Source organism: Protopterus annectens, chromosome 9.part0, assembly GCF_019279795.1.
Source record: "Protopterus annectens isolate FY-2018-M chromosome 9.part0, PAN1.0, whole genome shotgun sequence".
Lineage (NCBI taxonomy): Eukaryota > Metazoa > Chordata > Ceratodontiformes > Protopteridae > Protopterus > Protopterus annectens.
This window is the reverse complement of record NC_056743.1, coordinates 725,167,502-725,239,590: the sequence shown is the minus strand read 5'-3', so window position 1 is coordinate 725,239,590 and position 72,089 is coordinate 725,167,502.

The following is a 72,089-nucleotide window of genomic DNA, read 5'->3' as shown; positions in this document are numbered from 1 at the left end:
TTAAATTTGCTTATTCGTGATCAGCACTTGTTCAGAAATTGTAAGCACTAAATAACCTACTAATTACTACAGCACTCAACTTTCCTCATTACCTAGAGGAAAACAGTTTTGGTACTTTCTTTCCTCACTTGCTTAAAGAAAAACAGCTCTTGTACTCACTTTCCTCACTTATCTAGAGGAAAATAGTTTTTTTATTCAGGCATGCCCAAGGGTCAGCTCCCAGTGTTCTCTCCTGTCTATCTGATGAATCTGGGCATCTTGGGGCAATGTAGAAATTGCCTCATGTACACAGACAACCCTCTCCTCCTACCACTCAACACTACAACCTGTGAGAGATGCACTTATCTAGCCAAACTGGAAGTAAAACTCTCTCCAATCAAGACTGAACTTGACAGTCAAGAGGAGAAGGTAAACACTTGCACCACACCACACTCATCACATAGTCTCACTAAATCTACACCACCAAAATCCACACATAGAAATACAAAAACATTCGCGGAGGCTCTCAATAATAATCTGCTCAACCAACAGAGACCTCCAAAGCAGAAATGCAAGCAATCTCCATCCCCCAACACAACCCAAATGACACATAGCCCGCAGACTCAGTGTGCCACTCAACCACAGCCAGTAAGGCCAAACAACGTACCCAACACACTAGTCATAGGCGACTCTATAGTCAGGCACGCTGATGTCCCACTCACTAGGCTAAACAAGGAGAAGGTTACTGTCAGCTGCCTGTCGGGTGCCAGGATCCGCCACATAACCCACGCACTCAGGTCACTCCACAACAAGTACAAATATGACTCTGTCATTGTCCATGTTGGTGTGAACCACCTGAGACGTACCTCCCTGGACTACATGAAAAGAGACATGGAAGAGCTCTCTGATCTTGTAGCACAGGCAGGTATGACCCTAGCCCTGAGTAGCATTCTGCCATCACCCAGAATGATGCTGCAGTACAAGGACAAAATGATTGACTTCAACAATTGGCTAAGCTTCTGGTGCCATTCTAAAGGGATCCAGTATCTGTCTGCCTGGGATGACATGGTCGATATACCATGATGCTTTGCCAGAGATGGCCTGCACCTGTCACCCCTGGGATTCTGGATACTGGCTAAGGTTCTTGCTGCCCCTATAGTGCCTTTTTTAGGCAAGGTTCAAATGACAAATTCACCACCATAACAGGAACAGGCAAGCAAAAACTGAGTGTGATGCTACTCAATGCCAAAAGTCTAAATCTCAAAATGCACTCACTCAAGGCACTCCTTAAAATGGAGAACATCGATATCTGTGCAGTGACTGAGACCTGGTTCAAGGCTCCAGAGAGCACCCCTGCACTACAAGGCTATAACTCATAGCACACTTTTCGGCCATGTAACCTGGACTGAAGCACCAAAGGCAGAGGTGTATCCATATTCATTAAAGATATCCACACCTCCAGGTTAGTTGCTCAGCATAATGCAGCCGAGGTTATCCAAGTGCAACTAACTCTGGGCAAAACTGCAATCCAAATTGTAGCTTGCTACAGATCACCCACCATGCCCCAGGATTCCCACTCCTCTTTTCTTGATGTACTGGAAAATATTAGGGTTCAGCCAAACACCCTAATAATGGGCGATTTCAACTACCCCACCATTAACTGGGAAAACTACTCATGTACCAACTCCTTCGCTCAACGCTTTCTGGAATTCATAAACTCCAATGCCCTGGATCAACTTATCCACACCCCCACCAGAGGCAACAATATCCTAGATCTAGTCATTACCAATATGGGTGACCGGTGTTCCACACCTGAAGTCAATGCCTCATTGGTCCAATCCGACCATAAGCTAATTACCCTAGATATCCACATCCTGCCTCTACCTCCCATTAAGTAAACCATAATAAAAAATTTCTCCAAAGCCAACTTCATGCTTCTTAAGACAGAAGTGGTAAACTTCGTGACACCCATGCAGATGGAGAATACAGTTACGACTGCTGAATCCTACACAATTGCACTTTATAAGCACTTACATGAGTGCATGGATCGTGCTATCCCAAACAGAACCAAGACACTATCCTCCAAAAAAAGGAAGCCAGTCTGGTGGTCCCCTGCCATAAACAAACTGTACAACAGAAGGAAGAAACTCTTGCAAAAGAGAGTAAAATCCCATGAGTGGAGGAGCTCCCTGGTCAGCCTCAGTAGGAAGTTGTGATCCCTGATAAAATCCTCCAAAGCTAGTTATGAAAACATAATCACCACTGATTCTAAAGACAACCACAAAGCATTCTATAGCTATGTCAAGAATCTGAATGGCAACACTCAGATCTGCTCTGAGTTACAGCACAATGGCACTAAATATACAGACCCAACTGATATTGCCAACATCCTGGGAGATAGGTTCAGTACTAACTTTACCCCCCTCTCACCCCCTAAAGAGCCCATCTCTATACAGGAAAATGCAAAGTTCCTGTAATCACGGCTGCACAGGTAAAAACCACATGTTCCAAAGCCAAGAACACAGCATCCATGGGACTAGACCACATCCAAGGCTGCGTTCTACATGAACTACAGAATGAACTGGCACCCCACCTAAATACCATGTTCAATCATAGCCTCACCTCAGGCTTTGTGCCTGCTGAATGGTGCACAGCAATGGTTATCCCACTCCACAAGGGGGGAGCCACCATGGACCCTGGGAACTACCGCCCCATTAGCCTGACAAGCCTGGTCTGCAAGGCCATGGAACGTATCATTGTGGAACTTATAAACAAAGACATTGGTAATCTCCAAACTCTGGATCCCACCCAGTTTGGGTTTGTAAAAGGCAGATCATGTCTCCTAAACCTGATAGACTTCTTTGAAGCAGTCACCAAAGCCGTAGACAAGGGTAAGGTGGTTCACACAACCTATCTAGATCTTGCCAAGGCTTTTGCCACCATCCCCCATTCTGGAATTATAGATAAACTCACTGAACTAGGTATAAATCCCTATGTCACAAGATGGGTTGCCAACTCGCTCACTGACAGAACCCACACTGTGAATGTAACAGACTCCAAATCCGACTTCAGACCAGTGACAAGTGGAGTACCACAGGGTTCAGTCCTGGGTCCTCTCCTGTTTGGTATCTACTTCTCTGAAGTACAGGCTAACACAGAAGGTCTTTGGCTAATGAAGTTCGCAGATGACTGCAAACTAGGAGCCATAATCGAAACTCCTAACGATGTGGACATACTACAAAAGGGCCTCACTGAGACAGATGCCTGGTGTCAAAGCCATGGTCTCAAGCTCAATGCCAAAAAGTGCATTGTCATCCCCTTTGGTAAAAACTCTGTACCCATGAACTACAACATAGGTGGTAGTATACTTAACACTGAAAGTGTGATAAGAGACCTTGGGACACAGGTGGACAGTAGTCTCTCCTTTGATAATCACATCACCACAGTAGTCAGGAAATCCTTCTACATGGCACACCTCATCACAAAAGGTTTCTCATCCAGAAAAAAAGAGGTCATTGTTCCCCTCTACTCATCACTCATTAGACCCATTATAGAGCACAACGCCCCTTTTGGTATGTACAAGACATCTCAACAACTGGAAAGGTCGCAGAAATACCTCACAAAGAGGATTACCAGCCTCAAACAGATGCCCTACGCTGACCGTCTCAAAAAACTCCAGCTTTACTCCGTCGCATATCTCCTACTCAGAGGTGATCTCTGCCTAACATACAAAGCTATGTCAAACCCAGAGCTGTTGGACATGCTCCACTTAAAGAAATCCCAATCCCTCCGAGCTACAAGCTCTAGGGACCTAAACCTTGTCACCACAATAAACAGAACATGCCGGAGGGATAGATTCCTGTCCCAGAGACTTCCCATACTCTGGAATAAACTACCTATCTATATTAAACAAAGCTCCTCATTAGCACTCTTCAAGAAAAATCTTGATGATTGGATGGGAAATAGGAAATTCACCCCAGGGATCACCTCTGTGGCTCTGCTTGACAGTGGCACAGGGAAATAATTTTCTTGGGTGGCAAAAGCCAGGGTACCTTTTTGGCTGGGCTTGTATAGGCCCCAGGGCCGATAGCCTAGTACCTACCTATGAACCTATGAACCTATGATACGTTCCATGGCCTTGCAGACCAGGCTCGTCAGGCTAATGGGGCGGTAGTTCCCGGGGTCCGTCGTGGCTCTCCCTTTGTGGAGTGGGTTAACCGTCGTGGTGCGCCATTCAGTGGGCACAAAGCCGGAGGTGAGGCTATGATTGAACATGGTACTTTGGTAGGGTGCCAGTTCATTCTGTAGTTTGTGTAGAATGCAACCTGGGATATTGTCAGTTCCCATGGATACTGTGTTCTTGGCTTTGGAGAGTGTGTTTTTTACCTGTGCAGCCATGATTACAGGAACTTTGCATTCTTCCAGTATAGAGATGGGCCCTCTAGGGGGTGAGAGGGGGGTAAAGTTAGCACTGAACCTATCTGCCAGGATGTAGGCAATATCAGTTGGTTCTGTATATTTAGTGCCATTATGCTGTAACTCAGAGCAGATCTGAGTGTTGCCATTGAGATTCTTGACATAGCTATAGAATGCTTTGTGGTTGTCTTTAGAGTCAGTGGCAATTTTGTTTCGTAACTAGCTTTGGAGGATTTTATGAGAGATCTCAGCTTCTTACTGAGGTTGACCAGGGAGTTCCTCCATATATATTGCTGTTGGCCAAGAATAAGTCTCCCCGAAAAAGACTATACAATACGGAGTATAGTGACAGGGACTTTAGTCAGTCTGTGTAAAGCACATGTTGGAGTCCCTTGATCTTCTTTGTTAGAAACCTCTGAGGACTCTCTAATTGCTGCAAGTGCTTCATGCAGTACATGCCAAATGGGGAGTTATACTCAATTATGGGCTTGCTAAATGGATTGTACTCAATTATGGGGGGGGGGGCTATAACTTCTTTTGCTCTTGAGGCGATGCCTTTACTAATCAAGTGTGATAAGATTAAGCTTCCCTTACTACATAGACATATGGTGTTCAAAGTTAAGGTCACAGTCAACTTGTGATCCCAGGTCCCTTCTTCATGGGTACTTAGGGTACTATTGTTGATTTGATGGTGTGAAGGGACATTGTTTGTGCCAAAGGGAATCATGATGCATTTCTTTGCATTCAGTTTGAGACTGAATAATATACCAGTCATTGGTCTGCATGAGACCCTCCTGGAGTATACTGACATAATTTGGGAATTCAATGATTGCACCTAGTTTATAGTCATCTGCAAACTTGGTCAGCCACAACCCCTTAGTTTTGGCCAGAACTTCTGAGAAGTATATACCAAACAGTAGGGGGCCCAGCATTGACCCCTGTGGCACCCCACTGGTAACAGGTCTGCTGGCCGGTGTGAAGTCACCCACTTTACTAGTGTGTCTGGTTTGTGAGCCAGTTGGCAATCCATCTTACAAAGAAGGAGTTTACATTTAATTTGCTAAGTTTATTGGTAATGTCTGAATGTGGGATTGTGTCAAAAGCCTTTGCTAGGTCGAGGTATGCTGTGTGCACAGATTTGCCCTCAACAATGGCCTTTGTCACATTTTCAAATAAATCCTACAGGTTTAACAGGCAGGTTCTGCCCTTCATGAAGCCAGATTGGGTAGGATCCAGGGTTTGGAGGTCACCTATGTCTTTATTTATGAGGTCCATAAGGCCTTACCGATGAGACTGATCAGGCTTATGGGTCTGTAATTCCCTGGGTCTGTTGCTAGGCCACCTTTGTGGAGGGGAATAACTGTTGCAGTTCTCCATTCCCACAGGAACAAAGCCTGTGGTTAGGCTATGATTGAAAAGGGTAGTTATTGGTGATACTAGTTCATGCTTTACCCTGTTTAGAAGACAGCCTGGGATATCACCTGGTCTCATAGAGGCTGTGTTTTTTGCCTTGGACAAGGCTTTGAGGACCTGCTCTTCAGATATGCTGGGTGGGGGGGGGGGGTTGTGGTAAGTTAGGAGGGGATAAGGGAGTGAAATTTTAGCCAAACTTATCCGCTAGTGCTGTCTCTGTGAAGTCAGTGTGTGTGTGATACTGTTGGCCACTAGTTCTAAACATGGTTGTGTCCTACCCTTTAAGTTACGTATGTAGCTGTAAAAGGCCTTATGGTTATCCTTGGCTGTACTTGCTAAGTTTCTGTCAAAGGAGGCCCTGGAGGATTTGACAAATTGTCTTATTTGCCTGTTGAGGCTGAGGAGGGTGCTTTTCCATTGCTGGGGCCTTGCCTTTGTTTTCTTGGACAGCAACTTTTTATGTTTATTGTAAAGTTTGTTGATGCTGGATGTCCACCATGGCAGCTTGTTTTTGCTTGGGGCTCTGGCTTCGATTTTTTCTGGTACATCCGAGTTTATACACTTATGCAAGTGATTGTACAGGCCTTTAGTGTAAGCTTCAGTGTAGTTACCACTTCCATCTTGGGGTGGGGGCTTGGAATGCATTTAAACCTTCACCTAAGAGGAGCTAATTTGCCTTGGTGAAGTTTTGTAGTCTGATTTCACCCTTTGTGAGTTCTGGAGTTAGTGCCAGCTTGAAGGTGACTGATTTGTGGTCCGTTTTAACTAATGAGGGTCCAACCTTTGTGGCAGTGCATCTGTTTGACATGTTGGTGAGGACCAGATCCAGAATGTTTGTTCCCCTTCTCAGGGTATAGACATTTGCTCCAGGGCATCTAAAGTAACAAAGTCAAGGAACTTTTGCACCAGTGATGGAGGGCTAGTGTAGGTTTCCCAATTGATGGTGGGATAATTGAAATCCCCCATAACCAGTGTGTTTTGTAAAATTTGGAGTGTCTACAGTTTGGTTAAGTAGGCTTCATGGGTGTCATAATCCATGGAGGGGGATCTATAACTGGCTATGACTTGAATGAGGGTCTTACCCACCATAACCTGGACCTGGAGTAACTCCATGGAGTTGTCCAGTCTAACTAGAGAGGAGGTGAATTTGTCTCTAATGTAGACTGAAACACCACCTCCTTTGGTTTTCACACGTTAATTTTGCAGTCTAAAGGTGTGGATGGCATTGAGGCCTTGCAAGGCTGTGGTACCCTCTGAGGCCTTGAATCACGTTTCTGTGACTGCCCAGACATCTACATCTTCTAGTGATAGAAGTGCTTCCAGGGAGTGCAGTTTTTGGTTTAAGCTCCTAACATTTAGCAGCAGGATCCTTATTTTGTTCAGATTGGTTAATTCAATGTTGGTAATGTTTTTTTCGAGACCCTACCTAAAAAAGGCACTATGGGGGAGGCAAGTGCCTTTGCCAGCAGCCAAAACCTAAAGGTGCCAGGTGCAAACCATCTCTGCAAAGCAACGAGGTTTGTCGAGCATGGCTTCCCAGGCTGACAGGAACTGTATCCCCTTTGAACGACAGCAAAAACTTAGCCAGTTATTGAAATCATTCATTTTTTTTATACAGTGGCATCATTCTAGGTGAGGGTAGTATGCTGCTCCGGGCTAGGGACCTGCCTGCCTGGGTCACTTACTGAGAGAGCTTAACCATGTCTCTCTTTATATAGTCCAGGGAGGTACATCTGAGGTCATTCACACCAACGTGAACTATGGCAAAGTCATAATGGTATTTGTTGCTAAGAGACCTGACTGCTTGTGTGATTTTGATGAATCCTGGTACTGGGCAGGCAGTTGACCGTGACTTTCTCGTTGTCCAGCCTGGTGAATGGGGCATCCGTATGTCTCACTATTGAGTTTCCATTTGTCCTTGAAGCAAGTACTGTGTCTGAAACAGTAACAAGGACATGTTCACATACCTGTCCTCACTCAGAGATGCATTTGATACAAATTTTTATGCTTATGCCACTAGAACGTTCCTATCAAACAATGCTATTTGAATTTCTCCTCCCATGGGTGGGCAGGCTCTGTCTGTGTTGAATGGCACTTTGGTCTATTACGTTTCACTACTCCTCTCAGTGACTTAGATATAGGAAATGTCAGGAACTCACTACAAAGCTACAAGATGGTGAAAGGAATAACCCCAGTGAAGAAAGAATGGGAACATAACAACACACTACTGCATGGAGTGTTTCCAATGAATGCTGTCTTAGCCTCTTTCCTTTGGCAGATTCTGCTTTTTTTATCCCAGTTTAGTTAGTTTTCTTTGTGGCTGCAGGAAAAAAAAACACATACACACACACACACACACACAGATTGGTACTATATTTTGTCACATAATGCATAATTTCTCCTTAAATAACCATGAGGACCTCTGAAAATGGCATGAGACAGCCTACTATTATATTTGCCATCTGACATCTGTATACTGTTGCTAGAGGAGACAGTAACTTGCTGAACTATTTGGACTTCATCCTAGTCCTCATACCTACGGGCTTGTCATTTTAATAGTACACACTCAAGGGAGTGATTTTAGGAAACCATTGCATGCTGCTGTTTGACACTTTTAGTCTCCTACCAGTATTGGGTGATGTGGTAGAGCTTCTTGATGGTCTCCTTTGTCTCTAAGCGTAGTAAGACTGTATGAACCTATAAATCTATATGTTGTTGTGCAACTGCACTTTTTACAATTGCAGAAGTACAGAATTCATTTCTGAACTTATTTCTCATTTTCTGGCTTTGATGAATTTGAATACCACATCATATGTTTGTTCATACAAACAAGTAAAGAAGCAAACAACCAAGAGACTTCTTGACTTTCATGGGTTGCATAATCTACTCAGACAAGCAATATCTTAACAATGATATTGCAATGATATATTCCATTTTAATATCTGACTGTAGTCTTAATAATACAGTTAAAGGGCTTGACTGCTTTAAAACTTTGTTCTGACTATCACACTGATGCACATTAACAGGTAATGGTAGTCACAGTGTAGCTGCTGCTAGGTCTGTGTACTAAAATTTATGGAAATAGCTGAGTTATAAGTGTCACATATATCGGTATATGTAAAGTATTATTAAAGTGTTTGCCTTTAAGGAAGAGTCTGCTACTGAGATTGGTTTGTCATGGGACACTGCGTTCTGAATCATTCTGAAGTAAAGCTTGTTTTTGTTAACATATATGTATATCTCCTCTTACTTATTCATCTTGAATATGTTTATACTTTAAATGTGTTCACATGCTACATGGTATCAGAATTAAATTTAATTGACACCAAAAGCTACACTTTTGTTCTGCTTTGGATTTTGTACTGTTCAAGCTGTTTCTTTTGTGCTTTTCCATCAAGGAAGCTTCTATATTATCCATATGCAATGGAAGACCACATCTGAATTTCTCACGTTAGAAATCAAAAATGTAGTCTAATTTTTCACATTATCATAATTTCAGTGTTAAATCAGTTTTATTTCAAACCAGATAGTCTTGCATCGTAGTCTTGAAATATTTTCTTTTTCATGCTCCACAAAACTAGCAATCATTTTGCTGGATTTATTTAACTTTTGGCACAGACTGTTTTCAGTGAAACCGTCAACAGCTTTGAAACTTCACAGAAAATTGGACAATTTGAAATTTTGGATGAAATATTTAAGATGTATCTCACTTTGTCTGACTTTGCTGAAAACTAATGAGAAGATGCATAGAATGTAATATGCATCCATGTTATAGGCAAGGAAATAAAAGAAAAGAACAAAACTGAAACATAAATGGGCATTGTAGAGTTGTATGCATTAAGTACAGGGTACAGGGCATGCTGTAAAAGTGATATACTCATCTTTGCTGCTGTTATTGAAAATATTTTAGAAAAATCTAATCATTAACAGCATGAGTTTTGCATTTAAGCTGGACACAAGAGCAGAATCTATTATATTAGCTGAAAAAACATTTAAGGCATTGAATCTCTCATATAAATTGTACAAGTTTTCATGCATACTTTGGAGTAGATTTAGCTGGTCAGTGAGTACAAGTGCAAGAAATTAAGAGTATTTTTCCAAGTAATGTCATTACCAATGCAGTTAAAGCAACCAGTTATTTTGAGCCATAATAAAAAAAAGCTAAAAGTCAGAATAGCAAATCTGATCATACTGAAGGGTCATTGACTCTGAACACATGCACTCTCACAAAATAGATTTGCAAAGACACCTTTCATGTTTATGCAGTACTGCAGATTCTAAGGTGTCAAAAGAAAAGTATATTGTATTAAAAGTAATAATGATGTGATAAATAAGAGCAATAAAAGAACATCTCTGATTATTATTTTGCCAGAAGTTCAGAAGCATAATGTCTAGCGTCTTGAATGTATACTTCTGTTGTACTGATTAAATTATGCAGATAAATTCTGATTTGTTTCAAAGTTTGGGTTCTCTAAAAGGAGAGTATCCCAGTAAGAATTCCTCTAAGGCAGTAGCAATGATCCATGCTCTGAAAATAGTATCAGTTGTGCTCATAGAAACAGCTGAGCAATATTTGAAATTCATGGAAGCTGTGTGAGTCATAGCTATGTAAATAATAAATAACACAGTAGCAGTTATGAAACACAGAAAATTGAGAGTAGGTAAAACTAGATTAAAATGAATCAATGTCTGTTTCAGACAAGTGAGGAAGTTATTCCAACTATGCCTAATCTTATATTCCATTATTAAACTAAACTACATTAAGCAAATCCTAACATGTGCTCTTTTAATATACCCTTTAGTAGGTACCAATTTTTAATGTTACTCTTTGTCACGCCCTCAGCTCTAGAAGACTTCAAGAAAGCTGATAGTGAATAATTGAAGGACTAAATGGAGCAGGCAGTAAAAGTAATGATCTTCTCTTCTGAGGAACTAAAAATCAAGGATATGGCTTGTGTCTGGTAAAGTCATTAGACAGATTAAGACAAAGAGTCATGCAGCCTAACAAAAGTAAGGTTCTTCTCTGCTTAACTTCTCTCATGTACATGGGATCTGTGAAGTTTGGCACAGATAAATTTGTCACGGAACTGTTAATGTGGGATTGGGGGGTGCTGGATGGTAGCTGTGTTAGGTTATCTGGGTGGCTGAGAAGCATAACTCTCAACCTTCCATCTCCAAAATGAGAAACACTTGCCTTCATAATGTGGAACAAATGGGCAAAATGTGGAACACATACTAATGGCTTACTAACAACTTCAGCTAGGTAGGTCATAGGATGGTTAAAATATGCTGGTTTTACTTATAAAGAAGATCATTTAATGAATTAATATGATTAATTTCTATTTACCATGGATTTCACTTAAAAAATTCCTAACACTGAATGTGTGACAGACTCTTTCAATGTGGAACTTTGAGGAACTTCAAGGAACATGAACTTTTTTAAGACCTCAAATGAGGTACATTCCTCGTAATGAGGTACACTTGAGAGGTATGCTGAGAAGGGTTAGGAAAGGGTTAAGTGAGTTGGGATTTGAAGGGAAGTGAGGTAGTGTGAGGGGTGTGGCTTGAAAGGTTTTTGAAAGGAAACACACAGTGAATAAGCACATTTTGTTGTGGTCTTGTTGAGGCAGGTTCACGTCCCAGATGACCTGAGGTTATGAGTAAGGCAGGCCTTGGGTAGTTATAAACAGTAAGGTGAGTACAGCTTTGTTGGGCTTTTAAGGATTCCCCCCTTTTTTGGGGGGGTATTTTAATTGCTTGACAGGTTATTAGGAAGGTTTTGTGTAATTATTAACTTTCCCTGGGGGTCTAGTGCTGCGCCATCCTTAGAAAGAGGTTTTGTTTAATTATTAACTTTCCCTGGTGGGCTAGTGCTGCGCCATCCATAGGAAGAGGTTTTGTTTAATTATTAACTTTCCTTGGTGGGCTAGTGTTGCGCCGTCCATAGGAAGAGGTTTTGTTTAATTATTAACTTTCCCCAGTGGTCTAGTGCTGTGCCATCTATAAGAAGAGGTTTTGTGTAATAGTAATGGTTCCCAGTGGCCTAGTAGTGCTGCGCTGTTCATAGGAAGAAGTTTTGGGGTAATGAGTGACTTTCCCTGGTGGTCTAGTGCTGCACCATTCATAGGAAGATTTTTCTGGTTACTGATTAGCTTCCCTGGTGGTCTAGTACTGTGCTGTCCATAGTAAGAGGTTTGTGGTAATTTGCGGGCTGGCTACCGACCGCTAACTGCTGGATGCGCATGCACAATGGTGCTGGTGTGGTGCTCAGTGGATGTTATATAAAAAAAAAAAACAAGAAATAAGTAAATAAATAAAATTACAAATACAGTTTATTCTTAATTTCTAAATTAATTTTTGGTTTCATGATGTCATCTCGGTCTACAATGGCCTCCAAGAGCAGTTAACCCCCCCCCCCAGCCTTCATTCCTGGGGTCTAGTGTTGGTGTGCAGTGGTGAGTACGATGGCCATGTTGTTCCATGGTGGTCTAGTGTGTTTGTGCAGTGTTCAAGTGGGGCTAGCATAATAGGGTTGGATGGGTGTTTGGTTTGTTCTTCCCTGGTGTTCTGGTGCTGGTTTATGGTGCAGCATCTGTGATGTGAAAGCGCTAACCGTATTAAAGTTTTTATTTTCTTCTTGCTGTGTTTCTCCCTCTTATTTATTACTTTGAAGAAATTTGTTCGTTGGTGAGAGAGGGAATTAATTCAGAATGGCTACACTATTGACTTTCATTGCTTTTGTGATATTATTTTTGGCGTTAGTACAGTGGAGCATCGCTGAAGGAAATAATATTGGATTATGTGCCTAAAGAAGTAAGTGTCTCTCAAGCTAGTTTTGATAAGATGCTATAGCAAAGTAATAATCCTTTATTAGCCTTTGAAGTTTCTGATGAAAAATTGAGATGTGAACAAGTAACTTTTGATTAAAGAACTGTAAATAAGCTCATTCATGAATTGGAACATGATTTGCTGAAGTTTAAACAACTAAAATGGCAAAGACTTAACTTTGAGGCATGCATCTCCCATAAAATAATTCAGAGAGGTCTCAGAGTTATAAAAATGCCTGCCTCAGCAGATGCCTTTCCTGAACTGTTAAAATATTAGCAGAAGTTAAACATTGAGACCTGTTTCAAATATATGACTTTATTAATTGATTTTCACAAACCAAGTGAAAATCTGTTGTTGAGAGATATAACGAGAAAACAAGAAGATTTGAGGTCTATTGTTCCAGTGACTATATATGACAGACTGCTTTCTAAGTTATGTGAGAATGTTACTGCCCATGAACAACATCTAATAAATCAGAAAAAACAAAAATTAGAGAGAGAGATCTGAGAGATTTCTCTAATGGGCATGTGTTTACCTGGCCAAAGGGTAATGAAGTGAGAGAGAGAGAGAGAGAGAGAGAGAGAGACACATAATACTGATATTAGTTTGAATGTTCCTGGCTCACAGGCATTGAGCTTGGAAACTGCAAATGCTAGTATGGCTCAGAACAATGATTCTGGTTCGAGAAGGGGTGAGCACAACTTTTTAAACACTATAGAGACACTAGAAGCTTTAGAAATGCCTAATACTTCAATTATTTCTACTAATAATAGTCAAAATGAAAATTTTAAATCAATCAATCTGTGAAAAGGAAGGAAATGGTTCAAACAACACTATTGCAAGCTTTTTCTCCCCCTTTTCCCATTCGCAAAATGGTTTCATCACGAGTGGGCTGATCCAGCAGCAGGGGGGAAGAGGAGGTTGGCGTCCCAGGAAGGGGCGGTAGGAAGAGATTTGAAGAGGATGTGGAACATGGCAACAACGTGAGAGCATTGGTAGGCAACTTTTCCCAAAAAATGCCAACTAAACATCAAATGTCTATTCTCGAACGAGGTTTAACTTTCATTCCAGCCTCAAATACTGATTTTGTGAGTACTGTATTGGATATAAGGTATTTTGCATGCAGCATTATGTTGAAGTTTCTATTTGGTAATAATGATGCTGGACTTTTTAATGACTTTAAAAAACCTAGTTTATTTATTCCGGACATGAATCCGGTATTAGAAGTATTTTGTAATGTCTGTGAAAATCAGTTGAAACAAATGCTTAGTTCTAGTAGTCATAATAACAAGAATAGATTTTTTAATTTAAATAAGGAAGAGCATGCAGCTCTTCTTGAATTAAAGAATGATGCACATATTGTTATTCATCCTGTGGATAAGGGTGGAGGAATTGTTTTTAACACTGAAGACTGTGTTGCTTCCATGCAGGAAATGCTTAAGGATGAAAAAGTATATACGCAAGTTAATATAATTGACATAGAATTATGCTGCAGTCATATATTTAAATCTTTATATGACTGTTTTGCAAGCAATTTGATTCTTAAGACCTTATTGAATTATTTGACTGTAACAAATCTGGTTATTCCACTCATTCAGGGCCTTCCAAAATTGTATAAGGATAGGTATAACCCACCATTTAGACCGATAGTGTCTGGTCAGGGATGGGTTACACATCCATTGTCTAAATATATTGAAAGCAATTTAAGATCAATAGTTAATACCTCATTCTTTGTACTGAGGGACATGAAACAACTTTTGTCTGATATTGGTAGGAGTTTTAGTAATTCATATGAACAGCTAAATAATTGTGTGTTGGTATCTATGGATATTAATTTGCTTTTTACTGTAATGCCCCATACATATGGACTAGAGCCATTTAGAACCTGTTTGAGTTCACATAGCTCCTATGATGTAAGATGAATTGATTTTCTGTGTATACTAATAGAAATAATTTTGGAAAATAATATCTTCCTTTTCGAACAGACATATTACCTATACTTTTTTGGCGTAGCTATGGGCACACCATATGCCAATAGCTACGCTAACATGGTCCTTGCCTATTGGGAAGAACAGTTTGTTTTGTCACATGTTAGGTTTGCCAGCAAAATTCTTTTATATAGGAGGTTCATTGATGATCTCCTATTGGTGTGGGAGGGTACTGAAAGTGAATTGGGAGAATTCTTTATATTTTTAGATACCACTACTGATTTTTTGAGATTTGCTCATTCTGTTTCTCTAAATTAGATATGGAAGATGAGCACTTCGATCAGGATATGGGAATTTTTAGGAATGAATTGTTACAACAGAAATATCTGAAAAGGGAAGTAGATTTGGGAATTCATCAGGTTAAATCTATGAGGAAGGATAGGGTGAGACCATATATTGGTAGCGTTTGTAATACCTTATCCCAACCATCTAGAGAAAGAACTACTAGCAGAAACCTGCCTATTTATTTAGAGTATGCTAGGAATATTAGGGAAGCACAAAATGTGATTGATAAAAATTGGTCCATTTTGCAGTCAGATCCTGAGATAGCTAGAATAGTAGGTCAGAAACCTAAGTTTTGTTATAAAAATAAAAAGAATCTTAAGAGGTTACTATGTCAAGCAAAAAGGTCGAAGGATGAGGTATATGGCCTTAGTAATTTTGGGCAATGCAGTGTTTGTGATGTTTTGAGTGACAGTAGGAATTTTATATATCCTAAAACCAATAAGAAGTATGAATTTAGAGTTAAGGCAGATTGTAAAACAAGGAATCTAGTGTACTTGGCTGTCTGTTTAGTCTGCCCCTCCTTTTATGTTGGCATGACCACTCGATCATTAAGAGAGAGGGTCAGAGAGCATTTAATAGCCATTAGGAACAAGGAACCAGATAGAAGTGTCCTAGCTAAACATGTTATTCGTACAGGGGGAATGCATCATTTTCAATTTAAAGTTATTGAATGCGTTTATCAAGATTTAAGGTTGGGAGACATGAAAAATAAACTGGAACTGAGAGAGTTAAAATGGATTATTGAATTACAGGGTGAAAAACAACCAGGGCTGAATGACAGGACATCATTTAAAACCTATTTAAAAACAAGAAGATTATAAGATCCAGTTTATACGTCCTCCTTATTTGTATTTTATACATGGCTTTGTATTTTTGCTTTATCTATTCTTAGTTATGAAATGTTGTTTTGAAATACTGGGTTGGTAATATATTTTAGACTATTTAGACATATTTTTATGTTGTTTCTTTAACTTGATTGTTTTTAACAGATGTAACATTGATTAACAATGACTTAATAGAGTATAAAGTATATTTAAAAAAGTTTCAGTTTGACTCATTCATGGTCTGAAGAAGCATCTGTGATGTGAAAGTGCTAAATGTAGTAAAGTTTTTTATATTCTTCTTGCCATGTTTCTCCCTCTTATTCATTTCATTGAAGAAATTAATTATTAACTTTCCCCAGTGGTCTAGTGCTGCGCCGTCTATAAGAAGAGGTTTTGTGTAATATTAACGGTCCCCAGTGCCTTAGTAGTGCTGCGCTATTCATAGGAAGAAGTTTTGGGGTAATGAGTGACTTTCCCTGGTGGTCTAGTGCTGCATCATCTATAAGAAGAGGTTTTGTTTAATATTAACATTCCCTGGTGGTCTAGTGCTGCGCCATTCATAGGAAGATTTTTTTTGGTTACTGATTAGCTTCTCTGGTGATCTAGTGCTGCACTGTCCATAGTAAGAGGTTTGTGCTAATTCAAGGGCTACCGACCATTAACAGCTGGATGTGCATGAGTAACGGTGCCATGGGCTATCGACCGTTAACAGCTGGATGCCCATGAGCAATGGTGCCAGTGTGGCGCTCAACGGATGTTATATTAAAAAAAAAAAAGAAATAAGTAAGTAAATAAAATTACAAACACAGTTTATTATTAATTTCTAAATTAATTTTTGGTTTCATGATGTCACCTCGGCCTACAATGGCCTCCGAGAGCAGTTAACCCCCCCTAGCATTCGTTCCTTGGTTCTAGTGTTGGTGTGCGGTGGCGAGTACGATGGCCTTGTTGTTCCATGGTAGTCTAGTGTGTTTATGCAGTGTTCGAGTGGGGCTAGCATAATAGGGTTGGATGGGTGTTTGGTTTGTTCATTTTCTGGTGGTCTAGTGCTGACATATGATGCTTGTGTAGGATGGCTGTTTGGTTTGTTTGTTACCTGGTGGTCTGGCGGTGTTGTTGTATGGCGGTTGTATGGGATGGCTGTTTGCTTTCTGCCTGGTGGTCTAGTGTGATTGTGCGGTTTCTTGCTGCCTGGTAGCTGGTTTCCTGGTGGTCTAGTGCTGTGGGGCAGAGCAGATATGCTCTATTTTACCAGGCTTGTCGAGCTCTGCGACTTGCCGCGCATGCGCGGTAGTGCGGACAATCCATGATTGCCATTTTCGGTTAAAAAAAAAAAAAAGAAGAGACCTTAGGAAATCTAGCTGCTGGTGCTGCATGCTTAGACAGGGTATGTATGTGTGGTAATTTAGGATAAACATTAAGGAATGTAGACAAAGACATGATGCATTTAATTTTGATTTTTTTTTTCTGGTATTTCAGAGGGACTTATTGTGATGGTTGACTACAGGTGAATGACTGGAGTTTGAATGGGTTTGTGGCAGAATAGGTAGCATACTTGCTTTATGATGCAAAGGTCGGTGGTTTCTTTCACACAGCATATAGATGGATTGTTGATACGGTTGCATTGCCAGACCCAGTTATTGAGAGTAAATTTATTGTGCCAAGTTTATTATTTGTTATTAACTTTTTTGTTTCTTTCTAGGTGTTCATGATGGAGGCTTTGAGACAGAGATGGGCCAGTATTGTAGCACAGGCTGAAGATTTGTTCAATGACATTCCTGCTGTGGTGCCATCAACTAGCATGCAGGGTGTGACCACTCATAAGAAGCGGCAGATGACTGCAACCCGGGCATCCAGGGTGAAGAATGCCATGTAGGGAGCATTGGTGGAGATGGCTATGGAGGTGATGACACCCCCTGTATCAGCTGCGGGTAATAATTAATCAAGCTTGAGGGAATGAGGAGGCTGGAGCAGGTGCAGGGGGGTGAGGTAGGGGGCAATGAGGGGTGTCCAAGACGGGCTACTGGGTAGTGATTTGGAGGCCTTATGCAGCATATGGAGGGGTTTTTGAGGATACCCTGTTATTGTTAGATCAGGAGTTAGGGCCAGATGTTCATGAGGTAGGGTCTGATTTTGGATTACGGCTGGGGGATTGGTTGACATCACAGGCCCTATGACAGGAAGGGGCTCCCATTTTATTGACCCTGCACATATCTCTGTTAGTGAAGGAGAAGATTTGGAAAGGGGAGTTCGTTGACATTTTTGAATTGATTGATGCAGACGGGGTTCAACGGCTGATGGAAGCAGATTCGGATAATGGGAAGGACCTCTTGGCTGCATTGGCTGTGATAGGTCGCAAAAGGGTAGGGAGTTTTCGGGCTAAGACATGGGATAATTGGGTCCTAGATTTCATTTATTATATTTCGGTGTGTTTGGAAAGGGACACTTCACTGGCTCTTCCTCTTTTGGCTTATTTTCTGACTATTGGGGAAGCGCAGAGGTTGAAGCCCGGTCATGCATGGTTATGGTATGACCAGAAATTTTGCAAGTGTGAAGCAGTAGATAAGTCTATGCATTGGGAGATCAGATATCTGGACATTTGTCTGTCCACCATGATGGATACCAGTGGAGGGGGTAGCAGATTATCTTAGCCATCTGAGGGAGGTGCAAGGATATGTTGGGCTTTTAATGCCGGCAGGTGTTCCTGGGTGGGTTGTAGATTTGCTTATATTTGCTCAAAGTGTATGGGGGCACATGCATTTACACAATGTGGGGTGGTGGGGGTCAGGTTGAGGGTCAGGCACTGCACTTTGGGGGTATGAGAGGTTGGAATAGTTCCCATTCAGTGTTGCTAGGCGGGCGTGTACGGGCTAATTTTTGGGGCCAAAGGGGGGGGGGTCCTTTCACGGGAGGTAAAGGGAGTTTTAGGGAACCATTCACCTAGTAAGGTGAATGTATTGAAGTTCTTATTGATGCATTATCCGCTGCCGGTGGCAGTGGGGGAGTTAATAGAAGGTTTTTCCAAAGGATTTTCAATTAAGTCTGCATTGGTGGGGGGCAAGAGGGTGGGGAGAAATTTGTGGTCTGTCAAGGGAAGGGAGGGAGGTGATTTTGCAAGACTTGACTGACAAAGAGGGCCAGGCTGGGAGGGTGTTAGGTCCTTTTTGTTACTCTCTTTTCCCTAACCTTAAGGTGTCACCATTAGGTTTAGTTTCAAAGAAAAAGCAGGGTGAATTTTGCTTAATTCACCATTTACCGTACCCTGCGGGTGAGTCAGCGAATGATTTCATTCCCAGTGAAGAGACTAGAGTAACGTATTCATCTTTGGATGATGCAGTTCGGATTATTAGGAGTTTCAATGATCTTTGGTTAGTTAAAGTAGATACTGAGTCAGCTTTTCATTTGTTACCGGTGAGGGAGGAGGATTGGCCATTATTAGGCATGGTGGTAGGGGACAACTTTTATTTTGACACTGCCATGCCTATGGGATGTGCGGTGGCATGTGCTACTTTTGAGAGGTTTAGCTCAGCGTTGCACTGGATATGGCAGCAGAGGGTGGAGGATCAGCAAGCTGTACACTATTTATATGATTTTTTTATTGGTGGGGGAAGGTAGACAGGGGGCGCAGGTAGCTATGCAAGTGTTTGTGGGGATGTGTGATGCTTTGGGGGTACCTTTGGCTAAGCATAAGTTGGAGGGCCTGGCAAGGGCCTTGGAATTTTTGGGGCTGACGGTAGATGCAGAGCAGGGTTTGTTTTGTTTGCCTCAAGGTAAGATAGGCTGCGGGAAAAGATAATTTGGGTGAAGTCTAGGCCTAATGTTTGGGTTAAGGATGTTATAGAATTGTTGGGTTTGTTGAACTTTGCGTGCAGGGCAGTGCATCCTGGGTGGACGTTTTGCCGGTTTGTGGCATTTTTGTTGAAAGGACATAAGAGTAAGCACCACAGAGTACGGGTCAGTAAGTTGGCACGAGAGGATTTAGATTTGTGGCTGGAATTTTTACAACACTTTAATGGGATATCATTTTGGCAGTTGAATTGGTTTACACAAGGAGAACTACAGTTGTTTACTGATGCAGCTGGGGGGTCAGGAATGGGTGCTTACTTTGCGGGTCAGTGGTTTGCTGTTCCATGGCCGGAGCATTGGTCAGAGGAGTGGGAAATGGAATGTTGCCTTTTTGGAGTTGATGCCAATCTGGGCGGCTTCAGTAGTATGGCAGGATCATTTGAAGGGGAGGAGGGTGGTATTCCATTCAGATAATTCTGCAATGGTGAGAGTGCTACAGATAAAAATGGCTAAAGGCACCTTGCTTGTTATTTATTATTAGGAAATTGGTGTCGCATAGCTTGCTGATTAACTTTTCTTTTACAGGGTTACATGTACAGGAGTTTTGAATGAGATAGCTGCTAGTTTGTCTCATTTACAGTTCTGCAGGTTCCATCAGGTGGCTCCGGAAGTGGCTTTGCATCCATCAGTTATCCCACCCAGCATTTGGCAGATTGGGCAATAGTGATTGGCTGGTTGGTGCAACAATCATGGGCTGCATCCACAAGATGAGCCTACACCAGGGCACTGCTTAATTTTGACAAATATTTGCGGCAGTTATCTGATGAGGACTGCGTGTGGTCTGAGAATTTACTGTTGCATTATCTAGCTATGTTGAAGGGGCAGGGAAAGGCAGTGTGAACGGTGAGGGTGGCCTTAGCAGCCATTGCTGTGTATACTCGGTTGGTTGGATTAGAGGATTTCACTAGGTCATGGGTGATGAGTAGAGTGTTAAAAGGGTGGGCTAGAGTTGAAAGTAGCAGCACAAATAGGAGATGGCCAGTTACTAAGGGTATTTTAAGGATGTTGTTAAAGGGTTTGGGTAAAGTGTGTGGTTGTTTGGATGAGTATGTGTTGTGTTGTACAGTTAGTGTTTGGATGTATTGCAGGGCTTTTCATGTGTAGGAGTTATTGGGTTTGTTATTATGGGAGGATGTATTGATATTACCTAGGGCAGTGCATATTAAATTGCATTCTTCGAAGACAGATCAGGAGGGGCTTGAGTCACCCATTGTTTTGGAGGAGATCGGGGTATCTTGGAGATGTCCCATAGTTTATGGAAGAAAGTTGTGTGGGGCTCGGAAAGGTAGAATTCAAGGGGTTTTTTTTTTCAGCAGTAAGTGGTAAAGCACTGACAGGCGAGCAATTGAATGTGGTTATGAGAAGGGTGCTTTGGAGTGTGAGTTTGCAAGGGGATAAGTTTTCTTCACATTCCTTCCAGATGGGTAGGGCATCCGATTTGGCTAATTAAGGTAGGTCAGTGGAAGTAATCAAACAGGTGGGTCAGTGGACATCCGATGCCTTTTTGAATTATATTAAGTAGCTTGTAGAGGCTTTGTTTTTAAATATTTTTTTCTCTCTCTCTCTCTCTTTTCTTAGATCAGAGACAGATCATCATTTTGGGACATTCTTTCATATTCTGGGCTGCTAGGCGTGCAGAGGTTAGACCCAACAGCATGAATCTGGGTTTGGATCATTTTGGTTTAAAAATCATTTGGCATGGTGTTAGAGGGCTAAGGTGGAGTCAAATATTGCAGGAATTTAATGGGTTGCAGGTTAAGTGGGGGTTGCCTCAGGTGTTAGTGATTCATTTAGGTGGCAATGACTTAGGCTGAAAGAGGCAGTTGGTTTGTCATGTTCATGAGGACATTTTAGCATTGTGGAGGATGTATCCAGGGATGGTTGTTATCTGGTCGGAGATTATTTCTGGGTTGGTATGGAAAGGGGCATGGAATTTTACTGCCGTGAAGAATGCTCGCAGATATGTCAATTTCAAGTTGGCAAAATATTTGGGAGAAATTAGAGTACATATGGTTCGGCATGTAGAATTTGACAGTAAGGATCCAGTGTGGTATAGACCGGATGGAGTTCATCTTAACGATTTCAGTCTGGATTTATTTAATCTTAATTTGGGTTTCATGGTGTAGGATCTTATGAAGAAAGGTATTGTTTGAGGTGGAACAGCCCTTTAGGGCTGGTGGGCGGAGAAGAGAGTCAGGTGTGACCCTCTTCTGTTCCCCCTCTACAGGATGGTGGATGGAAAAGTGGTAGTTGTGAAATATTAAGGTGAGCAAGGATGCTGCCTTTGTTGTTTATCCAAGGTGAGTGGATACACTGCCTTTATCTTTAGTTATTTGTATATATGGGTGAGCAGGTACACTGCCTGTATGTTGATTGATTGATTGATGTTTGATACAGTTTTGTTGTTGTTCCATTAGCTAACTGTAGTCAATGGATGAGCGGGAACACTGCCCAAATGTCTTTTATGTTTTAATAAAGTTATGTTATTAAGCAAATTTATCACAATAAAGGTCAACAAACTTCTATGGGTGTTTGTGTATTTTATTAAGACCATGACAAATATTATTTTCATAAGATGTTAACTCTGATTCCAACAATGTTAAAATAAATATAAATATGCAAATTCTCATGCTAAATCATCTTATGCACTTTATTGATATGGCATAATATATTTTCCACATTTATTTCTAAGTTGTCAGAAGTTATCCTATCACTCAAACATTTTGAAATGCTTAAATATCTAGGTAGAACGATAATCAAAAGAACGATAACCAATGAAGAAATTAATCCACGACCATAGGGAAGGAACCAGTACTTGATTGTAGACCAAAATAGTTTTAATAACAAAAGTTCTCTAGTTGCACAAATCACAAAAAAATCACACAAGCGCTTTTGCTCAGGCAATCCTGAGCTTTATCAAGTGTTACCTAGTTATCAAGTGATTTGTGCAACTAGAGAACTTTTGTTATTAAAACTATTTTGGTCTACAATCAAGTACTGGTTCCTTCCCTATGGTCGTGGATTAATTTCTTCATTAAATATCTAGGTAGTTTGGCTAACACCATCATATTACATGACATTTCACAGCTTACTAATCTTTAGATAGATGCTAGGTAGAAAAATCTTGGTGTGCTGATGAGGCAGGAATGGTGCTTGTAGATCAAAAATTTGACTAATGCTCAAACATGCTACACTCAAATGGAAAATAAGATGTTATCCATAGTTTTAGACTGTCAACAATTCCATGATTATAACTATAGTAAAATAGTCACTGTGCAACCAAACCATAAACTGCTTCAAAATATATTTAAGAAATCTACATAAAGGTTCATAGGTTCATTGGTAGGCACTAGGCTATTGGCCCAAGGGCCTACATACACCTAGCCTACAAGGTTCCCTGGCTTACTCCACCCAAGAAAGTTATTTTCCTGTGCCACTGTCGAGCAGAGACACAGAAGTGATCCCCGGGGTGTATTTCCTATTTCCCATCCACTCATTAATATTTTTCTTGAAGAGTGCTAATGAAGAACTTTGCTTGACATATATGGGTAGCCTGTTCCAGAGTATGGGAAGTCTCTGGGACAGGAATCAATCCCTCCAGCATGTCCTGTTTATTGTGGGGACAAGGTTTAGGTCCCTAGAGCATGTAGCTTGGAGGGACTGGGATTTCTTTAGGTGTAGCATGTCCAACAGCTCTGGGTTTGACATAGCTTTACATGTTAGGCAGAGATCACCTTAAAGTAGGTGATATGCTACAGAGTAAAGCTGGAGTTTTTTGAGGCGGCAAGTGTAGGGCATTTGTTTGAGGCCAGTAATCCTCTTTGTGAGGTGCTTCTGTGGCCTTTCCAGCTGCTGAAGATGTCTTGTGAAGTATATTCCAAAAGGGGCGTTGTACTCTATAATGGGTCTAATGAGTGTAGAGTAGAGGGGAACAATGACCTTTTTTTCCCCCGGATGAGAACCATTTTATGATGAGGTGTGCCACATAGAAGGACTTCCTGAATACTGTGGTGATGTGACTATCAAAGGAGAGACTACTGTCCACCTGGGTCCCAAGGTCTCTTATCACGCATTCGGTGTTAAGTAGATTGCTGCCTATGTGGTAGTTCATGGGTACAGAGTTTTTACCAAAGGGGATGACACTGCACTTTTTGGCATTGAGCTTGAGGCCATGGCTCTGACACCAGGCATCTGTTTCAGCGAGGCCCTTCTGTAGAATGTCCACATCATTTGGGGACTTGACTATGGCTCCTAGTTTGCAGTCATCTGCGAACTTCATTAGCCAGAGGCCTTCTGTGTTAGCCTGTACTTCAGAGAAGTAGATACCAAACAGGAGAGGTCCCAGGATAGAACCCTGTGGTACTCCACTTGTCACTGCTTTGAGGTCAGATTTGGAGTCTGCAACTTTTACAGTGTGGGTTCTGTCGGTGAGCCAGTTGGCAACCCATCTTGTGACGTAGGGATTTATACCTAGTTTAGTGAGTTTAGCTATAATTCCAGAATGGGGGATGGTGTTGAAAGCCTTGGCGAGGTCAAGATAGGCTGTGTGAACCACCTTACCCTCATCTACGGCTTTGGTGACTGCCTCAAAGAAGTCGATCAGGTTCAGGAGGCATGATCTGCCTTTCACAAACCTGAAGTGGGTGGGATCCAGAGTTTGTAGGTTACCAATGTCTTTGTTTATGAGTTCCATGATGATACGTTCCATGGCCTTGCAGACCAGGCTCGTCAGGCTAATAGGTCCCTCAAAACATCAATAGATGTTAGTGTACTTGCCAAAATATAATCTGAAAGTTCTGTACAAACCTGACAAGTTAATGAGCATATTTTAATGAGTGTAAGGTGATTTGTTGAAGAAAGATCTGCAAGTCTGATGCATTATTTTTAAATTACCTGTCTACTAAGAAGATAAAAGAGCTTACATCATGTACATTGAAAGACACAGTTACTGCATGACATAGTCATTACAGAATAGCCAAATAATATTAAGTCCATATTATAATATTAAGTTTCCAGACATTACTATTTATTTTCCATATCAAGATTACCTTTATTGTATTCACGACATTGTCATTAGTTTTACTCAGCTGCAAGGACTCAAAATAAATCAAATCAATAAGTCACACCAATGCATGAGCAATGTAAGGAAACTATTCTTGATGTTCTTTGCTGTCCTAAGATATCTGGACAGGTAGAACAAATGGCATAGAGATATGAATTCTATAACATGTTTTGAAATCATAGTCAAGAAGTAGAAACAACATGTCATGATATTCCATATTTAATTTGGACAAAAATGGGAAGTGACTTGTTTCAGTATAAGGATGTGTACCATCTATAATGTGTAAAATGACTATTTAGAATGTCCAGAAGTTGTGCAATTGCATGAAACCACAAGTCAAAGTATTGTAGCAGTGTTGAAACATATCATTGGGATTCTTGATGAAGTGATATCAGATTAGGCTCTTTCAGTTTGTAAGCCAGGAGTTTTGCAAATATATGAATCAGTGGGAACTTAGACATATTATCTTAAGTTCAGTTATCCTCAAATTAATGAGCAAGTAGAATGAATGGTCAAGTTGAAAATATTATCAGAAAGTATGACACTTGAGTTTTGGATATTTTTTCAATTAGGAAGTCTAAATATATATATATATATATATATATATATATATATATATATATATATATATATATATATATATATGTATATAGATCTAGGTTAATTGAAATCAGCTTGGGTACGTAACATTTTTGAAACGTACTTTCGTTCAATGAACATAGATCCATATCTATCTCTCTCTCTCTCTCTCTCTCTCTATATATATATATATATATATATATATATATATAGATAGATAAATATACAGTCTCTCTCTCTCTATCATCCAAAAATAAATCTTTCAATTTTACAGAAATGGGGAAGAGTAAAGCCAAATCATGTTTTGGCATTTCAGAGGAAATTGTGACAGGAAATGTAATTGGCTCATCAAACCATCTTAGATCATATTTTCAAGGACCTGATGTGTAACTATACAAAAAACAAAACAGGAAACATTTTATTAAGCTATCAAATCCACTTGATAATCAGTTGTGTATGAATCAAGATATGAAAGCTTGATCAGCTTACTAAAGCTTGAGAAATTTTCACCATCTACTCATGAAAATGTTTTGATGAGTTATAGTTCATCTCATTGGGAAGGTTCTTTAGTGGCTGATGTTAGTAGAATTTCAGAAGATATCTAAGATGCAAGAGAGGAAAATTGTATTCAAACCATTGTGCATAAATATTTTAGGTTTGGGAACTCTGATAAAGAAATATTGTTGCAACTATAGAGCAGATCTAAATATTAAAAATCATTTTCACAACTCGAATTCAACTTTTGGTTCATTATATATCCATATATATTTCATGATGTATAATATCCTTATATAATAGCATATATTAAATTGATGTATGTTTTAAACATGTCTGGATCTAATAGTAATAGTTGATCCATGGAATTGTCAACGTGCTTTCTACTGACACACTTCAACAAAAACATATAAGCAAGCTACAGTGCATGCTCTGAGGCTTATTCTCAGAACATACAAATAAAAGAAACTGTTTTTATGGGATGACGCCTGTGCACCCCTCACACCACCTGCTAATTATATATGCTCACTATGAGATTACAGAATCCATGGGGAAAGGGCATATTCCCTATCCCAGGGAGTGTTGATCACACACACCTCTGTGGGTCAACAATATACAGGTCAACCATCCATTATTTTGATTTATGTCAGGATTCCCATCTCTCTCTCTCTCTATTTATATTTATATTTGTCTATAAAGAAAGATATATATATATATATATATATATATATATATATATATATATATTTATATATATATACACATCTATCTATCTATATATATATATATATATATATATATATATATATATATATATATATATATATATATATATACACATATATATATGTATATATATAGCTTTGTACTTTTCCAGGAGTTGATTTTTGCTGTTCTGGGAGTTCAATGTACTGAAGATTTGGTGAAGTCATCTCGATGAAGCAGGATTCAATATTCTGGTACTTCAATGTTTTGAAGGGGACCCATATATGACTGAAACAAGATGGAGCCCAGAGAATTAAAACACCACTACAGCACCATGGACTGGAACCTCAAAAGACCAGAACATCAACAATGTGTTTTGAAGGCAAGTCCCCCCGGTGAACACTAAACCCCATGCTAATTAAATATATCGACTCCAAGATCGCACTACAGAGGACAAAGGACAAAACCATTATCCCCACTATAGTGCAATCTCACACAACCACTTAATGCTACTATTCATTGTTCTGTTCCATCAATGTTGTAGTTCGTTGATGTTGAGCAGTTTCGCTCATCTGGTCCCGATCATGTGAAAGTTAACATTTTGGTAAGTTGACCTTTTCATGTAGAGCCATATATATAGATAAATATAGGCTTGCACCTGTCACCCCTGGGCTTTCGGATATTGGCAAAGGCACTTGCTACCCCCATAGTGCCTTTTTTAGGCAAGGCTCAAAAGACAAACCCACCTCCATAGGTATCACAAGGGATAAGAAACTCAGAGTAATGCTACTCAACCCCAGAAGTCTAAACCTCAAGATGCATGCACTCGAAACTCTCCTTAGCATGGAGAACATCGATATCTGTGCAGTAACAGAAACCTGGTTCAGGACTCCTGAGAGCACCCCAGCACTACCAGGTTATACCTCATACCATGCTTTTCGACCCCAAAACTTGGACCGAACCACAAAAGGAGGGGGAGTATCGATATTCATCAAAGATACCCACACCTCCAGGTTGGTGGCAAAGCACGAAGCATCAGAGACTATCCATGTGCAACTAACAGTGGGTAAAACTGCCTTCCAGTTTATAGCCTGCTACAGACCACCCTCCCAAACCCAGGAACCCCACTCGGCCTTCCTGAGAACACTGGAAAATATGAAGGTCTCACCGAACACCATTATATTGGGCGACTTCAACTACCCAAACATAGATTGGGAGCATTACTCTAGCTCCAACACCCTTGCCCAAAGGTTCCTAGAATTCATAAACTCAAATGCTATGGAACAACTTGTTACCACTCCCACAAGAGGGGAAAACATACTGGACCTGATCATCACCAACATGAGGACTCTATGCACCAGACCGGAAGTGTATCCCTCACTGGTAAGATCAGACCATAAACTGATCTCACTGGATATTCACATCCCGACCCCACCCCCTGCCCAGAAAACCACAGTGAAAAACTTCTCTAAAGAAAATTTCACACTCCTCAAAACCGAGGTGGAATCCTTCAAAGCCCCCGGGCCTGTGGAAAATACGGCCCAGACTGCAGAATCCTTTATAAATGCATTCTATAAACACCTTCAGGAATGCATGGATCATGCAATCCCAAATAAAACCAAGACCCAATCCTCCAAAGGCAGACGACCTGTCTGGTGGACCCCAGCCATAAACAAACTATACAATAGAAGGAGGAAGCTACTACATGATAGAGCAAAATCCCAAAAAGGGAAGGCATCTCTGATCAGTATTAGCAAAAAACTAAGGGCACTCATAAAATCGTCAAAGGCCAGCTTCGAGAGAAAAATTGCACAGGACACTAAGGATAATCACAAGGCTTTCTTTAGTTATGTTAGAAGCCTGGGTGGGAATTCCCAGATATGCTCAGAATTAGTCCAAAATGACAAAAAATACACTGAACCCACAGACATTGCCAACATCCTAGCTGACAGGTTCAGCGCAAACCCCCCCCCCCCTCCCCACCAAAAGGGCAAATATCTATCCCAGCAGAGTGCTACCCCCCTGACATCTCAGATGCTCAGGTGGGAGCTGCCCTCTCCAAAGCAAAAAACACAGCATCAATGGGACCAGACGGTGCCCCAGGCTGCATCCTACATGAACTCCAAGAAGAGCTAAACCCAAACATAAAACTTCTGTTCATTCTCAGCCTTACTACAGGATATGTACCCAAAGAGTGGTGTACAGCAACAGTGGTCCCTCTCCACAAAGGTGGTGCCTCAACGGACCCTGGAAACTATTGCCCCATAAGCCTGACTAGCTTGGTCTGCAAAGCTATGGAAAGGATCATCATGGACCTCATAAATAAAGATATTGGGGACCTACAGACACTGAATCCTACCCAGTTCAGCTTTGTTAAGGGCAGATCCTGCCTCTTAAACCTGGTTGACTTCTTTGAAACAGTCACCAAGGCCATTGACAAAGGGAAGGTGGTCCACACAGTCTATCTGGACCTCGCAAAAGCCTTCGATACAATACCCCACTCGGGCATTATAGATAAGCTCACCAGCTTAAATATAAACCCCTATGTCACTAGATGGGTTGCAAACTGGGTCAAGGACAGAACCCACATGGTTAGAATTGCTGGAGCCATGTCAGACTCCAAACCAGTTGCAAGTGGCATCCCACAAGGCTCAGTCCTGGGACCTCTCTTGTTTGGTATATATTTCTCGGAGGTACAGGCCAACACGGAAGGACTGTGGCTGACCAAGTTCGCAGATGACTGCAAACTGGGTGCCATAATCCACTCTCCAGCCGACACAAGCATCCCCCAAAAGGGCCTCATAGAAACAGACAACTGGTGCCAGAGCCATGGCCTCAAGCTAAACGCCAAAAAGTGTATAGTCATCCCCTTTGGCAAAAACAAAGTGCCCACAAATTACCACATAGGTGGTAATCCATTAAGTACAGAAGAAGTAATTAGGTACCTGGGGACCCAAGTTGATAGCAATCTCTCATTTGACAACCACGTGGCCAAAGTGGTTAGAAAAACATTTTATATAGCCCACCTAATCATGAAGGGATTCACATCTAGATTTAGGGAGGTCATCGTGCCTCTTTACTCATCCCTCATCAGGCCCATAATCGAGTACAATGCCCCTTTTGGGATGTACCTTACCAAACACCTGCAGCAACTGGAAAGACCCCAAAAGTACCTCACCAAGAGGATCAAAGGGCTCAAACAGATGCCATATGCTGCCCGGTTAAAGAAACTCCAGCTCTACTCAGTGGCATACCGCCTGCTCAGAGGTGACCTGTGCCTGACGTATAAGGCCATGTCCAACCCGGAATTAAGGGACATGCTGCACCTCAAAAAATCCAAATCCCATCGAGCTACACGCTCGAGAGACTTGAACCTCAGCACTGAAATAAATAGGACATGCTGGAGGGACAGATTCATAACCCAGAGGCTCCCTTCACTATGGAATAAAATCCCAGTCCAGGTTAAGCAGAGTCCCTCATTGATTCTCTTCAAGAGGAGTCTTGATGAGTGGATGGGAGATCATAGGTTTACCCCGGGTATCACTTCTGTGTCACTGTTAGACAGAGGCACAGTATACTCTCGAAAAAGGACATAGCAAAATTAATTTAAAATGGGTGGCGAAAGCCAAACATACTCTGGCTAGGCTTATAAATGCCCTAGGGCAGATAGCCTAGTATGAACCTATGAACCTAGATATATATATATATTTTTTTTTTTTACACACACATTTTTTTGAAAGTAAGAGAGATGTGACATATATACAAATATACACAGCATATTACTTTTTAAAGTATCTGTATCGTTAATGGAGATACTTCTACTGGGACTAGTGTGAAATTACAACAAAATGCTTATTTCCTCATTATATTCTACATTATTTTTGTGAACAAGATCATAAAAATTATGATACCCAATCCATTTATGATAAAAAGGAGTCCTTTACCGACATCTAAAACTGAAAACAGTAATCAATGTAACTTTTTTGTCATGTCAAAAATTCGGCATTTTCTTGCTCTCTTTAGCTAATTCCACTTAAAACGCCAATTTTCTAGAGTTTCTTTGATTTAAAAGCTTGTTTCAGCTACATATTGTACTTATTTTACTGCCTGCATGTTAACAAAGTAATTTTTGTGTTTAAATTACCTGTTTAACTGTTGTAGGCTACACACTCTAGTGTGATAGCCATTTCTGTGCATTTAAAGTGTTTTTTTGATGGTATCTGCTTTATTTTCTGAAAAAAACAGAGAAAAACCCAAAAATATATACTTGTTTTCCCACCTTTTAAGCTAGTATAGTCCAGTTTTCAGGTTAGTGCTGAATTCAGGGCTATGTTACAAACTTCTGTGTTTGCCCATACCTTACTTGGATAGAAGGAAGTTTCTCTGTTCACTGTGAGAGAGGGAGCTTAGAGCAGCCTATCTGTCCCTGGAGGAGTGGTTTCAACCCAGAAATTAGTAGTTTATTGGCCATTTTCGGCTAATTTCTATCTCTTTCATTTCCCTGCTATAAAACCCGCATTTGCGTAGTTTTGCGCGCCGGGTAGCGCCGATTAGCTAGGCTATAACTTTTCCCGGCTCCACAAAGTCTACTCTTCAATTTTTCCCTTGGAGCTAGACAAACTTTCAACTTAAGCACTCAAACCATTCACTTCTCATCCCGGCACTTGCTCAAAACTCATAGCAAGCACTAATAAACCTTAGCACTAGACCCCCCCCCTATACTGTAGAGAAGGACAAGGCTCTCTGTTTGATCTTACCAGTCAATCAGTAAAACAGTTCACTGTCCCTATCCAGGCATGTCCAAAGGGCATTTTCAGATGTACTCTCTGGTCCAACTGGTGAATCTGGGCATTTTGAGACAATGTTAAAATTGCCTCATGTACACAGACAACCCTCTCCTCCTTCCACCAAACACTAATACATGTGAGAGATGCAATTATACAGCCAAACTGGAGGCTAAGCTCTCTCATCCCAAGACTGGATCAGGCAGTCAAGAGGAGAAGGGAATTACTTGCATCACACCACCAGTCTCACATAGACCTATGAAACCAGCACTGGTAAAAAACACACATAAATACACTAAAACATACTCAGAGGCTCTAAATAAAAATCTGCAAATGCAACAGAGACCTCCAAAGCAGACATCCAGGCAACCTCCACCCACCAACACAAACCATGAAACACATACTTAACAAAACCAGTGTGCCACGCAATCACAGACCTTAAGGCAAAATAACATACCCGACACACTAGTAATAGGTGACTCTGTAGTCAGGCACACCGACATCCCACTCACTAGGCTGATCAAGGAGAAGGTTACTGTTAGCTGCCTGTCGGGTGCCAGGATCCGCCACATAACACAAGCACTCAGGTCACTTCAGAACAAGTACAAATATGACTCTGTCATTGTCCATGTTGGTTGAATGATCTGAGCCATACCTCCTTGGACTACATGAAAAGAGACATGGAGGAGCTCTCTGATCAAGTTGCCCAGGCTGGTATGACCCTGACCCTGAGTAGCATCCTGCCCTCACCAAGAATGATACCATGGTATAGAGAAAAAAATGTTCAATTTCAACAATTGGCTAAGCTTCTGGTGTCATTCAAAGGGGATCCAGTGTCTGTCATCCTGGGATGACATGCTTGACAAGCCATGCTGCTTCGCTAGAGATGACTTGCACCTGTCTGCCTTAGTCTTTTGAATACTGGCCAAGGCTCTTGCCACCCCCATAGTGCCTTTTTTAGGCAAGGCTCAAAAGACAAACCCACTACCATAAATAGCACAAGTAACAAAAAACTGAGGGTAATGCTACACAATGCCAGAAGTCTAAACCTCAAAATGCATGCACTCGAGGCACTCCACAGTATGGAGAAAATCAATATATGTGCAGTAACAGAAACCTGGTTTAAGGCTCCAGAGAGCACCCCAACACTACCAGGCTACAACTCATACCATACATTTCGGCCACAAAACCTGGACCGACATACAAAAGGCGGGGGCGTATAGATATACATCAAGGATACCCACACCACCAGGTTAGTGGCACAACATGATGCTTCAGAGATCATCCATCTGAAACTAACAATGGGCAAAACTGCTATTCAAATTATAGCTTGCTACAGATCACCCACCATGTCCCAGGACCCCCACTCCGCATTCCTGGAAACACTGGGAAACATAAAGGTCCTACCAAACACCCTGATATTGGGTGATTTCAATTACCCAAACATTAACTGGGAGAACTACTCAAGTACAAACTCCCTTGCCCAACATTTCCTAGAATTTATAAACTCAAACACCCTGGATCAACTGGTCAACACCCCCACCAGAGGTGACAACATATTGGACCTGGTCATCACCAACATGGGTGATCAGTGTTCCACACCGGGGGTCAACTCCCTGCTGGTTAAATCTGACCCTAAACTAATCACTCTGGATATCCACATTCCACCACCACCCCCGGTAAAATAAACCACCGTGAAAAACTTTTCAAAAGCAAACTTCACGTTACTGAAGACCAAGGTAGGAAGTTTCAAAGCACCCATGCTAAAGGATAACTCTGTCCAAGCTGCAAAATCCTTTACTAATGCACTCTATGGGCACCTACAAGAATGCATGGATCGTGCTATCCCAGACAAAACAAAGACTCATTCCTCCAAGAAAAGGAAACCAGTCTGGTGGACCCCTGCCATAAACAAGCTCTACAATAGAAGGAGGAAAGTAGTACAGAAAAGAATAAAATCCCAAGAAGGGAAGACATCCCTGATGAGTATCAGCAAGAAACTACGTTCCATCACAAAATCATCCAAGGCTAGCTTCAAAAGAAAAATTGCCATGGACTCCAAAGATAACCACAAGGCATTCTTTAGCTGTGTTAAGAATCTAAGTGGCAATTCTCAGATCTGCTCGGAGTTAGTGCAGAATGGCACAAAATACACTGAACTGACTGATATAGCCAACATCCTGGCAGATGGGTACAGTGCAAACTTCACCCCCTCTCTCCCCCAAAAAGGCCCATAACTATACCAGAAGAATGTAGTGCCCTTGAAATCACAGACACTCAGGTTAAAACAGCCCTCTCCAAAGCCAAAAACACAGCATCAATGGGACTGGACGGTGTCCCAGGCTGCGCCCTACACAAGCTCAAAGATGAACTAACCCCTTACCTAAACATACTGTTTAAACTCAGCCTCTCCACAGGCTACATGCCCATAGAGTGGCACACAGCAATGGTTATTCCGCTCCACAAAGGTGGAGCCACAATGAACCCCGGGAACTATCGCTCTATAAGCCTGACTAGCTTGGTCTGTAAAGCTATGGAGTGCATCATCATGGATCTCATTAACAGAGACATTGGGAATCTCCAGACACTGGACCCTTTCCTAGAACATTTCCTAGAATTTATAAACTCAAATGCCCTGGATCAACTGGTCAACACCCCCACCAGAGGTGACAACATATTGGACCTGGTCATCACCAACATGGGCGATCGGTGTTCCAGACCGGGGGTCAACCCCTTGCTGGTTAAATCTGACTGTAAACTAATCACTCTGGATATCCACATTCTGCCACCACCCTTGGTAAAATAAACCGCCGTGAAAAACTTTTCAAAAGGAAACTTCACGTTACTGAAGACCAAGGTAGGAAGTTTCAAAGCACCCATGCTAAAGGATAACGCTGTCCAAGCTACAAAATCCTTTACTAATGCACTCTACGGGCACCTACAAGAATGCATGGATCGTGCTATCCCAGACAAAACCAAGACTCATTCCTCCAAGAAAAGGAAACCAGTCTGGTGGACCCCTGCCATAAACAAGCTCTACAATAGAAGGAGGAAAGTAGTACAGAAAAGAGTAAAATCCCAAGAAGGGAAGACATCCCTGATGAGTATCAGCAAGAAATTATGTTCCATCATAAAATCATCCAAGGCTAGCTTCAAAAGAAAAATTGCCATGGACTCCAAAGATAACCATAAGGCATTCTTTAGCTGTGTTAAGAATCTAAGTGGCAATTCTCAGATCTGCTCGGAGTTAGTGCAGAATGGCACAAAATACACTGAACCGACTGATATAGCCAACATCCTGGCAGAGGGGTTCAGTGCAAACTTCACCCCCCTCTCACCCCCAAAAAGGCCCATAACTATACCAGAAGAATGTAGTGCCCCTGAAATCAGAGACACTCGGGTTAAAACAGCCCTCTCCAAAGCCAAAAACACAGCATCAATGGGACTGGATGGTGTCCCAGGCTGCACCCTACACAAGCTCAAAGATGAACTAACCCCTCTTCTAAACATACTGTTTAAACTCAGCCTCTCCACATGCTACATGCCCATAGAGTGGCACACAGCAATGGTTATTCCGCTCCACAAAGGTGGAGCCACAATGAACCCAGGGAACTATCACTCTATAAGCCTGACTAGCTTGGTCTGCAAAGCTATGGAGTGCATCATCATGGATCTCATAAACAGAGACATTGGGAATCTCCAGACACTGGACAATTTCCTAGAACATTTCCTAGAATTTATAAACTCAAACGCCCTGGATCAACTGGTCAACACCCCCACTAGAGGTGACAACATATTGGACCTGGTCATCACCAACATGGGCGATCGGTGTTCCACACCGGAGGTCAACCCCTTGCTGGTTAAATCTGACTGTAAACTAATCACTCTGGATATCCACATTCTGCCACCACCCCCAGTAAAATAAACCACTGTGAAAAACTTTTCAAAAGCAAACTTCCCGTTACTGAACACCAAGGTAGGAAGTTTCAAAGCACCCATTCTAAAGGATAGCACTGTCCAAGCTACAAAATCCTTTACTAATGCACTCTATGGGCACCTACAAGAATGCATGGATCATGCTATCCCAGACAAAACCAAGACTCATTCCTCCAAGAAAAGGAAACCAGTCTGGTGGACCCCTGCCATAAACAAGCTCTACAATAGAAGGAGGAAACTAGTACAGAAAAGAGTAAAATCCCAACAGGGAAGACATCCCTGATGAGTATCAGCAAGAAACTATGTTCCATCATAAAATCATCCAAGGCTAGCTTCGAAAGAAAAATTGCCATGGACTCCAAAGATAACTACAAAGCATTCTTTAGCTGTGTCAATAATCTAAGTGGCAATTCTCAGATCTGCTTGGAGTTAGTGCAGAATGGCACAAAATACACTGAACCGACTGATATAGCCAACATCCTGGTAGATGGGTTCAGTGCAAACTTCACCCCCAAAAAGGCCCATAACTATACCAGAAGAATGCAGTGCCCTTGAAATCACAGACACTCAGGTTAAAACAGCCCTCTCCAAAGCCAAAAACACAGCATCAATGGGAATGGACGGTGTCCCAGGCTGCGCCCTACACAAGCTCAAAGATGAACTAACCCCTCACCTAAACATACTGTTTAAACTCAGCCTCTCCACAGGCTACATGCCCATAGAGTGGCGCACAGCAATGGTTACTCCACTCCACAAAGGTGGAGCCACAATGAACCCCGGGAACTATCGCCGCATATGCCTGACTAGCTTGGTCTGCAAAGCTATGGAGTGCATCATCGTGGATCTCATTAACAGAGACATTGGGAATCTCCAAACACTGGACCCTACCCAGTTTGGCTTTGTTAAGGGCATATCATGCCTCCTAAACCCGGTGGACTTCTTTGAGACAGTTACCAAGGCTATAGATGAGGGAAAGGTGGTCCACACAGCCTACCTAGACCTCACAAAGGCCTTTGACACCATTCCCCACTCAGGTATTATAGACAAGGTCACCAGCCTGAACATAAACCCCTACATCACGAGTTGGGTTGCCAACTGGCTTACAGGCAGAACCCACACGGTAAGAGATGCGGGAGCTAGGTCTGACTCTAAACTGGTTACAAGTGGCATTCTCCAGGGCTCAGTCCTAGGACCCCCTCCTGTTTGGCATATACTTCTCAGAGGTACAGGCAAGCACAGGAGGTCTATGGCTGACCAAGTTCACAGACAACTGCAAACTAGGTTCTATAACTGACTCTCCGGCTGACACAGCATCCTCCAGAAGGGTCTCACTGAGACAGATACCTGGTGTCAAAAGCATGGCCTCAAGCTAAATGCCAAAAAGTGCATAGTCACCCCCTTTGGAAAAAATAAAGTACCCATAAACTACCACATAGGTGGTAGCCACCTAAATATGGAAGACGTAATAAGGGATCTGGGGACCCAAGTAGATAGTAACCTCTCCTTTGATGATCACATTGCCAAAGTGGTTAGAAAATCCTTCTATATGGCCCACCTAATCACAAAAGGGTTTGTATCCAGATAGAAAGAGGTCATTGGGCCCCTCTACACATCACTCATCAGACCCATCATAGAGTACAATGCCCCGTTTGGGATGTACCTTACAAGACACCTGAAACAACTGGAAAGACCACAGATGTACCTCACCAAGAATATCACTGGCCTCAAGCAGATACCCTATGCAACTCGACTGAAGAAACTCCAGCTGTACTCGATTGCATACCACCTACTCAGAGGTGATCTCTGCCTGACATACAAGGCCATGTCCAACCCAGAATTGATGGACATGCTCCACCTAAAGAAAACCATATCCCCTCAAGCCAGACGCTCCAGGGATCTAAACCTCACCACAACAATAAATAGGATGTGCTGGAGGGATAGATTCCTGTCCCAGAGACGTCCCATGCTCTGGAACAAGATTCCAGTCTACATTAGGTAGAGCTCCTCGCTAACCCTCTTCAAAGGAAACCTTAACGAGTGGATGGGAAACAGAAAGTTTACCCCAGGGATCACTTCAGTGGCTCTGCTGGTTAGAGGCAGAGGGAACTAATTTAAGGGGGCGGCGAAAGCCAACACATTCCGGCTAGGCTTATAAATACCTTCAGGAAGATAGCCTAGTATCTACCTATGAACCTATGAACCTATGACTATGTAGCAATAATAGTTCACTGTGATACCACCAGACCATATGCATTTTTCTGTAATTAATTACAGCATCAGCAGAATTAATTTATTATTATTATTCACATACCAATGTTTTGCATTCAGTCATACTATATTTTAAGCTACATGTTTCCTATAAAGTGGTAGGGCAGTGAAGCATGAATTCTCCTCAGTTGTGCAATAATATATATTTACAATGCTTTAAATTGTAAATATATATTAAATGCAAAAAAGACATGCATGCATGCAACTATACAGTCAACACAATATTGATATTAGAGTTATCACATTCGTCAAATGCAGAATGAAATTGAATACAACATTAGCACAGACTTAATAACTGATTTATGGTGTCCTAAAGAGGTGAAAGAGGAACAAATTTGCTTCTGTTTTCAAAGGCTTATTGCATTATCTAGTCAGTGAGTTTTCAGCATTACATGATGAGAACCAGGATATGATCTACATGTTGTTCTGTGTGTTGGTACTCCCACAGACCTGAAAAACTAATTAATTAATGGCTGTGATTAAATAGTAACAGTAATGTGGTGCTCTGTGTCCTGGATAGGTAATTTGTTAACTGTATAAAACTCAAAGGCTACAAGTCCTTGTTTGAAAGGGCAACATGAAAGTGTGGTCCATTTCAATGTCTACATATTTACACAGTGTAACAGTAGAAAGTGAGCGGAATATGTTATTTGGTTTATGTTTCACTGTATGGCAGTTTTTTAAAATTCATTTAAGTGGGTAAACCCACTAGATACAAATGTACTTTTCCAGGGCTGACCTTTGCACATTATCTGGAAAAGTGACTTGTTCAGAGTCACACAGAAAGCAGATGAAGATGGAAGGAAGCAAACTGTGTGCCACGGACTACAGGAAGCAGCTTACTAATAGATATAACAGGAGACCTAATCCTCTGTGCTGACTGGCACACTAATACAGGTCTTTGTCAAACTGTCAGTGTGTGAGGAATAAAGATGTCCGAAGGATTTTTCTAGCCATCTGGATTTACAAAGTTAAACAATGTGATCACCACTTTAACTACTACTGTTATTTTTTCCTGAATGATTGACTAGGGTTGCCACCATTTCAAGTGCCCAAAGTGGGATCTTATTTATGAAAATGTAAGATTTTGCATGACAAACCATTTTCACAGTCAGTGCAAAATATCTGACGTCACTCTTTTACCAAAATAAAGGCTCACTATTGTATAATTTGAGTTGTGCCTCTTGTTTCATATAATGTTAATGTGTTTCCTATACAAAATAATTGTTTTATGCAATTATTAAAGGACACTTTGGAAATATTTTTCATCTTAGGCTCTCAGGGCGTTTTCCAATTTTCATGTTTTTTCCACAGGACATAACTGCCTACAGGGATTGTCCTGTATAAAGAGTGATAGTTAATAACCTTACATTTGACTGACTAAACAAGTGCCAGTTGTATTTGTTGCATTCTGATGAGAACATGGCTGTTATCACCTCTCAGCCAAATGGGACTCAGAAATAGCCAGGCATATTTTATAAATTATATTGTTAGCTATAATTGTGGCATATCAAAATACAGAGACATCTTATTCATAATTCTAACTTAAATTTATTCTGTTTACTGTAATTCAGTGTTAACAATGGAAGCAGAAGATGATGGTTGCAGAGTTGTATCATACTCTACTGCTTAGTATGTTGAATGTTTGCTGTCTTATCAGCTGGTGTGACTGTGGCATTTTCTATTGAAATGCAGAAAAATGTAGTACTTTACTGTATTCTGCATTTTACTGGAAAATAAAGTAATCATATCAATTGATTAGATACCACACATCATTCAACATATTAGGCAATATATAACAACACTATAAAGCAAGGAATGCAAAGTGGTTGTCTTTTCCAAAAATTGACAGTAACATTTTGCTAATTTGCATTTTTGATAACCCAGTGGTTCTACTAGAACAATTAATATGTTATGTTATATGACTGACCTAAGGAAATAAAGTAGATGATCACAATGCTGTAGTCATACAATACTTCATACAATAGTAACCAAAGTATACGTATCACAGCATTATCTTGAATAGATGCATGTATGATCTTTTTGTGATAACTTAATCATGTGTTACAAAGGATGGTCAGTTTATTATAATATACCCATAATCGCTTAGCAGTGCCAGAAATGAGCTCAGTGTACAGCTGTAATGGATTACAGACTGCTATTTGTCAAGGTACTCTGGGATATTCCACAGGAAGCCACACTCATTTCAAAGTGATTTCCCATGTTACAGGGATCTGTACATACTGCAGCTCATCCCTGGTTATCACTGTAGTGAGATTTGTCATTGTAGACAAGACCAGCTGGAAACATTGCTTTATTTCTGTTAATATAATTAGTTAGGATTATTGTGATTTGTGCAGCATGTGAGCTATTGGCAAATGGACAAAACAATTTGACTTCAAACACCATGTATTTAAACAGGTCTTTTGAAAAACAGTATGGCAAATCCAGCAGAGAAATACTTTCATGGAAGCACAGTGATAATATTTTAACTGAATTTTATTATCCAAATTTGTCAATGCTTTTATCATAGTCTTGAATAATATGGAACATGTTTACTCCCTGAAGAACAGATTTAATTGAGTACATGCACTGCTGTCAGCCAACAAAAACACAAAATGATTAACAATTAAAATGCCAAGCAATACAATGAATAACATTAGAATAAAAGAATATAAAAAGATGTTGTCCCCACACTTTTCTTGCTCTGTATGACCTATTTGGGTCACATCTGCAGCACTAAAATCCAACTCTCATGGCAATAAAACAATGCAGCCTCCCAACAGAACCCCAAGAACACTGAAATTATGAATATCTCTCCCTAATTCATAGTGTTGCCCAGCTTAAATGTTCCACACCAGGAACAAGTCTGACCTACTTTTACATTAGTTAATACAAGAAACAAATCAAAGCCTCCACTGGCTAAGGTAGGTAACATGGAATGCATATTGATTAAAGATAATTATGTATATAACATCTAACCATCCATTTTTCTAAACTGGTTGTCTTGGCAAGGGTCACAGTGGTAGCAAACTGAGGAGGAGAAACTGAACTGACTTCTCAAGCTCTTCTGCAGACACCCATAAGCAAATTGAGAGATATAATCCCTCCAGAATGTCCTAGAACTGCCCCGAGTCTCTACCAAGTGGGTTGTCTCTGCTACATTGAAGGCTTCCTGAGGTTCATCCTCACAATGTGCCCAGACTGCCTCAACTGAAGCATTTTACCATGAAGGTGCAGAAGCTAATTAACCAAGTGCTGTCCTTTGGAAGTGGTGAGTAGTTGGCAAGTTATTTTTTTCTCCAGGAGGAAAAGTGATCTTTTGATGGTATTCATCCATTCATTCCTCTGGGAGTAGTCATGGTGCAGGTAGGTTTAGTGAAGCTGTGGGGGTGTATGTGTGTCTGTGCATGTACTGTACGTATGTGTACAAGTGTGTGTATATGTGTTTGCATACTTCATACAGTACTAACCATATGTTAGTCAAGATCCATTCAGACTCAATGTCTTAGACCTCCCAGGTATACAAGAGCTGCATATGTGAGAGAGTGTGTTAGGCCAGACTTATTTAAGATAGTGGATTTGGGTTGGGCAGCACTGTGTATTAAGGACAGATATTTGTAACTGAATAGGGTATGCCGAATCTATAAATTTATAAATATACTTCCACACACACCTAGACTAATGACCAAAGTCTGCAGCAATGAGTTGGGGGGATCACTAGCCACCAAGTCTAACCCTAAATATGTGTGTCAGGGGGACACTTCATTTTGTGCATTAGCAACACTTATACCAGGGATAGGGAAGAAACACTAGACAGCAGGGATACTGGATATAGCATTCCTTAAAGGCACTTAAATACAAAAACACTAGTGAAGTCAGGTCTGACATTGCAATGTTAATTCAGAGACATAGTAATAAACCATTAATAACTTGTTTTTCTGTGTAGCTTTACCATGTCTTTGAAATGAAGATTCTCCCCATCACCCTAATTGACTTACTTCTATTGGCCGAATAGCATGGGTGACGACAGTATCTCTGAATTCCGGCCCTTGTCTATTTAAATTGTTTTTTAGTAGATATTTTACTGTTTAAATGCATCAGCCAAAGCACAAAGTTGTTTGTTTTTACAATAAAGACATTCTTAGACTCAGTTTGTCAGTATATTTTAGGCTTTACTTGTTGTAGGCTATATTATAGCTTTGTCCTATGACTCAGGTCTTGCTTTGCCATCAAGTCCAGCACAATAGTTGAACTAATGTTATTGCTGCATACATCCACTCATCACTGTTTAAAGCCCCACTGCCTTCACTTGTGAACAAGACCCCAAGATGTTTAAACTCATTCACCAGATCTAGCTGCTTGTCCCTCACCTGCATAGGATGAATCCTTCTTTTCTGGGAGATTCCTATGATCTCTACACAGATGACCAGTGATTGTACTCTTAGATCATCTGGGATTGCTGAAGTCTACTCTGTCATGAAGGATAAGCCCAGCTACATTGCAATAAAATCTAATTTATCTTTTTTGTATCCACAATCTCATCCTCTTTGTCACTGCCTAACCCTTCTGACCATTGGAGGTGTTGATTTTCATCAGTAGTGGTCAGAGTCACTTAAGGCTAATGGTATAAATTATCTGCAAACATTAAAGATGCAAGCCTTACATTCCAAAATTGGATGAGCTGCAAGTCTTGGTTACAGCTTGTTACCTGTCCATAAAGATTACAAATGAGAGCAAGGCAAGACACACCCTTGGTGGTGTCCTGCTTTGACCTTGAATATATTTAGTTAATGCTGAGACAGCAGACTCAGCTCTCACTCCTCTAGTACAATCATTGAATGGCAAACAACAGAGTAGATAATCTTGCAAACTTCTTCTGCTGTAACACCTCCCACAGGATGTTACCAGGTACATGGCCACTTCCCTTCTTCTGCAAATTCACAAAACATATTCAATCTGTATTGGCACTACTAGCAAATTCCCATGATCCCTCCCAGTATCTGTGCAAGGACAAAGATTTGATCCAGTTTTCCATGGCAGCTCTGAATCAACAATGCTCTTCTTGAATCAGAGGCTCAGGAATTGGATGAAGTCTCTTTTTCCACACCCTGAGACTGTCATCCCAACCTGACTGTGATCTGCGTAAAGGAAAGTTTGCACATATGCGTCCAACAGATATTTGGAGTATTACTCAGTAGGGTACTACTTATGGATTCTGTAGGACTACTTAAAAACCTAATCACTTGCTTGGGAAATGATGGAGACACCTGGATGGGTATGACTAGGTGGAATAGCTTAAATGATCTGAACCTGAGTGGTGAACTGTTTTTGGGCTTCTGTAGAATTCATGGGCTGGCCACAACAAACACAATGACTAAACACAAGGATGCTGAGAAATGAAGTTTGTACCAGATCACCATGAACTAAGGGTCAGTGATTACTATGTAGCTATGTCATTAAACCCGAGGTTGTATATCATGCACGGGTCTATATTATGTAGTCGAAGGAACTAAAAGTCGACAACCTTTCATTGACACACATGCCGAACCTACAGTTAAGGGAACGGCCACATCGCTGATTTTTTTCAAAGGGAAAAAAATCGGTAAGCCAACTACGCATGACTCAATATCACAAACACTATGAAGTGGGGGGTTTTGCCCACCCACATCCCCCAGTGTGGGGCCTGTGCCCCCCACTCCCCAACTAAATATACTAACCACAGTGGGGAAAAGGGCAGATTTAAAACAACGGCCAACAGATTTTTTTCCCCTTGGAAAAAATCGATGATGTGGCCGTTCGCTCAACTGTATATTCAACACATATGTGTCGATGAATGGGTAGTCGACTTTTAGTTCCTTCGACTACATAATATAGACCCGTCATGCACATGTGGATTAGAAATAATATCAGCTAATCATCATCTGGAGGTGAGCTGGGTCACATGGAAAGAACAGCAATCAGACAGACTCAGTAAGCCCAGCTGTAATGAAGGTGTTCTGAGAATACCAGCTGATGTGCCTGTGTGGGATGAAGTCACTTCCCACATTCAGGAAGTCTTGTCTTTTATGCTTGTGTGGTTAGTAATATTGAGTCTGAATGAATCTTCTTTTAAAGACATCAGTAGTTCAGGCAATTGAAAGGAACTGTGGCCAAAAGGTGTTTGGCATTTATCCTGCGAGTTATCCTGGAACCTAGTGGTGAGAAAAATCCATTAAGTTAGACAAATAGGCTTTTTATGTAATGCCAGCAGAGGGGTTTCAGGATTTGATTGCGAGGTGTCGACAAACCTGGAAATATAGCAGTGGCTGAGGCAAAGGCCTGGCTGTGGGAGGAGTTTGGCAAGGCCCTTGTGAATGATTTTTGTATGGCCTCAAACTGTTTCATTTTTCATTTATTTATCTGTAATTCTTAATTAAGGGGGAGTACTGATACATATAAATTAACCTAGGAGTGGTTAAGTTTCTTGCTCAGAGTCACACACAAAGCAAATAATGGCTAAAGAATGAATCCTCTGTACTAACCAGAAGACCATCTCACAACAGAGGAAATGTGTCAGAATATTGCCCAGTGCCTTGACTGTTTTCAACAAGGGTGGAGAAACATGAACCTTAGTTAAGGATATTGTTGGAAGGTGGAAAGGACACTTTGAGGAATATTTGAATCTGGTAGGCTTAGAGGAGAAGGAGGAAGCATTATCATACGCAGATGGTAAAATCTGATCTGTTTCAATTGATAAGGTCACTACAGTGAATTTAAAGTGATGCTGTGATGGGAGTGGGAGATATCCGGCTAGATATGCTGATGTTATGGTTAACCATGACATCAGCATATCTATCTGGATATGCTGATGTCATAATAAACCTACATTTTCTTTGTTGCACAGAAAACTGGGACAGTACCTCTCGACTGAGAGACTGGGGTAATTGTTCCAGAGCCATAACTAAGGTCAGGCTAAAGGGGTAGCTGCCCCTGGTGCTAGCTGTTATGGGACTTTTTGTCTATAACTTCAAAAATACTTTATTTTTAAAGACCTTTTTTATTTTTCTCAGTTTTGGAGTGGGTCTTTTTTTGGGTTGAGGAGGAACCAAGATAACCTAGTTATGGCTATGCTGTACCCATTTTCAAAAAGGGGACAGAAGTCTGGGTTCCAGTTACAGAAGGATCACACATCTCAACCTCCTTGGAAAAGAGTAAACCAGGGTGTAACAGAGAATTCCTTCAATTGTAAAGCCCCTGATTCAGGAGGAATAATGTGGATTCCATGTTGGTAGTGAAAAATAATTAACTGTGTTTTTATACTCCACACCAGAATCTTGCCCCTTTTCTTTGTAGACTGATGCAGTGTCAGCATTAGTCATGGCTGAGCACTGCAGTCTGCATTCCTCACTTAATGCATCCAATTATATCCAGATGAACTGCACAGAGTTTGCTGATTCCCAATATGCATCTCAGTGCAGGAACTTTCCTCTCCGGGGGGAATACAGCCTTAATGGCTATATGGAGTACAAGGATGTGATAAGGAATTCAGCCTGGATCTGGGAAGTTCTTCTGTGTGAGTAGAAAGAGGCAGAACTACAGCTTCCATTTTATTGATTTCTCTCCTCTCTGAAAGAGCACAGCTAGGTTTGCCAGATTTTCAAATGCCCAAAGTGGGATTTTTTTTTGGGGGAAGAGAAATTGTACAGGGCAAACCATAACCCCAACAAGTGCACAGGATTTCACTTTTTAAGCAAAATATAAAGTAATTCTTGTAGTATTTGAAATATGTATGCTGTGTCATATAATATTTAGGTGTTTCATATGCCAAATACTTGTTTTATGCAACTATTAAAGGAAACTTAGGAAATATTTGTTCCTAAAAATTTCAGGACATTTGCCATTGTTTATGTTTTTTTACACAGGATCCAACTACCCAAATAGTGACTGTCCTGTCCTGTGTAAAGTGAGATTGTTGTTAACAGTGTACACGCCCTGCACTCTCTGATTCACTTCTGCTACATTTCTTTCTGTAACAGTAGCACTCTCAGTTGGAGTTAGTGCAACTGGGCTGTAAATTACAGTTATCCCCTAAGCCAAGAGACTCACCAATGTGCTGTTCCACCCATGCCAAGTGATTCCTCTAGTCGATAATATCAAGTCTGAAATCCAGTACCTGTACTAGTGTGTTAGCTAATGCTGGCATTCTGAAAGGCAGGATCAGTACACAGCTAGTTATTATAAGAAAAATCAATCAAGAGCACTTCAATGCAGAAACAACAGCTTAAAGTGGTAAAGGTTCTTTCTACAAACTGTGCATGGCCTGCCACTTCAGGCTTACTAATCTACTAAAAAATATTCTACCTCCAGTTACTATCATACAAAATCTGTTGAGAGTTATCTTCCTTGCATTCCAGTTAGGATATCATTGTCAGACCCTGCATTAAGCTAAGTACAGAAAGAGGTGGCCTGGCATTTAGCATCCTAATATTCAAACTTGTGTATATCTGTATATATAGCTATCTATCTGTATATATGTATCCATATTTCTGTCTATCTATCTATCTATCTATCTATCTTAGGGAATATTGCCCTTGACTTGATGCTACCTGATCTAGAACCTTTGTACAAATTAATATCTTCTACTAATGGTGATGTAAACCACCACTGCCTCAGATAAACCCAGAACAAATTTGATAGATTGTTCTCTTTCCCCGGCCCTACCTGCTGATTATATATCCAATGAGTCTAATAAATATTAATAAGTTTCATACTTCCCAACACCAGTTACTAAAATTCACAAATGAATGTTTCCCATATTATTGATTAATGAGATCCTTGAAATTAATTAGTACTGCAACATCTAGAGTCTGTCACTGTCCTTGTGCATTGCTTCCTTATCTCACGGGAAAACTGTAATTTGTTATTCTTTAAACTGCCTTCCTTCTGTAACACTGCTCTTGTATTTCTTGCAGCCCTTATTCTACTGAATATTTGCCAAACCATGCTTTCATCCTTTTTGCTTGTATTCCTACTTACTTCCTCCCTATTCTTAACTTCTCCTTCATGCTTTTCTTTGACTTCCACTTCTCTCCTCACCCCTTTTCTTGTCCTTTCTCGCCATTCTCACCCTTTTCCATTCACTATATCAATTCCTATCCTGATTTACCCTTGTGTTCATTTACTTATCCATGCCATTTATTTGCTGTTGATAGCTAACAATGTTGAGGTCTAGGTCTACTCTGAATGGCTACCAGAACATCCCACCTCTTCCATACTACTACAGCAGACATAACTAAACAAGTACCAACTCAGAGAAAATTAAAGACCTTTTTGTAGGTGCTTTTTTTCTTACACCTGCTAACTGTAAACCTTACTCTGCCACTATAGTGTTCTATCATTCCTCATCAGTTTTGCATCAGTACACCCCACTTCATCTTGTGGGAGGATCCTCAGTCTTCACTGTAAAATTGCCTTTGCAGCACCTTACTCTTGGGTGTTCCAGGACTAGGGGCAGGTGCTAACAGGGGAGGAGGCCATCATCCAGGCAGATAATAGAGGGTTGTTCTGTTTCTCCCTGGCCTACATACTGGTTGCTGCAGTAGTTTGATATCCAGAATCAATCACAGTACTCATCATCAGCCCCCTTTTTTCCATTTTTTCTACATGGGGTTGGAGTATCGTGCTGTTGACAACTCTCTCGATTCAGTGCCACACTCCTGCCTGACTGTCACAGATCTTCTTTAACACAATCCATCCACCTGTTTGCTGGATGTCTTAGCTTCCTCTTACCTTCTTTCTGTTTGTCCTAAATCTTCTTCACCAGATTGTCTTCTACTTTTCTACACATGTGCCCAAACCACCGTAAGCTTTTCTCTTTGATCTTTTCTGCAAATGGAGATACTTTGGCTTCTGCTCTTATGTCCTTATTTCTTCATCTTTCCACAGTGTGCATCCTACCACCTTTCTCATGCACTTCATTTCCATCACCTCTAGCTTCTTCAACTGTTCTGTCTTAACTGTCCAGGTTTCTGTACCGTAGAGTAGTACTGGTCACACCACTGTCTTGTACACCTTACTTTTCAGCTTCTTTGGCATTCTTCTGTCATAGACTACACCTAATACTCTATGCTTGTTGGCTGCAGCCCATCTGATTCTAGCTTTGACCTCTTCATTCAGGCTACCCTTCTCCTCAACCACCCCTCCAAGATACTTGAAGCTATTTACCTATTCCACTATCTTTCCTTCTATCTCTATTCTCAGCTTCTTCTGATTTCCCCAATTTGCTGCCATTACCACCATCTTATCTGTGCTTAGTTTCATCCCACATGCCTTCAGATTTGCATTCCATTCTCCTATCCTTTGCTGAAGTTTTAGCTCAGAGTCTGCCTGTACCGCCACGTCATCTGCATATAGCAGCTTTGTTGATCTATCCCCTCCAACCTGTTTGCTAATGTAATCCATCACCAGTGGCTCAGAGCTGAACCCTGGTGTACACCCACTCTCACTGGGAACGCCTCTGTGAGGCCGAACACTGTTCGCACTTGAGTCACTGGGTCCTTGTACTTAGCCTGCACTAATTCTACCAATGTTTCTCGGACTTCAAACCACTGCAGTACTGCCCAGATCAGTTTTCTTGGGACCTTGTATTATGCTTTCTCCAAGTCTGGGAATGCCCATTTGGACTCTCTCCTCATCTCTAGTTTCTTCTCAAGTATCTGTCTCACTGCAATCATTGGGTCAGTTGTGCTGCATCCTGATCTGAATCCAAACTGCTCATCTCCCATCTTACATTCTACTACTCTGCATATCTGTTTATCAGTCACCTTCTGCAGAACTTTCATACAATGTGAGAGGAGTTTGATGCCTCTGTACTGTCCACAGTTGTAGATGTCCCCTTTGTTCTTGTACACTGGCATGAGTATATTTAGTCTCCATTCATCTGGGATATGCCTTTCTCTCCACACTGCTATTAGTACCCCCAGGAGCCATTTCTTCCCTATCTCACCTAGCATCTTTATCATATCTGCCGTGACCTCATCTGAGCCTGCTGCTTTCCCTGACTTCATCTTTCTTAGTGCTGTTCTTACGTCTTCTAAGATGGGCTCCTCTTCTGTCATCGTAGGCTGTTTCTAGGGCAGTACAACTTCTGTGGGGTTTTCTTCATTCAGAAGCTGCTGGAAATACTCCTTCCATCTGCCTTTGATGTCCTCTGGGCTGATGAGGAGATTGTTGTTGGCATACCTTATGAAGGGTGTCTGACTATCTTCTTTATCTTTCTGTCTTTGCCTTGCAACCTGATATAGTTTCTTTGTGTCCCTTAATGAGTCACTTTCCGGAAGTTGGTAGAGTGCCCTATTCTTTGCTATTGCAACTTCTTTCTTAGCTCCTTTGTTAGCCAACAAGTAGTCCTTCCTAGCCTGGTCAGTCTTTTCCATCTCCCATTTCTTCCTGCACTACTTTTTTCTTTTTATGACTTCCACCACCAGCTTTCCTTACATACCGTATTTCCATACCTGGCTTGGCCACATATCTTTTCTGTAGTCCTAACACATGCTGTTTGTAGGTGCTGCCACTCTTCTTCAATTCCGCCTATTTCCTCCTCTTCTTGGGGTGCTAGAGCCCTGAGTAATTCCTTGAACTGCTGTACTTTCTCTCCAGTCAACTTCCAGGTCTTCAGCCTGGTCTTTCTTGACCTTAGAGCCTTCTCTGACCACTGCTTGCAGCTCATTGTGGCAACTAATGGTTTATGCTGTGGGCCGACTGTTTCACTAGTGATGACTTTGCAATCATGGATTCTACCCCAGTGCCTTTTCCTTACTAGGAAGAAGTCTACCTGAGTTGCATGTTGGCTACTCTTATATGTGATCTTGTGACTGTCTCTCTTTTTGAATCATTACAAAGAAATGCATCTGCAGCATTTATCCCCGGGCCTCCGCTGAAAATTGGCTTTGTTCCAAGTCGGACTTTCCCAGTTAACAAATATTAAATAAATAAATAAATGTGTTGGCTACTATCAAGCTATTTGCCAGACAGACATCTAGAATGGTTTATCCTTCTTTATTCCTGTTGACCCACCCATGTGGACCCAGGCAGTCATCATATCCTGTTCTGTCTGTCCCAATATGTGCATTCAAGTCACCCATTATCAACACCAATTCATGTTGCCCTGCTTTATCTAGTAGGTCCTGAAACTGCTGGCTGAATACACTCCTTTCCTGACTATCACAACCCTGCTGTGGGGCATAGTCTGAGATTATGAATACTGACCTATCATTACACTGGAGTCTGATTGCCATGAGTCTGTCATTAATTCTGATATCATCCCTCTCTGTCTTCTGAAGCCTTTCTCTCACCACAATTCATACACCCTTTCTAGCCTGTCCCTCACCTGAGTAGTAGAGTCTGGATCCCGAGCCAAGTGGCTTTGCTGCACTGCCCTTCCAGCTCATCTCTTGGATACATGGGATGTCCAGCCTCCTCCGTATCATCATGTCATCCATTTCAAGCTACGTCCTGCCAGTGAACCTACATTAAGTGTAGCGATTCTGAGTTCATGTTTGGCAGGTTGGTTGGTTTTACATCCAGCTTTCACTCAACAGAGCTATCCCAGGTAACCCAGACTGGGTAACTAGACACCAGCTAGCCAGTAACTTATTGACGCAGGGCTGCTGGTTTTTATGACGGGCACACACTGGCCAATAGGGCCACATATACCCCTCCCACCATTAGCAAGGGTCCCTGGTGTGGGTTAGAGTAGGCCCGGTCCTCAACCCACTTATCACCAGTAACTACCCATACCCATTTTTGGCAACATTAGTCAACATGACCAAATCACCTAGAGCCATATTTTTACACCATCGAGTGGCTAGCCCTGCCATGGCGTGCAGTCTGTGATCCATGTTCGCCTATCTTGAGGATACTGAGCACCACAGTAGATGCCCAAAGTGGTTGTTCTGTACAACTCTTCCCCCATAGGGCACCATGTAGAGTCTGTACTGCTGCCTAGAGCTCCATTCATTGATGAGTTTGAGATGGAAACACACAGCATGTTTGTTGGACATGGGAGAAACCCCACAGAGACACAGGGAGAACACACAAACTCCAAACAGGCATTGGTCGGAGGTCAGGATCAAATCTTGTACCTTGTGCATGGGAGATGAAGACCTTAACCATTAAGCCATCTGGTCTCTTCATCACAGTACTGTTCCATGGCATATGCACACTACTGAGCATGTGCCATATGTAGCCACTCTGCAGTGCACAGCTTAGTGGTGTGGCCATCTCACCCTGACTGCTACATCTCCAGTCTTCAATAGGTGCCAGACATGTAGTGATCCAAGTTACCTCTCTTCCCTAGAACATGTGAGCTAACATCTGCTGCTCACTCCCACTCATATTCTGGTACAGCAGCTGGATTACTAATCATTCTTTAGTTAACTGTGCTTTAGGAAAGACTTAGTCCCTCTGATCCATGGGCACAGCATAGAGAAAAGGAAATAAATATATTACCTTTTATGCAAATTGTAAAACCTTGAAAGCAGAATATTTACAAATTGTTTGCTGTTATAATATTTATTTTTGCTTAATTCCCATGACAATAAAATGAGGAGCAGTATGGTGAGGTCAGGAAACTGGTTTGTGTAGTTCCAATCTTAACTTTATATTCCCTTTTACAACATGCTGGCCCAATTTACTTAATTTGAATGCTTCAGTAATTACTGGATTTGCATTATATTTATTTATAATTTTTTATGACTCCATGAATAAATAATACTAATGTTTTATCTACTTACATGATGATGATGTATTTTATCTTTTTTTGGTCCTTTCTGTCTGCCTAATGTCTCCCTTTCCTGCACCTAACTGATGCATTAGTAACTCCATCAGGGTAAAAGCCATCTGGGCCATTCATTTCCATGAGTAGGCAAGAGTCTTATTCTCACTCCCTGCAAACTCCACTACAGCTGATCTAGAAGGTACATGTATACTTCTGACCTGATGTACAACCTCCTCACCAAGCAATGCACCACATGAATGCAGCACAGGCATGCTAGTCTCTTTGTGATGCAGTGATACACCTGCATACATATTAATGCATATCAGAGCGTAGAATTTCACTAAAGCAGATTTGGACACTTGCTTCTACAAAATTGTCTAATTTCTTCTCATGCTTTTATCATATGACATGTGGTACAGTATTTAAATCATTTACTGCAATATAGATAAGACCACAAGCATGAGATCTTTTGCTAGTAATCAACAGTTTTTAAACAGGTACACAGTATCAGATAGCTTCAGGCCACCCAAATGGAAACTGTCACTTCCCTTTTGTCTAAAACTATGAGAGGTCAAGCTGATTATTCTTGAGTACTGAATCTCCAAAAGCTAAAATATACATATTTTTTGTAATTAGGTACATTTTAGTTAATATCTAAAGTGTGTTCTCATCTCTTGATTTCATTAGCAGGTTTAGTAGCTGCTACTTAACCAGATGTACAAGAATGTTTAGGATGTATGTTTATTATATTGGGGAAACTGTCATGCCTTGTATTGATAAAGAGTCAGACTGGGTGAAAATTTGAGAGTTTGCATAATTGTAATAAATGTATCTTGTTTGAAAAGGTTATGTGGTTCATATATATTATAAGATATCCTTTCTTTACAGAGTGATAATAATTAGTCTGGCAGTTAACACAGAGGGCTAAAGCTCTGAGCTATTAATGAGCTGTTTCCCATGCTCTGGGTACAGGGTTTGATTCCTTTCACCTTCAATTGCCTGCTGTACTACTCTGAGCATGTCACTTAACCAAACAGTGCTCTTAGGGTGCCCCTGAAAAGGGCAATTTGACTAGTGGACTTACCTAGCCACAAACAGCAATTAAAAAAAAAGAGATAAACTAGACAGGACAGGCAAAAGGAGAGCCCACCTCTGCTGTTCAAATCCCATCCTGTTCATAGGTTCATAGGTAGGTACTAGGATATCTGCCCAAAGGCATTTATAAGCCTAGCCGGAATGTGTTGGCTTTCGCTGCCCCCTTTTATTAGTTCCCTGTGCCTCTGTCCACAAGAGCCACTGAAGTGATCCCCAGGGTAAACTTTCTGTTTCCCATCCACTCATCAAGGTTTCTCTTGAAGAGTGTTAGTGAGGAACTCTTCTTAATTTAGATTGGAATCTTGTTCCAGAGCATGGGAAGTCTCTGGGACAGGAATTTATCCCTCCAGCACATCCTATTTATTGTTGTGGTGAGGTTTAGATCCCTAGAGCGTGTGGCTTGTGGGGATATGGCTTTCTTTAGGTGGAGCATGTCCATCAATTCTGGGTTGGACATGGCCTTGTATGTCAGGCAGAGATCACCTCTGAGTAGGCGGTATGCAAACGAGTACAGCTGGAGTTTCTTCAGTCGACTTGCATAGGGCATCTGCTTGAAGCCAGTGATCCTCTTGGTGAGGTACTTCTGTGGTCTTTCCAGCTGTTACAGGTGTCTTGTAAGGTACATCCCAAATGGGGCGTTGTACTCTATGATGGGTCTGATGAGTGATGTGTAGAGGGGCACAATGACCTCTTTTGATCTGGATGCAAACACTTTTGTGATTAGGTGGGCCACATAGAAGGATTTTCAAACCACTTTGGCAATGTGATTATCAAAGGAGATGTTACTATATACTTGGGTCCCCAGATCCCTTATTATGCCTTCTGTATTTAGGGGGCTACCAACTATGTGGTAGTTTGTGGGTATTTTGTTTTTTTCCAAAGGAGATGACTATGCACTTTTTGGCATTTAGCTTGAAGCCATGGTTTTGACACCAGGTATATGTCTCAGTGAGACCCTTTTGGAGGATGTCTGTGTCAGCTGGAAAGTCAATTATAGCCCCTAGTTTGCAGTTGTCTGCGAACTTGGTCAGCCATAGTCCTCCTGTGTTTGTCTGTACCTCTGAGAAGTATATGCCGAACAGGAGGGGTCCTAGGACTGAGCCCTGGGGAATGCCACTTGTAACCGGTTTAGAGTCAGACCTAGCTCCAGCGACTCTTACCATGTGGGTTCTGTCCATGAGCCATGAGGGGTTTATGTTCAGGCTGGTGAGCTTGTCTATAATACCAGAATGGGGAATGGTGTTGAAGGCCTTTGCGAGGTCTAAGTAGGCTGTGTGGACCACCTTTCCCTCGTCTATAGCCTTAGTAACTGTCTCAAAGACATCCACCAGGTTTAGGAGGCATGATCTGCCCTTAACAAAGCCGAACTGGGTAGGGTCCAGTGTTTGGAGGTTCCCAATGTCTCTGTTAGTGAGATCCATGATGATGCACTCCATAGCCTTGCAGACCAAGCTAGTCAGGCTTATAGGGCGATAGTTCCCAGGGTCTATTGTGGCTTCACCTTTGTGGAGCGGAATAACCGTTGCTGTGTGCCACTCTATGGGCACATAGCCTGTGGAAAGGCTGAGTTTGAACAGTGTGCTTAGGTGAGGGGTTAGTTCATCTTTGAGCTCATGTAGGGCGCAGCCTGGGACACTATCCGGTCCCATTGATGCTGTGTTTTTGGCTTTGGAGGGGGCTGTTTTAACCTGAATGTCTATGATTTCAGGGGCACTACATTCTTCTGGTATGGTTATGGGCCCTTTTGGGGGTGAGAGGGGGGTGAAGTTTGCACTGAACCTGTCTGCCAGGATGTTGGCGATATCAGTCGGTTCAGTGTATGTTGTGCCATTCTGCACTAACTCTGAGCAGATATGAGAATTGCCACTTAGATTCTTGACATAGCTAAAGAATGCCTTGTGGTTATCTTTGGAGTCCTTGGCAATTTTTCTTTCGAAGCTAGCCTTGGATGATTTTATAAGGGATTGTAGTTTCTTGCTGATACTGATCAGGGATGTCTTCCCTTCTTGAGATTTTACTCTTTTCTGTACTAGTTTCCTCCTTCTGTTGTATAGCTTGTTTATGGCAGGGGTTCACCAGACTGGTTTCCTTTTCTTGGAGGAGTGAGTCTTGGTTTTGCTTGGGATAGCACGATCCATGCATTCTTGTAGGTGCCCGTAGAGTGCATTAGTAAAGGATTTTGCGGCTTGGGCAGCGTTATCCTTTAGCATGGGGGATTTGAAACTTTCCACCTCAGTCTTAAGTTACATGAAGTTTGCTTTGGAAAAGTTTTTCACGGTGGTTTCTTTGACCGGGGGTGGGAACGGAATGTGGATATCCAGTGTGATTAGTTTATGGTCAGATCTAACCAGTGAGGGTTGACTTCCGGTGTGGAACACCGGTCGCCCATGTTGGTGATGACCAGGTCCAATATGTTGTCACCTCTAGTGGGGGGATGTTGACTAGTTGATCCAGGGCATTTGAGTTTATAAATTCTAGGAAATGTTGGGCAAGGGAGTTAGTACTTGAGTAGTACTCCCAGTTAATGTTTGGGTAATTGAAATCATCCAATATCAGGGTGTTTGATAGGACCTTTATGTTTCCCAGTGTTTCCAGAAATGTGGAATGGGGGTCCTGGGACATGGTGGGTGATCTGTAGCAAGCTACAATTTGAATTGCAGTTCTGCTCATTGTTAGTTGCACGTGGATGATCTCTGACGCTTCATGCTGTGCCATTAACCTGGAGGTGTGGGTATCCTTGATTTATATAGATACTTCCCCGCCTTTTGTATTTCGGTCCAGGTTTTGTGGCCAAAATGTATGGTATGAGTTGTAGCCTGGTAGTGCTGGGGTGCTCTCTGGAGCCTTAAACCAGGTTTCTGTTACTGCACATATATCAATTTTCTCCATACTGACGAGTGCCTCGAGTGCATGCATTTTGAGATTTAGACTTCTGGTATTGAGTAGCATTATCCTCATTTTTTTGTTACTTGTGCTATTTAAGGTGGTGGGTTTGTCTTTTGAGACTTGCCTAAGAAAGGCACTATCGGGGTGGCAAGAGCCTTGGCCAGTATTTGAAAGCCTAAGGGTGACAGGTGCAAGCCATCTCTAGCGAAGCAGCGTGGCTTGTCGAGCATGTCATCCCAGGCTGACAGACACTGGATCCCCTTTGAATGACACCAGAAGCTTAGTCAATTGTTGAAACGGATAATTTTTTCTTTATACTGTGGTATCATTCTTGGTAAGGGCAGGATGCTACTCAGGGTCAGGGTCATACCGGCCTGGGTTATGTGATCAGAGAGCTCTTCCATGTCTCTTTTCATGTAGTCCAGGGAGGTACGGATCAGGTCATTCACACCAACATGGACAATGACAGAGTCATATTTGTACTTGTTCTGGAGTGACCTGAGTGCTTGTGTTATGTGGTGGATCCTAGCACCCGACAGGCAGCTAACAGTAACCTTCTCCTTGTTCAGCCTAGTGAGTGGGACGTCAGTGTGCCTGACTAAAGAGTCAACTATTACAAGTGTGTTGGGTATGTTATTTTGCCTTAAGGGCTGTGATTGCGTGGCACACTGGTTTTGTGAAGTATGTGTTTCATGGTTTGTGTTTGCTTTGGAGGTCTCTGTTGCTTTTGCAGATTTTTATTTAGAGCCTCCAAGGATGTTTTTGTGTATTTATGTGTGTTTTTTGCCGGTGCTGGTTTCATAGGTCTATGTGAGACTGGTGGTGTGATGCAAGTAATTCCCTTCTCCTCTTGACTGTCTGGTCCAGTCTTGGGTTGAGAGAGCTTAGCCTCCAGTTTGGCTGTATAATTGCATCTCTCGCATGTATTAGTGTTTGGTGGTAGGAGGAGAGGGTTGTCTGTGTGCATGAGGCAGTTGTAATATTGCCTCAAAATGCCCAGATTCACCAGTTGGACTGGAGAATACACCTGAAACTGCCCTTTGGACATGCCTGGATAGGTACAGTGAGCTGTTTTACTGATTGGCTGGTAAGGTTGAATAGAGAGCCTTGTCCTTCTCTACAGTATAGGGGGGGTCTAGTGCTAAGGTATATTAGTGCTTGCTATGAGTTTTGAGCAAGTGCCGGGCTGAGAAGTGAATAGTCTGAGTGCTTAAGTTGAAAGTTTGTCTAGTTCCAAGGGAAAAATTGGAGCCAGGAATAGTTATACCCTAGCTAACGGGCGCTGCCCGGCACGCAAAACTGTGCTAATGCAGGTTTTATAGCAGGGAAATGAAAGAGATAGAAATTAGCCCAAAATGGCCAATAAGCTACTAATTTCTGAGCTGAAACCACTCCTCCAGGGACAGATAGGCTGCTCAAAGGTTCCCCTCACAGGTGAACAGAGAAACTTCCTTCTATCCAAGTAAGATATGGGCAAACACAGAAACTTGTAACACAGCTCTGAATTCAGCACAAACCTGAAACTGGACTATACTAGTTTAGAAAGGCGGGAAAACAAATATTTTTTTTTTTTTTTTTTTTCAGAAAATAAAGCAGATTCAATCTAAAAAATACTTTAAATGCAAAGAAATTGCTATCACACTTGAGTGTGTAGCCTACAACAGTTAAACAGGTAATTTAAACACAAAAATGACTTTGTTGTAGTGCAGGCAGTAAAATAAGTACAATATGTAGCTGAAACAAGCTTTTTAAATCACAGAAACTCTAAACAAAATTGGCGTTTTAGGTGGAATTGTTAAAGGCAGCAAGAAAATGCAGAAAAATTATACTTAATCGCTCTAAAGTCTCTCTTTTGTCTCTCTGCTGCTGTAGAACTCTGCAGGGCACCAGGCAGGAGCTTGCTGAGCTGTATACAAGCACAAAAACTTGCAAATGCTGGTTTTATAGCAGGGAAATGAAAGAGATAGAAATTAGCCCAAAATGGCCAATAAACTACTAATTTCTGGGCTGAAACCACTCCTCTAGGGACAGATATGCTCTCACAGGTGGACAGAGAAACTTCCTTTTATCCAAGTAAGGTATGGGCAAACACAGAAACTTGTAACACAGCCCTGAATTCAGCACTAACCTGAAAATTGAAGTATACTAGCTTAGAAAGGCGGAAAACAAGTACATATATATATTTTATTTTCAGAAAATAAAGCAGATGAAATCAAAAACCCTATAGCCACACCTATAGTGACTTTTTTGCATTTGACCAGTTAACACTCCTAGCTCCTTATGGCTTCCAGACCTTTTTGGGTCTGGCTTCTTTAACTAAGTGACTTACCATCTAATAGTAGGCAGTATTACAAAGGGTAAGGAAAATTTAAAAAAATTACACTAAGATTGTTAATGTAGGATGGCCCACACAAGAGAAATTAATCTCTTTTTGGCACTTATTATTCCAGTTTTCATATTTATGATCAGATTTTCATAACTGAGTGAGCAAAGTGCTATTGTGGGATACAGTGTGAAATTCTATGGTAGGAGATAGGAAAATTCATTACCAATGTCCATTTTTATAACAATATATACTAGAGATACTATAAGTTTTTTGTTAGTAATTATGACAGTAATATTTCCTTATGTACTAAATACTTAAACAAGTGAATTACAAACTATTGCACAGCATTCGGTGAAGCCTTAGCTATTGTTGATGAAAACTGTCTTTGATATTTGCCATGTAAGTTGCACATCTTGATATTGTGTTATTTATATTGCTAATTATACAATCAAGCATATGTTTTAATATCTCTGTAAATATCTCAAAAAACATGCATCCAGGGAGGAATTTCTTGTTCTCATGTCAAGGCTTATTCTGCATAACAAAAGTGTTCTAACAATATATGTCTAGGTTATATAGTTTACAAAGTATGGCAATTTGTTTATGAAAGCTTAGCAAAAAATATATTCCTGGGTATGCATGTATTATAATATATTGTAGTATTTATGGGAATACTGTGAATGCACTGACTGTTATTGCTGTACAGGACATGTCTTGCTGATAATATTGTTATTTGTACAGTTTTAATAGCTTTTGTTGTTCACAAAATATATTTATCTTATGTTTTTAAGTTGATTTTTCAGAAAATACTCCGGAATGCAAGGAAGTGTACAGGCTGCTAGAAGTGTAACATTCCACACCATATTAAGGAATAAATGTCCTAATGCTGAGCCTTGAGGCATGCATGCTGTTATTATTTGGTGAGGTTGACAGTATGTCTGCCCAGTGCACAAATATATTTATTGAGACAAGTTTTGTTACTGAGGCTAAGTTAATGGATTCTTAGCAGTGGAACTGGCTGGAATGCTTTAGATAAGTCTTAAAATAAAGATGTAACTATTTTCCATTGATTTTGTTTTTCTCAAGAATTGTTTATAAAAGTTAGTAGAGCTATCTCAATGCTGTGGCCTGAGTTAAATCCATGGAGTCTTGCAGAAATAAGTTTTTTTGTCTCTCAGGTCATTGATTAATGGTAAATAGTCACATTTTAGGAAAGTTTTAGATGAGGGAATAGGATGGCTACAGGCATATAATTTGCCAGCTCTGTGGATTTGCCACATTTATATAAAGGAATTATATGCAACTGTTTCCAGAATATGAGGTCTGTGGATTCTAAAACTGAGTGATTAGTAAATATTCATACTGGGTATGCAATGGCTTCAAAAGGCAATATAAAGATATTCTGCAGATAGACTGTTGGCTGCTAATGCCTTGAGTCTGAGCTGTTGAATATGTTTTTGATGGTTTCGGCAGGAGTTCATGTGAAAGAGAGTGTAGAGCACCTCTGAAAGAGAAGGTAGAACACTTACGTAAAACAGCTACATCAATAACTAGATTACAATATGTACAAAGGCATTATCTTGGTTTTTATTTTGCTAAGAAAAGCAGTTTTCCGAACAGCAACATAGCATTGATAGTTTCTGGATCGTCAAGGGATGCAGTCAGCCATTTCATGAACAAGTACTTACTGTTAGCTGTGGTAAATAAGAGTCCTGTTACAGATATAATCACAAATAGGTTGGAGGAGGAAAGACTCCATAATAAAAATACCTTATCTAGCTCTGATTTTTTTAAATAGCATAAATCTTTATTTTTTAATCATAAATTGACATCTGCAGAAGAGATCCAAGATTAAGTGGATATTGCTTTAAAAGCCAGGAGGCAGACTGCAAAATTAATTCAGGTAGGACCGGGGGGGGGGGTGGCATGAAAAAATGCAGTAAAACAGTTTCTAATGAATGTACTGCACAACTAACTTGTGGTTTCAGCTGTTACCAGACCTATATCTAGCCCAATGAGCACAATGTGTGATGCCCCCAACTGGTGCCTGTTATCAGACCTATACCTAGGCCAGTCAGCACCATAGCTGATTCCCCCAGCAGGTGCTTGTTATCAGATGTATATCTAGACCAGTCAGCATCATGGGTGATATCCCCAACTGGCACTTTCTTTTTTGCTATATTACATAAATGAAATACTGTTACTTTTGCAGAAGTTAGCATATGCATGCATATATAACAACTCTTTGATATCTTCACATACTGTCTATTGTTTAAACATTTAAGCACCCCCCCCCATAAATGTGATTGTGGCTATTAAAATGCTTACTGAGAATGCTTGGCCTTCCAGCACAGAGCAATTGGCACCTTGGCAAAGATGCAAATCAATGTCCCCTAAGTGCCTGTACCTGGGACACCTGTCCCTTCAACTTGCCCTTGCTATGGATTTGGATGTTATGTACATTCACTTCTCTTTCTCAAAAATGTTACCATTTCCACAGACTTGGAAGTCAAGAATGTTGGTGCAGACTCCACAGTCAAGAAATTCTTTGGATTGATAAATCTAGAGTTCTTAGGGGTAGATAAAAAGAAGTTATGTCTTGCCATAATGTTTCATCTTTGTTGTCAATCTTCATCTATTCTTGACTGATGGGTTTCGGTTCCAGCCCTCGGAACTGAGCCGGCCATTGTATAACTCACGTCAGCCAAAAAAATCTCTTGAGCTGTAAATCTACCCATAATTCTCCTCTCCAGATTACCTCAGATCGAGTTTCCAAAAGACAGAAAAATAGTATAATAAAGGTCAGAAGCCTTGTCCATGGTACGTGTAACAATAACAACCCAGGACAGGGTATTGCTCCAACAGAAACCTGAAGGAGGTGGTTGGTGGGAGGGATGCAAGAATAGATGAAGATCAACAACACAAATAGAATGTTATGGTAAGACATAACTTCTTTATCTGATGTTGTCAATGTTCATCTATTTTTGACTGATGGGACAGAGTCCACAGCTACCTTGTATCCTGGGAGGTCTTATGGAAGGATATTCCTGAGCACCATAGAACCAAAAGATGCTCTCCCCCTGGAAACCATATCCAATTTGTAACGTGTAATAAAGGTATGAGGCTTAGCCCAAGTTGCAGCCGCACAAATTTCTGACATGGAAGCTTCAGAGTGAAAGATGGCAGAAATCGCCACTGATCTAGTAGAATGTGTCTTGACTGGTTTTGGGAGTTTCATATTCAAGTTCTTGTAGATGAAAGATATACATTCTCTCAACCACCTGGAGAGAGTTACCTTGGGCACTAATGGGCCTAAAGTTGCACTGGTGAAGGATATGAACAATTAATCAGCTTGTCTAAACTGTTTAGTTCTATCTAGGTAGAACTGCAACTGCCTGTGTACATCCAGAAGGTGAAGGCAATGCTCTCCTTTGTTAGAAACATTTGGGAAAAATACAGGTAAGTCTATAGACTGATTGATATTAACACCTGGGATCATCTTAGGAAGAAAGATTGGCTTTGTCCTGAGTGACACTCTGACCTTATGGAAAATTAAGTAAGGAGCTTTAGAACTTAGGGCTTGTAATTCGGAGACTCGTCTCGCGGAAGTGACAGCTACGAGAAGTAACATCTTCTAGGAAAGGAACTTTAAATCACAGGTAGCTGCTTGTTCAAATGGTGGTGCTCTAAGTGATTGCAGTACTAGAGTCAGATCCCAAGGTGGGAGAGGATCTTTCAAAGGAGGCTTTAAGCGTATTGTACCTTTAGAAAATCCTTGCAAAGTCTGTGAGATATCAAAGGTTAGTCTCCAAATCTGATATGAAAATTTAAAATTGCTGCTGAAATAACTTTGACTGTAGAAGCAGAGGCTCCTTTATTAAAGATGGCAGCTAGGAATTCCAAAATTTTCTCTACTGGCTATGAAAAAGGGTCTAGTCCATTGTCAGAGGCCCATATAGAAAATCTCTTCCATTTGCTTAGGTAGAGAGTTCTGGTGGATTGTTTATGAGATGCCAACAAAATATGCTGCACTGGAGAAGGTATAGCACTATGCCTGGTGACTATCGGAAGTGGAGGAACCAAGCTGTCAGCTTGAGAGTCCGAAGATTGGGATACACTAGTCCTTGGGGATGAGACAGGAGATCTGGAACTGAGTCCAAAATTCATGGGCGGCAAAGGAGATGAGGCCAAAGGAAGGGAAACCATATTTGTCAAGGCCAATAAGAAGCAATGAGGATCCCTTTGCTACTCAACTGATATGCTTTCTTGAGAAGTAATAGGATCAGAGGGAAGGAGTGAAAGGCATAGAGTAGACCCGAGGGCCAGTCGTGGAGAAGAGCATCTCTGGGGGACTCTCCCTGAGGGGGGAATTAGAGCAAAGTAGCTTTTGCACTTGTTGTTCAGGGGTGAGGCAAACAGGTCACAGCAAAGCTGGCCCCAACAAAGAAAAATCTCCTTCTTTACTCTGAGGTTCAGAGACCACTTGTGAGGCATGAGGATGCATCTGCTCAATTTGTCCGCAATTATGTTGGAAGTCCCCAGGATGTGCGCTGCTATCAGTAAGCGGTTGGAAGACATGGCCCATTGCCACACTTGAAGGGCTTCCCGACACAGTGGGTAGGATTTGGTTCCCCCATGTTTGTTGATGTACCAGATCACTGACATATGTTGTCTTATTGAATAGCAATCATTCCTGGAGGTAAGGGAGAATGAAACACTTGCAATGCCAGAAGCACTGCCCTTAGCTCCAGTACATTGATATGCAGGTTAGCCTTGTAGGGGAGACCGAGTGCCTTGGACTGTCTTCCCTAGATAATGCCCCCCACCACATCTGGGAAGCATCCATGGTCACTATGGCCTTGGACTGAGGGAAGACAGAGGGACGACCTCGAAGAATCTTCTTTGAATGCATCCACCAAATTAGATTGTTCTTGCAATGACTGGAAATGAAAATTAAGTGGTCCATGGGGTGAGTTAGGATAGACCACTGGTTTGCTAGTGGCCATTGTAGAAGTCTCATGTGAAATCTTGCTAATGGAACTAAGGTGATAGCAGCTGCCATGGAGCCCAGTGCTTGTAGAATCAGTTGAGCAGGTATCTTGTTTGAGCTCAGTAGTGGGTGAACTTGCATCTATACCTTCTGCAACCTGTGAAGGGGAAGTGATGCAGTGCAAGAAGAAGTGTTGAGATGAGCTCTGATGAATTCCATTTCCTGGGTGGGGTTTAACTGGGATTTTGCAGCATTGACTGTTATGCTCAATCAGCAGGACAGGTCCAGTATGAAGTCCGTGGCCTGTTGCAGTAGATGCCTGGAGGGAGCAGAGAGGAGCCAGTTGTCTAGATAAGGAAACACTCAGAATCTGTGCAGCCTCAAGTGAGCTGTGACCACTGCCGTGCATTTGGTGAACACCCTGGGGGCTGTGGTGAAGCCAAAGGGTAGTGCCCTGAACTGGAAATGACTGGCTCTTATTCAGAAGAGGAGAAATTTTCTCGAGCATTTGTCCACTTTTATGTGGTAATACATGTCTTGAAAGTCAATAGAGCACATCCACTCGTCTATAGACTGATCCATGACTATCCGGAATTTTGCTTGTTGGGCAAATTTGTTTAGAATACTGAGATCCAAAATTGGTCTCCAGTCCCCTGTTTTCTTTGGCACTAAAAAGAATCTTGAGTAAAAACCAGATCCTAAGTGGTCTGGTGGGACTTCTTTGATGACTGTTTTTTTCTAGCAGCTTCTGTATTTCTATTGCTGCTTGAACTCTCTGACTGGGTGGAACGTCAATGAGTCTTGAAAGCGTTAAAAGATAAAGAGTGAAGGGAATTAGATAATCTCTGGTAATTATCCTTAGCACCCAAACATTGCTGGTTATGCATCGCCAGGCATTTGGGTGCAAGGAAAATCTTCCCTCAACTGCTTCCAGAGGTAAGCAATCAGGCCTCCCTTCAGGAGCACTGATAGGGTTGTCCAAAGAACGAATCTCTGGAGCCTTGATTCTGTGGACTACTCCTGCCTCTGGGATGGCGTCTTCCACTATAACTCCCCCTTCTGCCCAGAGGGGAGACCAAGCCACATGTGTGTTGGAAAGGCTTCTGGGATTTCTTGAACCACATTTTACTACTCCTTTCATTCCTGGAATAGGATTGTTGAGGAGTGGAAAAACACAGACCCACAGCAGACAAAGTATTTCCATCCTTGTCTCATCTGGACAGAGTTTCCTTAACTTTGGGACCAAACAAAGAGGACCTGTCAAAGAGGACATTGACAAAGGAAAACTTGAATGGTTCCGCAAACTCACACAGGCACATCCAAGCATGTCTCTGAATTGCAATGCCTGAAGTTGCTGACCTGGTCGCCCCTTTGGCTACCTGTGCAATGAGCCTCATGGACAAGTTTGAGATTGTCTCCAGGGTAGGTAGTTGTTAGGCTACATTTTCCTGGACCCCCTCAGCCACAGGTCTTGCCAGGGTATCTGACAGCTCCTTGATATTTTCCCTTTGGAGTCTAGTAAAATGTGCCAAGAAGTTCAAGGACCTGATGGAGAAGGCCAATGATGCATAGACCCACTTCCCAAATCTGTCCATTACCCTGGACTCTCGGTTCAGGGTGGACAGTAGAACTTTCCTCGGCTAGTTCTTTTCTAGTGGCTGCTGCAACCACCATGGCATCTATTACCAAGTCTTTAGACCAGTGGGGTTGGTCCTCTGGAGCAGTAAATATCTTGTCAGGTCTCCAGGGAACTGGTTCCATAAAATCAGGAGCCTTCCAAGCCCACTGAGCAATTAGCTTAATTAAATCATCAGTGGGCGGGGTCACTCAGGAGGTAGACAGGCATGCAACAAAGGCCTGCAAGTACACAGATTCCTCCGCGGATGGGTCTTTGGACTTCTGATCACCCCTCTGTTTCAGGATCTCCTGAATGTCTCCAAAGGAGATGTCTTCTGGGCGTGATCATGGGGAACCTTCCCCTTCATCTAATTCCATGTCCTCTGTGACTGGTTCTTCCAAAGACTCGAGGTGCTCCCTCTTGCATGATCTCTTCTGAGGGGGCTCTTCAGTGGGAACATCTGAGGAGGCCTTGGAAGAGGGAGTAGCTTTAGAAGATAGTCTTCTGACCGTGATGCGCGCTGTCCAGGGGTAAAGGTTGGTGGCTGAGCTAAGCAACCTGAGGCCTCAAGGGGAGACTCCAGTAACCCAGAAGCCACATGAGAAAAAGTAGTGGCCAAAGCCTTTTCCATAGCCTGAAAGGCAGGACCCACTCAGGAGGGATGGGAGCCCGGAACTAAGATGACAAACTCAGAACTGGGGTCACACCCCACCCCGAGAGCCCCACCTGACAGACCAGAACCAAGGAAGGGTTCACCTCTGCAGCCGTAAGGTATACAGATGGCTCCATAGAAATGCTCAGAACTGATACAAACCCTCTTTGCTCATTGGCAAAGATGCAGTCCTGGGGACCTAACAGTGCAGATGACACTGAGGGAGTCAGAAGCAGACTCAGTGTAAGGAAAAAACTGCAATTGGCCAAGAAGTGATAGGAATCTGGGTGGTTGGAGCCAAAGGCTCTAAAACCTGAGCTGAGGTTAGAGGAGGAGAGTAATTGGGTGTGGAGGGATAAAAAACAACTGCTCTGGAAGGGAGAGTGGGCTGAACAGAAGAGGAAAGACCCTGGGCTGCTAAGATCTGGTCCACCAATCTAACAACATCTGGTGGAGTGCATTGAAAAGGCTGAAGGAGACTCAGGTCTCTACAAATGGACTAGGCAATTGTCCAAGGAAGGGATCTATTGATGGCAAGTAAGTAGACCTGGATTCTGAAATTATGGTTTGTTTCAGTACCATCTGTTGCACCATGGGTGAAACAGCTGGCAAAGAAATTGGAGCAGTAGAGATAACCGGAGCCATAGATCTAGGCATATTTGTGCTTTTTAATGGTTGGCACTGAAGGGGATAAAGGCACCGAGTGAGAAGACTTAGAGCCAGAGGCCAGAGGAGACTGGATGGCCTTAGACAAAAATAAAAATTATGTAGTTAGTTATTTTCGTTTTATAGATTATCTTGTTTTTATTTGTAAAGGTGGGATATCTTATGTTGGTCAGTTTATAGAAGTTATGCAACATAATAGATTTGGACTTTCCTTTGACAGTGTACATGTGGGCAAAGGTATAACTTTTTTAGATATATATCTGATTTTGGAGGACAGCAATATTTTACACATGTCTGTGCATAGAAAATTTGCTGATAGTAATCAGTATTTGATGGGGACTAGCTGTCATCCAGTTCATACTTTGGTCTCCTTGCCCTATGGGGAATGTATGAGACTTAGACGGCTATGTAATACTGACACGGACTTCTTTAAAGAAATTAGTGTGACTTGTGAGATGTTTAGATTGAGGGGCTATAGTGAAGCTAGTATTCAAACAGCTATAGATAAGGTTATTAATGAACAAAATAAAGTTGGTACTTATAAGTATGGAAGTAAGGGGTATAAGTTAGATGTTAGAACTCAAGAGAAAAGATTAGTTTGTTTTGTTTCTACATATAGTGTTTTCAGTGATGTTTTAATAGATATTGTTCAACACTACTGGAATTTTTTGTTTAGATCAATGGACCTAAAAAAATATTGTCTAGGTCTTTAGGCATCTCATTTCACAGAGGTAGGAATTTAAAAGATATTTTGGTACATAATAAATTTAAATATCCCACTGAGACATTACAATATAGTACCATGCAGAGACTAGGAACTTCACCCTGTGGTCATTGCAATGTATGTCATTATATTGTTCCAACTTTTAAGTATATAAATAGCCACGTATTTGAGGTTAAAAATATATATAGCTGTAATACTGAAGGTATTATTTATGTGTTAAAATGTCCGTGTAACCTTGTATATATATATATATATATATATATATATATATATATATATATATATATATATATATATATATAGGTGAAAGTAAAAGGAAGTTTAAAACAAGACTGCAGGAGCATGTCAGGAATATTATAAATAATAAAGAAGATAGCCCTGTTGCTAAACATTTTATGCTGGTTCACAATTCTAATCCAAACGGGTTACAAGCCACTATCTTAGAACATATTATGAAGGGTGTATTTTCTGATGATTTGTATAAAAAGAAGTTGTTGTATAAAGAAAGTATTTTTATTTTGAAATATGACACTTTATTTCCTCAGGGTCTGAATGTGGAATGTAACTGGAGGCTTCTTATCTGATGAGAAAGTAGTATTAAGTATTTTTTAATGTTTGTTGATTAATTGGTTTAGGCTGCTTGTTTAATTGTTAGATGTATTAGTGTATATAAACTGTGTAAGTTATGTGATGTTTTATACTCCTTGAAGGCGGTTGCCGAAGCGCTAGAAGTGCAATAAACTGGTGTTTTAAGTGGATTTTTTGTCTGTGGTCTTCAGTTTTATCTTTTCTTTTTGGTTTGTGCAATATTTGTGCTTTTTAATGGTTGGCACTGAAGGGGATAATGGCACCGAGTGAGAAGACTTAGAGCCAGAGGCCAGAGGAGACTCGATGGCCTTAGACAAGGCTTCCTCGAAAGGGGCCTTAAGGAGTCCTTTGAGGATCAATTTATTCTTTCTCTCCACCAGGGTTTTATTACTAAAACCCTGGCAAATGGTACAATCCACAGTCAAGTGAGGCACACTCAAGCAATAAACACATTTGTCATGACTAAGTCTGGCATTTTACTGCTGCACTCAGTACATTGTTTGAAACCTGTAGTTGAAGGTTTTGGCTTTTCTGCCATATCTACTAACTCTGACAGACAGACAGACACACACACACACACACACACACTAAGGAAAGTAGAGAAGGAAAATCTAGTAACAATGTTAGCGAAGTTACACAGGGTAAAAACAGAAAGGAACTAAGAGTGATGGTAGGGGGAAAGAAATTACCAACGGTATGAAGGAAAAAACACACACTCAAGGGTAGACCAAACACTCAACAAGAGAAACTATGAAGCAAGAGTTAGAAAAATAACTCTAAATCAGTTAGAAATAGCTATGATATGTTTAGAAATACTTAGCTATGAGAGATGCCTGGCTGACACATCTGATTCGCGAGAATAAGATCTGAGGTAATCTGGAGAGGGGAATTATGGGTAGACTTACAACTTGAGAGATGTTTTTTGGCTGACAAGAGCTATACAATGGCCAGATCAGTTCTGAGAGTAGGAACCGAAACCCATCAGTCAAGAATAGATGAAGAATGACAACATCATATCAAAGAATTTATATTTGTTTAGCTCAGAAGTTAAAACAGTGGGGCAGAGTTTCTTCTTTTAATGCCATTTGCCAGGGAATAATCATTATTTGCATAAATACTTAACTGGTTTGATAGTTATTTATGGCCCGGGAACTACAGTTTTTCAGAATACTTCCTTAGGTAAAATGTAAAAAGCTATTGTCAAATTTATTAGATTCTTAAGAAGCCACGAGTACACAAAATGTCACTAATAAACAGGTAACAATTATGGGAATAAGAACTCACTTTGTTCACAGTATAGTGGGTATTTATAAAAGAAAATACTTAAATAAAACAGTCATATTTCAAACTGATTGAAGGAGTGCTAGGACAACAGTCTGCAACTGGACAGAATTGCTGTCTTTACCAAATAAGTCAAGGAATGGGCACAGAGATGTAACTATAACAATCTTCCATGTACTGTGTTCAGCAAATATAATGTCAGTCGCTCTGCACGTATGAATTATCTATAAACAGTACCGGATAGTGTCTACCCTCATCTGTACATACCTGCTATCGAATGCCTTATGCAACTCGCTAAAATAAAGATGCATCTTATTTATTGGTTTGGCCTGTACAGATCTTAAGTAAATCCTAACAGTGTTCTTTGTTAATCTGGGTTCCATTTTATGCATAGTTTACAATTAGCACTATATATTACCAACTGGCTCATATTTTAGAATTTTGTAATGTTGATACTTATTTCATATACTTCAAGTACTGACTGAATGGACTGAGAAAATCATCCAGTCAAAAACCTAATTTTAGCAGAAGCCCAGATGAATAACACAATCAGGTCAACATTAAGAAAAGACAATAACTATCACTAGATTCAGGTTATAGTAAAATAACTAAGTTTAGAGTAAAAAGAATCCCCACTGGTTCAGCATTTGCCCCTTTACCCAGCCTAAACCTGTATATCACAGTGACTGATTGTCCTCAAAGTCTAAGACTGAAACTTAGAGGCATAGAATGGTTAGTTGTTCTGTATCCATAAAGCCTACAATAGGAGGGAAGACTAAGCAAATAACCATAAGGTGGGGCCTTTCAAAGCTGACAAAGTTAGAATATGTAAAGGATTTAGAACTATTTACTGACAGCTCTTACCGTTTTTATTATTCAAACGAAAGCGCTAACATAATAAAACTTTTCTATGAGGAGAATACAGACGTTTTGCTTGTTTTGTTGTTTTTCATTTTTTTCCCTGAAACATAATTAATTCACTGTAACAAGTCTCCAGTGTTCCTTGTCTGGAAGCCTCAGTCCTATCTCTTCCGGAAAAAAAAAAACAGACACAGTTATGAAAGATACCTCCTGAACAAGTTCTGGAAATTGTGAAAATACTTTAGATGAGTTGTGGATACAGAAAAAATCTAGAAGTGCACTTTGTTTAGAAACAAAGCATGCTGAAGAAAGATTGTGTATAGCTGTATTTAGTGTTGTGGGTTATTCAGAGCTATTGAGAAATGTTAATACAGTTGCGGTCCATCTTCCTCTTAAAGTTTTAGATGACGGGTAGTGTTGTGTAGGAAGTATTGGATTTAGCAAAATCCTCAGTGGAACTAATGATCCAGGTTTGCCCTTGACAACTCAGTGCAGCTGCCCCACATTGGGAGGAGTTGAGACGGTTAATGTTTTTTTTTACCAATTTGTTGTGTGATTGATACCATGTTTTAGAAGCAGGTCCAGAAGTGAGTTTGTGCTTGTTAAAAGGAGAAGGTACAATACTGACCAATAAAAGTTTGGTATTTTGAGGTTAATTTTATATTTAAAAAAAAACTTTTTGTTTTATCTATTCTTGAAATTATTGTTTTAAAATATTTGTTTTCACTACTTTAAAGTACATTCTGTCACACTCCTCAAACTTTTTATCTAATATCGATTCTTAAGGTTTTAAGAATGAAACTAACAGTATTATGAATAGCAGGTTTGTTACAAGTATAGTGGTGACAATTTAATAGTAACTTTCCAAACAGAAAAAGGCAAACATCTCCAGAGCAATTGCTTAAAGGCAAGTGATATAAGTGGCCAAGTATTTTAAAAGAAAACAGCATTTGCATTTATTTCTTTTGCCAGGCATATGGGAAATTATCCAGGCAATTATGGTAGATAAGGTTAACATATTCACATTTTTAAGCAAATTTGATTTAATTTTGGCTAATTGTAATATGAAGTTAGACTTGAACACAGGTGCAACCCTACTTACGAACAAGTTATGTTACTGGGGGTTCGTTGTAAGTCGAAAATGTTTGTAAGTCCAACACACCCTTGATGATTAATGGAATATGCTCCAAATTGTACCAGTAACCACCACAAAAGCACCAACATTGTACCAATAACCACCGAAAAGCATCAAAAAGCACAAATATGCACAATAAAGATAAAAATACTGTACTGTAATCATAAACAGAAATTATCACGCTGTACAACAGAGGTGATTAGTGGAGTGTTTATTTAAGTGCCACTGATACTTGACAGTCATACTATATTTTTGACAGTAGTGTATTTTTTGCCAAACCTACCTTACTTTAATGTATAATAGCATAATACTGTACACAATACTTAGGTAAAGGATGATGATGAGTGTGCAGATGGAACAGCATCAGAACTGGGAATAGCCTTTACCTCATGCCAGGAAGCATCAGTGTTCTTAATTGCCTTGTAGATGTTGTAGTTCTTCCAGAACTCTCTATGTCACTCCACTGTACTCTTCTGTTTCCTCCACAGCCTGTGTGAAAGTTCTGTGTGGATAGTAATCCTTAAAAGTTACTATGGCACCTTGCTCCATCGGCTGAAGGACAGAGGTGGCATTGGGAGGCAGGTACACCACCTTGATGTTGTTGTGAAAATTTTCCAGAAATAGTGGATGACCTGGGGCATTGTTTAGGACAAGTAGGATCTGGAAGGGTAGGCATTTGTTGTGGCAGTACTTTTCCATCTCAGGTGAAAAGGAATGGAAAAAAGATCTTCAAAAAGAGGTTTTGTCATCCATGCTTTACAGTTAGACTTCCACAGAACAGGAAGTGAAGCTTTGACAACACCCTTGAGGGCCCTGGGGTTTTTGGAATGATAGATTAATATAGGTTTAATTTTGCAGTCACCAGCAGCATTTCCTCCTTGCAAGAGTGCAAATCTGTCCTTTGATGCTTTAAACCCAGTCACTGACTTCCCTTCTTTCACAATTTATATACATTCAGTCATCTTCCTCCAGTATAACCCTATCTCATCGATATTGAAAATCTACTCTGGTAGGTAACCTCCGTCATCAATAATTGCTGACAAATCTTTGGAAAACTCCTTTGCTGCTACCATGTCCACACTGGCAGTCTCTCCACCCACCTTTATGTTGTGTAAGTTTAAGTGAGCCTTAAATCTATGGAACAAGCCATGGCTAGCTGTAAATGTTTCTTCACCAACTCTTTCACTGTCACCATGTTTATTCTTTAAATCTTCAGACAGACTCATGGCCTTCTGCTGAATTAAGACTTACCGACATGCAGTGCTGATACTGATTGTCTATCCACACACTCAATAGTTTTTCCATTTCTTCCATCATCACTCTTTGTTTCTTACTACTTTTTGTGGAATGTATCGGTACAGAACCTTTGATGTTAAGTTGTCTATCTCGCCTTCATTCTTGCTGGTTGGGTTCGGAGCCAATCCTTGGCTCCGACTCGGCCATCTTCAAAAGCTCGAGAGCTGTTTACTGGCTCAAGGCCACCCCATATCCTATGATGCCTGGTGCTAGATACCCAGATCTCGTTTGCCACTTCTGCTGAGAGGTTGTATTACTGGCTCAGGTCGTATATTTTCATCATTTTATCTGTATTTTTGATAAAAACTATTAGGGTTTTTTAGTGTAGATTGTTAGTTGTAGTTACAACCTTCTCAGTATATCTTTGTTGTACCTATAATTTCTTTCCTGAATCCCTCCCCTTCCCTTCAGGAAACTTGTTTTAGTTAGAGAGTTTTCACCTCCCCCTTCACTTTCTTCACATAGGTAGCCATTTAAATTAGAGGCTAACCCTTTCTTTTTTGTCTTAAAAAAAAAAAAATTAGTATTTACCTAGTTTAGTCTTATTTCTTTGTGGGTGGCATAGAATATTGTTAGTATTTGTTTTGGCTGTTTTTTTGGGTGTGGTAACTTTAGTGTGTGTGATAGTTATTATCTCCTATTTTTTGTGTATTGTTCTTGGTGTTCCTTCTTTTCAGGGATGTCCAAGGATACTAAGGTGTCTGGATTCAAGAAGTGTGACTCATGCTGTCAGATGTCTCTGACAGATGGTCACACTTCTTGTATCTATTGTCTGGGCGCTGTACACCTGCAGGACTCTTGTTT